The sequence below is a fragment of the Pinus tabuliformis genome, chromosome 6 (genome assembly GCF_031772625.1).
Source record: "Pinus tabuliformis cultivar Carrire ecotype Pingquan chromosome 6, CPIR1, whole genome shotgun sequence".
NCBI classification, from domain to species: Eukaryota; Viridiplantae; Streptophyta; class Pinopsida; order Pinales; family Pinaceae; genus Pinus; species Pinus tabuliformis.
Window position 1 is genome coordinate 402572536 of NC_142292.1, and position 72089 is coordinate 402644624.

The 72089-nt window shown below is 37.5% G+C and overlaps 1 protein-coding gene across 1 annotated transcript; it reads right to left on the reverse strand.

Moving 5' to 3' along the window:
• Window positions 1-2597: 2597 nt before the first annotated feature.
• Window positions 2598-30867, reverse strand: LOC149259005 (putative pectinesterase 11). Its single transcript, XM_089445113.1, has 6 exons — window positions 30777-30867; window positions 5593-5935; window positions 4176-4347; window positions 3844-4059; window positions 3333-3571; window positions 2598-2748 (listed from the first exon to the last, which is right to left on the reverse strand). Exons 1-6 carry the CDS (start codon window positions 30865-30867, stop codon window positions 2598-2600), a joined length of 1212 nt encoding a protein of 403 aa, XP_089301239.1.
• Window positions 30868-72089: the final 41222 nt, after the last annotated feature.

A 72089-nucleotide genomic window follows, 5' to 3' on the forward strand; every position in this document is an offset into this window, starting at 1 on the left:
TCTGAGACACCGTCACACATGTACACCACTTATTTGCGACGTTGTCGCAGCTATATGCCTAATATCACAGACGGTGTTAAGTGTGTTTTAATAATTGTCACATTTATTCTCCTGAACGATTTTTGTTTAGTCACACCCTCCTCTGAGCCCTAATATGGTACCATGATAAAAATGGCAATGTTGTATTAAAATAAATAAAACCCCTTGTTGAGCTCTACAAAAGAGAGGCTAAACCACGAGAGTCTCGCTCTAGAGAATGCTCTACATTGTTCATGTACATCACACATTATATAGTAATCATGGTTTTTAGAGAAGTTAGAACAATAACCTAAGAAATAGAAACTAATTCCTATCCTAAGGTCACATGAACCAACTCACAATATTCTATGATATTCTCCATTATCTTTAACATTTCTTGAAGGCCTCGTTGTCACCATGGAAGGAACTATTGTTCGTGGTGGCATTGTGTAAAGTGTGAAGTGTTATTGGTGATACAAGTTGGGAGTGAGTCTGCCTTGTTAGTGAAATAGTGGTAATGTGTTGTCCTTTCATTGTTATAGGGAGCCAAGTTTTACCATGTTAAACAGTTACAAATTCAAGTCCATCTTGATGATTGATTCAGCTATTAATGTAGTGCATTGTCGAAGGGAGTTCCTAAGGGAATTTGGTATAATTGTTGACCTCTGTGAAAGGAATGTTAGAAAATAGGAGGAGCTTCAATTGCATTGATGGGATGACAAAAGAGACTCAAAGAGTTCCATAGAGAACTCAAATATATTAGGAAAGAGACTCGAAAAGCATCGGTGGAATATGAAATTTCATGGAGGAACTAACAAAAATTTAAGAAAGTGAATAGCCTCGATGAAATAGAGGTGGAAAATCCAACAATTATGGTTTCTGATAATAAAGAAGAAGTTGAACCAACAATAAAATTTGATGATACATATTTTTTTATGAAGATGAATTGCGAGTTATTGCTGAAAATAGCTTGATTGATAAATTTTTGTTTGCTTTAGAATGGCAAGTGGTTGATAATATGCCCATAGCAACATAAAACCATAATGAGAACCATGGAAAATTTTAGGGGCTAATGTTCCCTAGTGGGCTAATTTTCCATAATGTTTCCACAAAAAAATTAGCAAATTTCCAATTTTTATAAATGACTATTAGCCCAAATTTTAGAATATAAACTTATTTTAGCTATAAAGACTATATATAAAATCATTATAAATTTGAATAATTTTATAAATTTATCAATAAGCATTTTATAGTTTGCATATTAGAATATGTTGAAATTAATTCCCTCCTAAAATTTATTGAAGAATGGATAGAGAAACATTTTGAACAAATTGATAAAATTTATTGGAGGATGGATAGAGAAACATTTTGAACAAATTAATGCACGTCTCAAAGTAGTAGCTAAAGCTTACTGAAGAATGGATCTAGAAAAGTTTTGAACTAATTAATGCAAGTTTCAAGGTAGTAGCTGAAGTTTAGTGCTTAATGGTGGAGGCTCTTGGAAATGAGAAAAATGGGGAATTAATAATGATTCAAATGATATAGAAATGGAAACAATAGTGGATACATTTGAAGATCTTCTTAGTGCTCTACTGCATTGGAGCCAAGAGGAAAACAAATATTATTATGATTTGATTGCACAACAAGAGGAAAACAAATATTATTATGATTTGATGGGGCAACCAGGAATAGAAGAATGTTCCCTAATTTGTGTCTCCTTAATTTTAGCTTTCAAAGTGCACATTTCTGGCATAATTTGTCTCCTTAATTTTAACTTTCAAAGTGCACATTTCTGGCATAATTTGTCTCCTTAATTTTAACTTTCAAGATCACTCTTGTCCCTCTTGCACTGTGGTTTTTCATTTATAAGCATTTTTTTTAACATCTTCAACTTTTCCCTATGTCAATTCAAAAAATATTTAAGAGCAATATTCACTTGTGGAGATTTATTATATCGACATGCAAATTAATTGCCATACTCAATTTAATGATTTTGCGTTCGAGGTACGTGGGGAGTTTTCTGCATGCGGCATTTGTTCGACAGTGTAAAACCACAGCCATTTATAAGCTTCCAATCAATTCCAGTCAAGTCTACAGCTGTATTTCCCAAGGATGATTGAAGTCTTTCCAAAATGAGTGGTTTAATTAGTAAGCTCATATGTCAGAATCTTTTAACTTTTAACCAATAATCTTCGTTTTCTTCTTTTCAACTTATTTCATTTCATCAATAAACATGAATAATCTGGTACCCCATACAATTTATTTGGTCTCAGCAGGTTAACTATCATCATCATCACAAAACTAAATTGTTCCATTTCAACAATAAATTATTCTATTTCAACCAGAGAGATACATGAAAGCTGGACTGGTTTACACGCCACACTATCAAAATGGATTTATTTATAAATTTACGATAGAAGGAAAAGCAACTAACATTTCAGACGTAAGACAAACGAGGTGAAGAATGGCCCTGGCATTTGGCGTGTTTATGGTTGACGAGATTAAGTGATTGCCTTCCATCATATAAATATCGCTCTCTTCTTCTGCCTCCGTTGATGCGACCATCGAAACGATGATGCCTATTCTTTAATCCAGCCACCTTGATTAATGTAGTTGATGCTCAAGTACTTTGAGGCCTTGTCCACAGAATTGAGTCTTCCGGACCACCCAACTCGAGCATGTTGGGTTGCTCCAGGCCCTCTACAATACAACTCGCCATACTGTGCAGTCCTGCACATTGAAATATCAGATGAAAGGCAATAAGTTAGATTGAGATATGGTATTCTGGTTGTGGGTATATGCCAGTGTTGTGAATTTAAATTAATGGTAGATTTTTAGAATATTTTATTACTATTATTATTATCTAACTTTAAAATTAAGGTAAAACTACCCATTATATTAGTGTATGAAATTTTTGTCTGTGACCTAGTGATTTGATGGTTAAATCTATCAAAGCATATATATTCTAGCAGCCTATTTTTGAACCTATAATTTTGTAAGTAAAAATACGTACTCCTAACTATTAAACTCACTCATAAACTTAATTAATTCAATTTATAAAACAATCAATTTTGTAAGTAAAAATACCTACTCCTAACCATTAAACCCACTCATAAACTTAATTAATTCAATTTATAAAACAATCGATTAAGTTTACTATTAAAAATATTAGAAAATAGGCAATCAACTTAAAGATGCCCTGCCGGGTGTGGGGATGGGGATAGATTAACGCTATAGCAGTGATCACATTAAAAAAATCTGAAGACAAACGTCTGCCGTAACACAACAAATCGAATAAGATAGCAAGGACTTACGCTTCTTTGTAATACTCTTTGTCCCAGTCTGTCCATCCGTTTGGGTGGATAATGTCCTCCATGTAAGTGTTAGCAAACAGTACTGTAGAGTAAGGTCCCCATGGCTTGCCCAGATAATTTGTTCCATTCCCCGTCAACTTGCAATCTATAAAGACGAACCCTGAGTCTTCCTGATTACTCATTCTCTTCTGAGCCGTAAATACGCCATAAAATTCAGGGAGGGAATGTAGTTCACAGTTCTGCTATAAACAAACAGAAAATATTGTTGAATTGGGACTTCTGTGATCTGTAATAGTTATAAGAATAGCTTCGGCGTAAATCATATATAGAAAGACTTTTGTGGAGGCTTTTAGAGCCAGCAAGTGAACTTGTCCTGACTATGTGCCACACTTGCTCACTCAAAACAGACCGAAACTAATCTTATAAACAGAAAATATTTCAATAATATTTACCATACGCTTTAAAACACAAAAGCAATTATAACACTCTTCATGATTTGTGTTTGTTTTACCTTATATATGGATTTTCCATTGCCACATATAAAGTCGACGTCACCTTGAATGAAACAGTTGTGAAAGTAATGCCTCCCACTCTCGTCTAACAGGGTGTCTTGAAACCCCGTCATTCTGCAATCGTAAAACGCAGCACGATCTCCCGAAACCCTCAACGCCGAAGCTTGATTTTGTCCGGCCGGGTCATTACCTCTACCATATGTATTCTGCATACTCTATTCATTAAATGAACTGCTCTCATGATTTACTGAGAATTCTGCATAACTCTATTCTTTAAATCAACTCCGCTCATGATTTACTAAGATATTAATAGGCGACCCGAATAAGTTACCTCGATTGTGATACTTTTAGCTACGAAATCGGTAGCAAACACGGTAAGAGTTGCCGTGTAATATGACCCACCGCTCGTTCTCGCGCAATCATCCCAACTGATGACGGTGCTATCACTGCCTGAGCCAACCAGAGTTATGAATGACTTACCATACGGAATTTGCACCTTCTCCCTGCAAGGTGGATAAAATAAGGAACACAGAGTTAAGTTTGTGTTCATATAATACCTATAACCCCTATCTTGACGATTTATACTCATGTTCAGACGTTCAACAATCAATTAAATTGTAGATTCCTGGAACGATTTATAGTCATTTTCAGACGTATTGTAGATTCATTGAATATTTGAAATCTAAAAATCAAGAAATCTAAAAATAAAAGATAAAAATAGAAATTTCTTATCTTCTCATTTTCCTCCTAAAACGAATGACCTAAAAATACGTCTACATAAAATTAGGTTTCATTTTGGAAAAATATTTCTCACGCATCTTAATATAGATTGCAGATTCCACGAATATCTTCAAACAAAACGAAATTTTCATTCAAAAAATCTTGAATTGGAAAATGATACTATACACTAACCTTTACTGTGATTCGTTTCTATTTTGGCATCTTTGATTGAAATTTCTGTTAATTTCAAACACAAAAGAAATTTGCACATAGAATAACGTTTTGGTTTCTTTATCATATAAAATAATAATAAAAACTGTTACAGAATTGTTTTTCTCTACTCCAGGGATTTACAACAGGAACTTCAGTTCCAGAATCTGATTCCACTATCAGAAAATTAAAAAAAGTTCACCAATCTTGTAGATTGTACAGAAAAATAACTCTTCCCTTTTTTAATACACACTTCGCGTCTCTGCTCTTGCATTCTTTTTATATTCTTTTTATATTGAACAACACAAAAATATCTTTACAATAAGTGTTGCTTTTCCCTTACTTCAGTGAAAATAAAAATAATAAAATTTAAGATTTCAGCTACATTTACCAACAATTAAATATGATTAATTACACTCCTCAAAATATCTTGCTGAAATTTAATACATAGATTATCACATGGAATTTAATGCATAGATTATCACACTATAGCATCCCAAAAATAGAGAGGATGTGCCACGGACTCTATAACCTTTAAATCATGTGATCTACGCATCGCAAATATCTCATCGCAAATAATACAATATGCAGCAAGGGAAAGTGCGATATGCAATCAGATCGGCAGGGAAAGTCCAATGGCTGTTTTCTGAATAAGCTGGGTCGTTGCTCAACTGTCAGCTCCGGGCAGTTTAAAATTATCATTCCAACAATCTTTCTATCGACATTTTCACTCCAGGCCAGATGACGGGTGGAATTTATTATACAGTTCGAGATTTTTTCCGTTATGATAGAAACTCACTTCTTCATTAATTACTTACCTATAGAAACCGGGATAGATATTGATGGTGACGGGTTGCTGGTTAAACGCTGGAATTGAATTGATGGCGGCTTGGATCGTAGTGAATTCACCTTGACCTGCCGTCTTAGATACTACAATCACATTTCCTCCGCTCGCTGCGAGATCAGGGACCCGCTCACGTTCGCTAGCTGAGAGCTCAGGGACACTCCATTCTTCGCTAGCCGAGAGCTCAGGGACACTCTCTTCTTCGCTAGCTGAGAGCTCAGGGATCCTCTCCGGGTTTTGAGTCGAAGTAACCTCAAATCCCGGGAAATCTTCCTGCCAATCACAGTAGGCCCGTTCCATAAAAAGCAGTTGCAGTGCTGCAAGAAAAAAAAGATGACGAGCAATTCTCTAAAATTTGCCATGGATGACAGTCGAAAGAAAAGAGAGACGCACGATGGATTCTCAGCAGTTTCGAAACAGGGGAAACCCGAGTGGGAGTCCCAAACGGTCGCTCCACTGAATTGTATGTTTATTAGTATTTGCAAGTAAATATTGGCAGTGGACCTCATCTATATATACTTTGTATTGTAATTCCCCTTAAGGATTTGTATTCCCCATTCCAACCCCTTAGGAATCAGTTGCGCCGATTGTATGGTGTGCGAAATAATGTTCCAACTCTTTTCACATATTTCGACCAAATTTAGTAACGAAACAGTTAAGATATGTCCATTCATGTTGCCTCATAACTCGGTATCTCAGATCTTCATTATATCTTTCAAAACTTCGTTTACGATGAAAGCGTAATTATTTATCTTAAAAATTATGACTTTTGCATATGTTCATTTAATGTCGGATTGGTTTGTGGTTTCAAAATTATTATTAGTATTGTTTATTTGAAAATGATTTTATACAATAATTAGATATTTATGTATTGAGGTTTATCTCATGTATAATAAATTAACAAGGTATTTTGGTAAAAATTATATAAGATAAATTTTTAGGTTACCAGTTTCTAATCAATAAATGTAAAAATGTAGTTCAGCATGATTAGTTACGCAAAAAATAAAGATTTTTCTTAACTTGAAATTTAATGGAGAAAGACATTTATAACTAAAATTTTAAAATTAAAATGGAATTTTTTCCTTTGTTAATAAATTTTTTAGATACTAATTTAGTTTCATTTCATTTATAATTAAATGATTATTATTAAAAATTTATTTAAAATTAAAATATAATTTTTTAATAAAATTATTTAAAAATAAATATTTTTTAAATAATTTTAATCATTATAATTTTCTTAAAATTTAATGGTTGATAAAAATTTATTTTTTAATGTATAAAAATATCATATAACATTTTCATACTTAAAATTTAAATAAATACATATAATTAGAGATTTCTATAGTTATTTATGTGATTAGAGATTTGTGTGTGATCAGAGATTTCCACAATTAGGTTGGGAATTTCCAATTACTTTGTTAGGATAGGACTTTCCAATGAGAATTGTTAAAACATTAAGAATCAATGATTCTTCCAACAGTATGAGGTATTATTTTCATGGCCATTAGTTTGTTCGATATTTGAAGTCATATATATATGAGATATTATTTTGCCTCCATAGTTTTTCCTGCTCTCTGTGGCAGTTCCTCCAGCCACCATTTCTATTGCACAAATTTGAATTCTCTTGCTTTAATATTGTCCAAGGTGGAATGGTGAGTCAAAATTTTGAATTAAATTTGTGAGCATTGTGCCGTTTTATGGGCATTAGTTTGTTAGATATTTAAATGTTAGCATAATTTTTTAAGATATATATAGAATATATTTATTATATATAATAAAAATATCTTATACAGAATATATTTATTATATATAATAAATATATTTTTATTAGTATTATTTATTATAAATATTATATTTTAATATGGTATATAAATATTTTATATAAAATTAGGATTTTATTTAAATAAATATTATTAATTTTTTTGGGGATTTATTAAGGTTGTAATTCAAAAAATGAATCAATACTAATTATTATTTAAATAAAATATTAAAAAGAGATCAACTTTTTCAATATGTATTTTTTTAGTGACAAAAAAAAAATCTCACTTCTAATTTGATTCTCTTAAAAGTTTAGTAGATCAATACTTAAGATGAATCTATAATAGTTTTTAATAATATTATTGACATTTATATAAATTTCAAATATATAGAAATATTGTGATTTGTATAATATTGATTTTATACCCATACACTAAACCAATTAAAAAAAAAAAAAAACTTGTGAGTAATAAGGTTCTATATGCTTTCTAATTAAATTTAACTATAAATATATAAATTGTAGGGTTTGTTAGTATCCTATAGTTATAGTAGCTAGAAATAATTATGTCTTTCAAATTTTGTCAAAAGTATGAATGTGTGGCTATGATCTTGTGGAAGGTCAAGCTTTAGGTCTTAGGTTGGAATAAGATTTCATTATTCACTTTAAATACGTCAAAGTATGTAAAGGGTCACAAAAATGGTCATTTATATCCCAAGGGCTCAAGTTAAGTAGGTATAGGGTCAAGTTGCATCAAGAAATCATGAGCAAGATTGTGATGCCATTCTTTGTCGGCATAGGAACATATTTGTAGGTGTGTTGAGTCATTTAAAATGCTAAATCATGATTAGTCATGACATCAACAACAATACAACGGTCAAAAGGATGATGTTGCACTTTTGGCAAGTGCTACGCTTTTGGTTATCAAGTTCAATATGTAATTGTCTCCCATCAAGTCCACTCTCAACCACCTTGGGAGGTTAATTGCATGAATATCTTCACATAAGATCTCAAAACACTGAATTTTTCCATTAAAAAACTCACTGTGCAGTCATTTATGGTCGCTACGTAAAGGAGGTAGGGGAGTGTTTCCCTTGTAGAGAGTGTTGTGTTTCCTTCAATCCGATTGTCAAATCGTCTCTCTAGGTGCAAACTCCATTTTTATTAAGTACCTTGGTTTTGTATGATTTCCAAATTTCATCTATAAGCTAAGAAGACAACTTGGAAACGTGCAAAATACTAAATTTCATCATGGTTGTTGTTCTACATCACTATGATTTCTACCAATCATTGCGCTTTCTACCATTCATGGTGCTTTCTCAGTGTGATGCATTTTTGTGTTTACCTTTGCTAAAGAGTTAAATTTTGGTTTTCAGCCTCCGTTATCCAGGTCCGGGAGTGAAGAAGGACCTTACCAAGACCTTTTACTTTCGTGATGTGTTAAAATTTCTTTTTAAAAGAACATAAAGGAATTCATCTGCACGCGAAAAGAGAAGAGTAACATAATAATGATTGGTACACGAAAACATAAGCCATTGTTAACAGAGTTCGTCTAGGAGGGACTACGTCTCAGAGCCCCAATCAAGGTGGTGTAGGTCGCTACATTAGGTGCTGTCAATAAAATTGATGTACACAAGACTTTTTTACGTAGATCATACAAGGAAGAAAGCACTCACGCAAGAGTGGCTCTAAGAGATATTCCACAACTAGAACTCTCAGTCAAAACTCCTATTAGTATGACACAAAACATGCATGGTGTTCATCCTGCCAACAAGGCACAAAAGGGATGTCAAAGAAAAACACATGCATAATGACAACAAGAGTATCCGAGAAGCATACAATAAGGGATCTCAAAGTGTAAAGTACATCATATCAAGATTCCTCATAACATGAAGCAAGGAATCATGACAACATGAACATAAAGAAGATCCTACATCAATACCATCTAGGATCTATAGCATAATGTAAAAAAATAAATATATGAATAAATCATATACCTTACAGCAACCACAGGCCATCTAAAGATATGAATGAAGAAGTGGATAAAACGATCCACAGTGAACATGTTCACATCATCAATGCGTAGGCACATTCCACACCCAATCAATAATGACATCACTATGAATGGCCATATGAAGAAGTGTTGCTTTGAAGCAATTTTCAAAGTGTTGAAGCTTGGTGAAACGCCGATCTCACAACATCAGAATGCAAGAAGAATAAGAAATCCAAGAAGAATTGATCAAAGAAGCATAATCAACAAATGAATCAATCAAAGAGAATGATCGATCAAGAGTAACAAAAACGATCGTAAAGAGAGAATCACTCGAGTATTCTCATTTTGTAGATCTATGGCTATCTCGCCATATAGCACTTGGGTTTGTCTCCCACTCTACAAATCTACCAGAATTTCAAGCACTCTCAGGCTATTATGCTTCGATGTAGCTCTCTACGACGCTCTAGCTGTCTCTGTGCAATTCTCGGCCCTCTTGTTTTGCGACGCACCATTAGTGCAACCTCCTCATTGAGGTCTCTGGCACTTAGGCTCTCTAGCATTCCCCAACATAGGCTCTCGGGCTCACTGGTACAGACTCTCTCCCTCTGGCATGCCGCCCTTAGGCTTTGTATCATACCATTGCTACATAGCCTTCCACCCTCTCTTTGACTCTATATTATCACCCCTCATGTTTTATACACATTTAGGACAGTGCTGCATACAAATTGGGGTCGTTTATGTTCAAAATAGAATCCATTTGCTCAGAAGAATCGGTTGTTGCAACAAAACTTTGAAAATAGCCTTCTTTTTATTTTAAAACAGAAATACACTAAAAACAGACAACTCTGACAAATCCATTTAAAGACAAACTTCAAAATAGTTTAAATCTGCCCTACAAACCTTATCGGGTCCACTTTAATCTCTTATCGCATCGCATAACTGATTTGGCCGAAACCAGGAGTACACTAAAAATTCTGAATTCTCGGATCTCAAATTTTATAAAATCAGATTTATTATTTCGTTGGATCTGTGCCTAATCGCAAGTCAGGATCACCGATCACCAATTTAATTGTGGTCATTGATCAGCTTCCTAATTCGGTGGCTGAGATTGAATCGCATATCGCTATCGCATCAGCTCGAGGTCCTTTGCCGATATATTGGCATGTGTCGACACTAATCGTTGATCTCTCCAATCGCCGATATATTGGCATGTGTCAACGCTAATCGTCAATCGCTCCAATCAACGATATCATCGATCGCTAATTGCAGGGGTCCCGATCCTTGGCCTTTGGGTTTAGTCGAGGCTCATCACCGGTTTGATTGTTGATCGCATAGACAATTGTCCGAAATCACGAATTGCCTACCCCCAACTCTGATATCGGAGATCGTTGATCGGGGGTCCTAAAGGCCCACCTTAAGTTTGCCCTTTGGACTATGACCATTGTTATTTGCGTCTTAAGGTTTAAAGTCCAATTTTTATGGAAAACCCTCATTTTCGTAAGGATAAATTTAACCTTTTTTTCGCGATAACTTCGTCATCCAGACATGGATTGATGAACCATTCACACCTCCATGATGAGGAGGATGAGCTTTTCGATCTGGTCCTGATTTGAGATCATTCTGATCACTTTGATTTTTGAGCATTTCCATGGTATGGTGTCTAAAGATCCACCCGGATCAATCCTCCCCACTGAGGAGCTTTTGGTCCTCCAAAAGCATAAAATGTAATCTACATCCTTCTTTGTACCCTATCTGCATCGCAAATGTTATGAATCCAACTCACAAAAAGAAAGAAAAGATAGATTAACACCTTATAATTTAGCCTCTTCGAGGGGGAAACCTCTTTTACATTACAGAAATGAATGATTCTTTGATGATGCAAACGAAAAGACATCATTTCTATATATAGGAGTCTAAGGGGTCATGATATAATCAGAGCCAACATAACAATAATAATGTAAGGGCACAATAATAACAATAGTGTAGGAATTTACAGGGTAAGTTCCTCAGAAAGAACACCAAAAGGACACTACTCACAACCAGATCACAGATCAATACACCAGTATTTTTGACATGGTTAAAACCCTCAAAGAGGGAAACAGTACATGGCCTGAGCCAACGCGGCCACTTCAGGCAATTTATTAATAAAAGAATGAAAAATTACATAAGCTTCTCTCATGCACGGATTACCCTACAAATGACCCTCCATGCGCTTTAAATAGAATTCATGGACCAATCGGGTGTCAAGCCACGAATCAAGTGTCGGTAATACCGAGGAGAGAATGAACCGTCAGATCACTACATATCGTGACCGTCGGATTGTAAGTTACAAAATGTACAACGATAAAGAAACACACTTTACCTAACTCTATACTAGACCAAGTTGTACTTAACTATTTCCTATGTGTTGGAATATCCTAACATCCCCCCTTAAGAACAACTTGGGATAGGATTGAAGGATTTACAAATATGACACAATAGGAGAAGGAAGGAGGCACTAGAACCTATCCCCCCTTAGTGACAACTTCCTGAACTCCAACCATAAATCGAAATTTAGTGAACTTCGCCTCTGTGAGAGCCTTTGTGAAAATGTCTGCAACTTGATCATCTGTTGAACAATATTGCACTTCAAGAACATGGTCATGAATGAGCTTTCTGATGAAGTGCATGTGCAGTTCAATGTGTTTGCTGCGCTGATGTTGGACTGGATCTTTGCATAGCTGAATGGCACTTTGATTATCACACCAAAGTGTAGTCGGATGTTGTTGCTCAAAGCCAAACTCTGACAGGATCTGACGAAGCCACAAGGCTTCCTTACTAGCTTCTACGGCACCACGATACTCTGCTTCTGCTGATGAAAGAGAAATGAAGGCTTCTCTTGTAGAATGGAAGGTGGAAAAAAATACAGAGTAGGCTGGTCCCAAATTAGTAAGGATGGAATAAATAAGGTTACTATCTTCTTTCTTAACCTTAACACCTTCCAAAAGATATCTAAGGGTCTTGAACTTAGACAAGAAATCTTCAATGCAAGAAAAATTATTAGGGTCCAATGTAAGCAACTCATTTTCAAGTTGATGGGCTCTAATTTCATTTTTAATCCCAAAAACTTTATTGATTTGTTCCATTGCTTCATGAGGAGTTTCAAGTTCTGCAATATGGAATCTATGATCTGGAGAAATAGACATCCCTATCAAACCACGTGCTTGATCTTGTCTATTTTCCCATTTAGCAGCCTTGTCTTCATATTTCGGTTTCTTTTCTTGGCCTGTGGCTATTCGGTAGAGACCTTTACTTCTAAGTAAATCCTCCATGTTGGACAACCATTGGAAGTAGTTGGTGCTGTCAAGGGTAACTTGGTATTGACTTTCCATTTCAACAGAAACTGAAGCTGAAGATGCTGAAAGTAAGTGTTCCAATGGATAGATCTCGAAAAATTAGGCTGGTTTAAAAAAACGGCTCTGAAAAAGGTTTCCGGATGAAGAAGTTATGGCTTTTTGAAAAAAAGTTGTTGAAGTTGCCGCCGAAGTGCGGGAATGTGCGGAAATGAAAAAGTCCACCCCCACAAAATGGAGACTTGAACCCAAGACCTCTACTCTCTTAAAATAGCTTTGAACCAATTGATCTATACAAAAAATTTGAGAGAGAGAGAGAGAGAGAGAGAGAGAGGCCTTGGGTTGCGTGCTTGCTTTGAGAAAACTCTTTTTCCCTACAAAACAAAAAACACAAAACCCAACACGGACATGCAAAGAAAAAGAACCTTATGGATCGAAATTAGCTTTACCCAAAAAACTAAATATTTTCAAAAATTGAACCTTGTGGCTCAAAGTTAGCTTTAGCCGAAAAACTAAATATTTTTCTCAATGTTTCTGATTTTCCGAGATCACACTAAGGTGCAAGGAAAAGAGCATACGCATGAGAAAAATCCTTCCTTTTTGTTTCTGATTTGCCCAGATCGCACAGAGTCGCACGGCAAAGAGCATATGCAGAAATGAAAGGTATAGATTCGGTTAAAAAAAAGCTAAATAAACCGAAACCGGAATAAGCAGAGAGAAAATAACATTAAACTGCAAATAAACACTTTATACCTCCGGATCTTAAAAATGACGCAGCTAGGGCTACCGGAAACCTTTTCGCGTGAAACGAAAGGGGTTCCTCACTGGAACAGATGCTCTGAACACAACAGAGAAGTCCTCTCGGCCCGAAACTAGTCAAAAACAGTAGATCTAGGAAACGGCAGTCGGATGCAGTTCTACCGGCTTCAGATTTGGATCACCAACGAACGCGGCCCTCAAATAGCTCTGATACCATGTAGGAATTTACAGGGTAAGTTCCTCAGAAAGAACACCAAAAGGACACTGCTCACAACCAGATCACAGATCAATACACCAGTATTTTGACGTGGTTAAAACCCTCAAAGAGGGAAACAGTCCACGGCTTGAGCGACCGTGGCCACTTCAGGCAATTTATTAATCAAAGAATGAAAATTTACATAAGCTTCTCTCATGCACGGATTACCCTACAAATGACCCTCCATGCGCTTTAAATAGAATTCATGGACCAATCGGGTGTCAAGCCACGGATCAAGTGTCGGTAATACCGAGGAGAGAATGAACCGTCGGATCACTACATATCGTGACCGTCGAATTGTAAGTTACAAAATGTACAATGGTAAAGAAACACACTTTACCTAACTCTATACTAGACCAAGTTGTACTTAACTATTTCCCATGTGTCGGAATATCCTAACAAATAGTGGGCTTCTATGGGGCACAATAGTAACAATATGGACACTACATGGGTACATCAATTTAATAAGGGGGTTGTACTAATAACAATAAGGGGTTACATTAGTAGTATAGGGGCCGAACATGCCCCTCTCCTTCAGAAAGTGTTGTCCTCAATGCTCGAGTAGTTCTTGATGCTTCTGTATAAAATTCTTGTCCTCCCATGTGGAATCTTCAACAAGTAAGTTCTTCCACTTGATGAGATACTCTGAAATTGATCGATTTCATAATTGTTGAATTCTTGCTTCTATGACTACTCCAGGTTCCAATATGATTTTTCCTTCCTCTTCAATTTCTAGCAATATTGTTTGAATTGGTATCTTTCACAACTTTTGAATAAGTGGCCATACTTCTTCTTCTTTCTTCCATTCATCCCTTGCTTCGTTTATCCAATCTGGTTGGATAATAGAAATAGCACAAAACAATGCTTCCACATCCTCATCCTTTCTTGAGAGTGCATCTGTAACAAAATATTGTTTCCATTTTCTATAGATGATGTCAAAGTCATAACCCAACATATTTGTGACACAACCTTTCTGTTATTCTAAAGATAATAGTTGTTGTAAAAAGTATTTAAGACTATCATGATCCATTTTTGCCTTGAAGTGTCTTTCCATTCGGTAAGGTCGCCATTTTTTAAGTGCATGTAGTATTACCAACATTTCCTTCTCATAAATAGCTTGCTTGAGATGTAGCAGTAAAAACACACAATCACCTACACCAAAACATTTTTCACTATGATGTTGATCTACTTGTTGTTTCATTTGATTTTGCACTTAAGTGGCGTTATCCTTTAAAATTTGGAGAACTTGTTGTTGATGCTTGATGTGATATTTCACTGCTTGAACATTTTCATTCTTGATATGTCCTTCTATCTTTAAAGTTTGAGGAGTGGTAATTTCTTACAAGATATGGTTTGATTCATTTCTTGATGCTTGATGTGATCTTTCACTTCTTGAACATTTTTCTTCTTGATATATCTTTCTATCTTGATAGTTTGAGGAGTGGTAATTCTGACCAATGAATTACAAGATATGGTTGGATTCATTTCTTCTTTCTCAATGTGATCTTTCACTTCTTGCACCTTTTTCTTCTTGATATATCCTTCTATCTTGAGAGTTTGAGGAGTGGTAATTCTTGCCAATGCTTTACAAGATATGGTATGATTCATTTCTTCTTTCTCTGGGGTTCGGTCATGGCATATATCCTCTTCTTCTGATGTTTCCTTGATCCTTTTCTTCCTCCTCTTCATACTCTATGTAAAAAAATTTCTTCTCAATACATTTATGACCTTTAGTGCATTTGCTATCAAAATTGTACAAAGCCATTTCTCTTTTTTTTCTTCCAATTGTTGTGATATAACCCTTGCAGGTTGTGGAAGGCTAGAGAAACAACACTTCCATCTTTATAGTTGTGAGGGGTAGACTTCCATGTTGCCATAATTTTACTTTCCACTATGTCACAAAGCCCTTTTACTCTTTCAAATTGTTGCGGCGTTGCTCTAAAGAAGGTGTTGCTCTTTGTATCCTCATAATGTGATATCATTTCCTCCGTGAAAATTGACCATGTAACAAGTTGTTTACAAGAACAAAGCCCTTTATACCATAAAAATTGATCTGGTTCTAAATATGAAGATGTAATACATACCTTTTGTAACAATGGTACACCATGTAGATCAAAATATTGCTCCATCTAAAGTATCCAATTTACCAGATCCTTGCCATCAAACTTCCTCATCATTCTTTTTCTTGATTTTAGGAGCTCAACCTTGAAACAACTGTAATTCTGTACTTTCGGATCTTTAAGTTCTGAAATTGCAACCTTCAGTATCACTATGTGTCCTCTTTCCAATGCCACTAGTGTGATCCAAATCGGATTCTCCAAAGAAGAGTTATGCCAAATCTCCCATAGTGACCTGATTATAGACTAGTTCAGTAGAGTGAAATTCTATGATGTGCCACGTGTCACTATTTCGACCTTTCGCTCTAAAAAATATATATACAAGAAACTATGGTCCATCCTCTCTCTATACCTTCTTACAAAATTTCAATTCAATGCTCAAAGATAAAGTTATGATGATTTTCCCCAGGTCACCTATTTGGAATGTAATTCAGGAGTCTGCAAAAAGACCGACTTCCTCAGATCATATCTCCGCAAATATTGCGTGAAAATCTCTGACATTCAAATCCGAGTTTTAGCCCGATTTCTTCTCAAATGGGTTATTTTTGTAGCATATGAAACATCATAAAAAAATGTTATAGCACAAATTCCACCATGACTTGTTTGGAGTAGCGAAACCCTAGAATCCAAAGCTCTCATACCAAATGTTATGAATCCAGCTCACAAAATGATAGAAAAGATAGATCAATGCCTTAAAATTTAGCCTCTTTGAGGGGGCAACCTCCATTACATAAGACAAATGAATGATTCTTTGATGATACAAATAAAAACACCTCCTTTCTATATATAGGAGTCTAAGGGGTCATAATATAATCAAGGTCGGCATAACAATAATAATGTAAGGGCACAATAATAACAATAGTGGGCTTTTATGGGGAACAATAGTAACAATATGGGCACTACATGGGTACATCAATATAATAAGGGGGTTTTACTAATAACAATAAGGTGTTGCGTTAGTAGTATAGGGGCCTAACAACAAATGTCCTTAAAAGGTCTCGCTTTCATCTCCTTCACCTTTTTTCTTCAGAGCCTTAAGCGATGAACCAACACCTGCTACATCTACAACCTTTAGTACATGGATTTGTAATTACATGCTTTAAATGGCATGACCAAACTAAATACTCAAACATCCCATACTCACCACAAATTTATAACTCATCATCGCTGGTCAAGTTTACAATAAGATGGAGGTAATACTTCAGCTACGACAAAAAGGACAACCCATTATGGTTGCTTCAAAAAGTGATGGAAAACACCTTATCGTTGGAACACATGATTTAAATTCATAAGGCCAAACACTATTGTGTCGACAAGTGGTGGAAACATAAAATCACTTTCATAGTTTTAACATGCAACTCAAAATACGACTCAAAACATGACTAGACATCATTGTTGCCGACCAAGTGATGGAAACACATCATCACTTTTACACTTTAAAAATGCAACAAATGATTTACAAAATAATGACCATGAAATGAGAACATGTCTAGAAACCATTTTTCACTTATCATGGTGAATGGGTTGCATCCTTGTGGTGATTTTGCTTGTCAAGCAACTGCTCTTCCTGTTTCACGCACTAATGCTTTGTCTTTATGGCGCTGGTCTAGATGGAGCCTCCAATGAGTGTCTCTTTTATGGCTATTTCTGTCGCAATGACTTCAGTAGGTTTTCTTCCTCCATATCTTCTTAACTTGTTTCCTTTCATGTTATTGAGAGGTTTTTTCATGCCTCATGAGTGGTGCCATTCTTTTCCAACACTTAAAAAAGGTATGGTTAGGTAAACCACAAAAGGTATATGTTTTCAATGCCTTGATCTTCGTTCATTATTAAAAATATGATCATAATGAAAATTAGAAGATTGAAAGTGGTTATACCTCCTTTTGCTATCTTTGATGTCAATATGGTGATGAGAGCTTGCCTCAACTCTGAGCTCTCCCTGTAATGGGAATTTCCATCTGATGATGGGGATGTTTTCCCATCATTATCTTTCCTCGACAGAGTCTCGGACAACTCTGACACATTTGAGCACTCTCCTTTGGTGTACCTCGTGCCTGCAAATCAAGGTTCATGCATAACCTCCAAACGTTGAATGATGCCTTGGTTGTTAGCACCAAGCTTTTTCTCCTCGTGCCTTGTCTTTGTAAGGAGACTCATATTTTTCCATGTAATCGCGATCTCCAAATCTCCAACAGAAATCATACTATCAGTAGATGAAATAGAAATGAAATCAACATCTTTTAACTTCTCTTTTGATTTGGAAAAAACCGATGAGGGCTACTCATCATTTGTCATTGGTGGATCACATTTCGCAACTTCTTTCCTGCCATACCCAAGTCCTGCCTGATGGGGTAATTCCTCTACTTTGATGGTATTGACAATTCCTTGGCCATTAATGCCTAATTCTTTTCCTTCATATCCCATTCTCTTCAGCAATTTGGAGCCAAGTCCTGTGGTATGATTTTCAAACACAATGAAATCGTCATCAAGAGATGTGCATGAAGATGGAGAACTATTTTTTACCTCACATGGGTTATGCTATAGCTTTTCCAATGCCTCATCCTTTGCTTGCAGCTATAGTAGCAAACTCTGTCTCTCCTCCTTTTCTTCATGTAGACACATCTTCAATTCATCATTCTCTATTTGACAATACTAATTTATCGAGGTCTGAGTGTGAAGAAGGACCTTAGCAAGACATTTTACTTTCATGATGTGTTAAAATTTCTTTTTAAAAGGACATAAAGGAATGCATATGCATGCGGAGAAAGAACAGGAACATAATAATCATAAGCACATGAAAACATAAGTCGTTGTTAATGGAGTTCGTCCAAGAGGGACTACGTCTCCGGGCCCCACTCAAGGTGGTGTAGGCTGCCACATTAGGTGCTATCAATAAAAGTGATGTACACAAGAGTTTGTTGTCTCAATCATACAAGGAAGGAGGCCCTCATGCAAGAGTGGCTCTAAGAGATATTGTACAACTAGAACTCTCAATCAAAACTCCTATCAATATGAAACAAAACATGCATGGTGCACATCCCTCCAACAAGGTGCAAAAGGGATGTCAAAGCAAAACACATGCACAATGACAACAAGAGTATCCCAGAAGCACACAGTAAGGGATCTCAAAGTATAAAGTGCATCATTTCAAGACTCCTCATAACATGAAGCAAGGAATCATGAGAACATGAAAATAAAAAAGATCCTGCATCAATATCAATCAAGGATCTGTAGCATAATGTAAAAGAAGAAATATATGAATAAATCATATACCTCACACCAACTGTGGGCCATCTGAAAATTTGAATGAAGAACTGGATAAAATGATCCACAATGAACATCTATTCCAATCATCAATGCGCAGGCACAGTCTGCTCCCAATCGGTCACGACATCACTATGAATTCCCATATGAAGAAGTGTTGCTCTGAAGCAAATGTCAAAGTGCTGAAGCTTACTAAAACACTGATCTCACAACATCAATATGCAAGAATAATAAGCAATCAAAGAAGAATCAATCAAAGAAGCATTCATCAATAGATCAATCGATCACAAGAATCTATCAAAGACAATAAATATGAGCAGTAACATAACCAATCCTAAAGAGAGAATCACTTGGGTCTTCTCATTCTGTAGCTCTATGGCTATCTTGCCACATGGTGCTTGGGTTTGTCTCCCGCTCTGCGAATCTGCTAGAATTTCAAGCGCTCTTGGGCTATCATGGTTCATTGTAGCTCTCTATGGTGCTTTAGATATCTCTATGCACTACCTCACCCTATCTTTCTACGGCTCTCCATTGGTGCAACCTCCTCATTGAGGTCTCCAGCACTCAGGCTCTCTAGTAATCCCCAACACAGGCTCTCGAGTTCACTGGTATAGACTCTTTTCCTTTGGCATGCTACCCTCGGGCTTTTTGTCATACCATTGCTACACAACCTTCCACGCTCTCTTCAACTCTGTATCACCCATCATGTTTTATACACATTTGGGACAAGGCCGCATACAAATAAAGGTCGTTTATCTTCAGAATAATAGCTGTTTTCTTAGAAGCATTGGTTGTTGCAACAAAACTTTGAAAATAACCTTCTTTCTATTTTAAAATAGAAATACACTAAGAACTGAACACTCTAACAAATTCCTTTAAATCCAGACCTCAAAACAGTTCAAATGGGCCCTACAAGCCTTATCAAGTTTTTCTTTAATCACTTATCGCATTGCATAACTGATTTGGCTGAAACCTGGAATACACTAAAAATTCTGAATTCCCAGATCTCAAATTTTATAAAATCAGATCTATTATTCCATCACGTCTACGCCTAATCACAATTTGGGATCACCGATCGCTAATAGCGATCGTTCAGATCATCGTTTTAATCATTGCTATTGATCAACTTCCTAATCTGACAACTGAGAATAAATCACATCGCATCGACCCGGGGTCCTTTTTCGGATATATCGACATGTGCCTACGTAGATCGCCGATCGTTCCGTGTTGGCTTATATGGGCTTGGCCCAGGTTCAGAAGAGTTATTTAGCCAAATATACCCCATAGCTACTGACCCTTTCGGCAACAACCCGCAGAGCGGAGACTGAGGTCTCACTTGAGGTAGCATGGGAGGGTGCTGGAACTAGGTTTCCGCACCCTAGCGATGTCTTGGTGTGGTCTATAGGTTTCGCACATTGGTTTATAGATCCACGCTGTTTGGTATTCACATTGATCCAAGTTGATTATATCTTTCTTATTAGTGCACTATTATATTGGAGGATGTGTTTACAAATTAACGGGATCTTTAAGTAAAAATTTAACCAACACAATTGATTCATGCATTAAAATGAACCCAGATTTACATTCATTCATACAATAAGTAGATTAAATTAAATAGATATTATGAAAGTCAGATTTGTGACAGCTCAGAAGGAATACAAAATTTCAGAAGAAACTATCTTTATTTCCACTTATCCTCAATACATTTAGATCTGCCTTATGCACTCCGCTTCAGGCGTCCATGCACATAGCTGCGGACTTTCGAGGCCTGTGCACACACAGCTGCAGAGCCTCTATCTACTACCCCAAAGCTTGACCCAGACTTACAGACGCTCTCAAACTATCTTCTTCTAAAACCCATTACATTCTATCTTTTTGAAAACCTGAACTGCCTTTCCCTCATAGAGTTGTGCTCTGTATATACTGTTCCTTGGCCAGTGATTCTTGTGCGGGATGACTCTATTTATATTTATTTAAATTATTTTCGGGTGGACTACCCCTTGACTCAATCCTATTATACGTCGCGCTATGCATACTTTAGAGTTTTTACAATAATTTAATCCTAATTTTTGGGCTTTCTGCCCCAAAACCGTTACACGGGACCTCTGCTACATAATAGTCCCCCAACATAATCATCATGACTCATCCCAAGTCACTCGCCAGTGTGGCTAGATGCTCTACCTTGGCTTCGTGGTTCGCCTTCCTTTGAGTGGTGCTTGTCTTCCTATTTCTCCTTCATTGTCTCCTACAATGGTTTGTCCAGTTCCTACTACAGTGTTTCTACCACTTCTTGCAACTGATGATGCTCATTCTACTCTGCTCAAGTAACACAGAACACCTCCCATAGGATTTTAACATGAGTGGGGGAGCCACATACAGGACCTCCTGGTACCACCGCAGCCACTTCCAACCTTTATATCTTCTCTTCACACTATTTGTTGCAGCTTGTGTTTCAATTTTGCAAGACCCTAGCTACTGTTTGCAAGATCCCAATCTTCGAGGGACATCAGAGACGAATTATTAACTACATATCTACCCGTGGTCGTCATCTGTCCATCCTTTCCTTGTTTTTTCATAATGCACCGACCTGTCCATGGGCAAGGCAAGGTCATCCAAACCAATTCTGCTTCGTATTCCCTCTTTTTTGGTTCATCCCCTACCAGTGATGTTGTAGCCTGCGGGGCACCCATAGTGTTCAACACCATACTCCTTAGAGAGTCCTTCTTTTCCATCGGCCAGATCGCTAACATCGGGTGCATGCCATGTGAAGAAATAATGAATAGCTTCATGTGTGCTTTCGAAGTGTAGGCCACCCTCGGTGATTTAGCCATGCAAATTTCAAATTCGTTGCTTACTGCCTATTCGAGTGCATGTAAACTGCTTGTGTAAAATTTGTGGTAGCTCATTTCATCTCTGGCTCATAATGTTTCTCTTAATTTCCTGCTACCTGCTCCCTTTTGCCATAATGCAGACATCTTGTCAAAAATAGTGATATCAATGGTCATGATTCCTTGTATCAACACATTTGCATGATCCTTTTCATGCAACCATGATCCTTGTGTTTGTTCAAATGTAAGCGCATCGTAGTACTCACACATCTCTCCCCCAGGCTACTTTATCATTCCTCGCTTTCTTCCAACTCGGTGGAGTGGTGAGACTATCCTCTCTTTGGCTAGTCATGCGGACGACCCACCCGTGTAGAGCTTTAGGTGACTACCATTCTCTCTACCATGGAAGGGGTCTCCATTGAGTTTAGCTAGCTAAAACACATCCCCATCAGTAACTTCTTTGATGACATAGGGTCCCAACCAATGCATGTGTAGTTTACCTGGGAATTTTTCAAATTTACTATCATAAAGTGATGCTAGATCATTTTCCTTAAAGATGTGCACCTTGATATGGTGATCATGCCATGCTTTCTCATGATGTTTCTGTACCTGCTGATCGAATCCAGCTAGAAAGCATTCCTCCTCCAATTCTTCTAGGTGTTGAGCCTTTCTTCAAACTCCCCCCAATCTACGATACCTATGATTGTCACTATCTGCAGACTAGGCACAATATATTCCATAGGCATAACGGCCTCCTTGCCATAGACTAAGTGAAACGGTGTCTGGCCTATCAGCGTCTTGCACGTAGTTCAGTATGCCCATAACATAGCAGGGATGCGTGAGTCCCAGTCATTTCATCACACATTATAGACCTTAGTCAACACGGTCTTTAAAATTTTGTTGAAGGTCTCGATGTTCCCATTTTCTTGCAGATGGTATTGTTGGTGATATATTTGAAATTCCTCAGTGAGTGTGTTGATCATTTCAATGAGGAAATGAATTCCCCTATCACTCATGAGAATTTTGGGGCAGCCAAACTTGGTTAGTACGTTCTTGAACAAGAATTTTGTTGTTGTTGCAGCTGTGTAATACTTAATTGGTTACACCTCTACCCATCAGGTCAAATATCTGGTTGCGGTGATGATATAACGTGCACCTGTCTTTCCTCATGGTTCAATAGGTCCGATGAAGTCGATCACCCATTTCTCAAATGGCTTTAGCATCATCTGTGGTTGTAGGGGCATTTCATCGCTTCGCAATGGTTTCCCCATCCATTGGTATACATCGCAGGCCTAATAATATGCTTTCAAATCTTGGTGTAGAGTCAGCCACCATAATCCAGTGCGAAGAATCTTCTAAGTCGTGGCGCAACCCACATAATGTCTGCCAGCAACCCCTCCATGTGCTTCGGCCAGGATCTATCTACTCTTGAATTCTGGTACATATCTACGCAATATTTTGTCATTGCCCATCTTGTAGAGGTGCCTAAAATTACAGTAAAATCTGTTGCGCATATCACTAATTCCTTCTTTTGCATGATAGAATACCCCTGTGGTGTAATGCCCTTGGTTAAAAAGTGGATAATATCTTCAAAGTGGCCATCTGCAACACGCACACCATATAACTGGGCATCCAGGAGTCCCTCCTCTAGATTTGTTGGTTCTTCACCGGTCTCAATTTGGGACAGGTGATCCAAACTTGCATTCAGATGTCCTAGCTTTACAACAACCTCAAATTTGTATTCTTGAAACAACCACAACCATTGATAGATGCGCCCACCCAACACAAGCTTATTCACTAGGTGCTTGAGTGTAGAATGATCAATATACATCTTAAAATGTCCTCCAAGTAGATAGTGACAAAAATTTTGGAGCCCGTATACCATTGCTAATCCCTCTATTCAGTAGTAGAGTAATTATTTTCTTCTTTTGACAACCTTCGGCTTGCGAAGGTAATCAGGTGATCGATGCCCTCCTCTCCTTCTTAAGTGAGTACAATACCCAATGCAATTCACAGCGTGTCAAAATGTACATGAAATTCAATGTCCCACTTTGGAAAGACCAAGATAGGGGTAGATGCCATCTTTTCCTTAAGCATTTCTAGGCTTTTGTTACATTCCTCATTCCAACAATACATAGCATCCTTCTGTAGTAAATATTCCAATGGAGCTGTGATCTGGGCGTAGCATTTTATAAACTTGTAGTAGTAGCACATGTGTCCTAATGTAGTGCGTACCTACTTTACACTTTGCATTGCTTTAAGATTTAGTATGATAGTGATCTTCTTTGGATCCACCATCAGTGCTTGCTTAAAAACCACATGGCCTAGCAAGTTCTCGAAAGGGACAAGGAAAGTACATTTTCTTAGGTTGAGAGTAATGTAGTGCCGGTGGCAGGTATCCAAAATCAATCGTAAGCTCATGACATGTTTCTTAACCAAGCCAAATACGGTCCAGTCATCTAGGTAGCCTTCTAAGAACTTGTGGATAAATTCCTTGAATGCAGCTACCACAATAAGGGAAAATATCGTCGACACATTCTTCAGCCCAAAGGGGATTAATGTATAGTGAGAACAACCCCATTTGGTAGCAAACATTGTCTTTCTCCGATCCTCTAGCATGATCTTGATCTGATGGTACCTGGAGAACCCATCTATGAAGGAGTATGCTTCTTGCTCACCCACATTTTCTAGTACCTCATCTGTAAAGGGTGTTGGAAATGGATCATTAACACAAGCATCATTGAGCTTCTACAGATCTACATAGATGAGTATCTCACCCTTCTATTTCTTCTCCTGTACAACCATAGGAATTACTCAATCGAACTCCTCAACTTGTTCAATAATTCCTATTGTCGGCATCTTGTCCAATTCTTCGCAGAACTTTGCTTTGTATTTTGGATTCGATCGGTAGGGTCGTTGTTTCACTGGCTTTGCATCTACCTTCAAAGTTATCTTCATCATTCCTAAGTCTCCTAGAATTCCTTTCAGCTCCATAATTTTTGTAGGGAATAAATTTCGGTATTCTCAGAGCAACTTGACAAACTTTTCCATGTGGCATCATCCCACTAGTCCCAAAGTGTAGCATACTTCGGCTCTTCCTCTATTTTGATATTCATTTACTTTGTTTTCAATGGTGCGGTGATGTTTGGATCTTCTATCTCAGGGCGACACACCTCACGACCCCCTTCAGATTCTAGTATATTGATGTTACACGGGTCATCCTCATCATCTTCTACTTGTACATTGTAACATTCTAAGGCCTAGCTCAGCTGTCGTAACCAGTCTAACGGCATGAATTCTTCTGGTTCCAACTATTATAAAATTATATATTATAGAGTAATGGAACACATAGAGTATTACAGAAATATAAACAAAAAATGTATAAAACTAGAGAGACACTGATATATGTGGTTTACCCAGTTTGGGCAACATCCACCCCAAACAGCCAGTCCTTCCTTTCTATTATCCAACAATATGAAGAGACACAAGCTACAGTAGATTCACTGTAATATACATTTTTCTCTCTTAGAGTCTCACCTATATGTTTCCCGCTTAGAGAATACACATATATTTCATAGCTTTAATACAATGCCCTCATACAAAGAGAGGGGTTTCCTTCTAGGGCCAAAAAACTCTAAGCTAAACATAAGTTCTACTGTTAGATCATATGCCTAATGAAGAACTTAGATTGAATAGAAATTACTATACTTTTACAAGGAAATTTTACATCTATTTTTAGCTTTGGGGGCACTGCCCTCGAGACCCCCGCCAGGAGACTGTTGGCCCCTGGACCCCCTAGCAGGGGGTGATTAGCCCCCCCACACCCCCACATGGGGGACAAGTCCCACCTAAACCCCCCCACGTGGAGGGGTGTACAAACTTCCTGGGGTAAACATCCAGATGAAACAAAGACCTCTAAATAATCATGCTCCAGACCCAACAATCTCCCACTTGGAGAATGATTGTAGCAACTCTACTGCTGCTTCATTTTCTAGATAATGACTCCTCTTTGGACCTTGTTGTTTCTCATCTTCATCGTCATCCTTGAAGGCCAATTGAAACTGAGCATATTCTTAATTTCTCCCTGGTTACAACTTTTGTTAGCATATATGAAGGATTCTGGCTATTGCATATCTTTTTCATATTCAACTCTCCATCTTCCAACACTGATTGTATGAAATAGTACTTGAGCTATATGTTTTTAGTCTTGAATGAAATGCTGAGTTCTTTTCAAGATGAATGGTACTTTGGCTATCACTGTATAACGTGCCCATATCATGCTTCTTACCCGATTCACCTATAAACCTTTGTAACCAAATCATTTCTTTACTATCCTCTGTAGAAACAACATACTCTACTTCTATTGTTGAAAGTGCAACAACACTTTGGACTTTTGAAACCCAATTGGCAGTTATTCCACCTATAGTAAATACATATCCTATAGTGCTCCTCATGTTATCTCTGTCACCTGCCATATCTACATCAACATATCCCTATAGAGAACTGTTTGAACCACCAAAGCATAATGCTTGATTTGTGATACCTTTCAAATATTTGAGAATCCATTTCACTACCATCCAATGTTCCTTTCCTGTATTTTTCACATACCTACTTACAACTCCCACTGCATGTGCAATACCAGGCCTTGTGTAGACCATTGCATATATTAAGCTTCCAACTGCTGATGCATATGGAACTTTAGACATATAATCCATGTCTTCGTGGGTTGTTGGGCACATTTCGTTACTAAGTTTGAAATGGCTAGCAAAAGGTGTACCAACTGGTTTAGCATTGTGTATATTAAATCTTTTCAAAAATGTACTCATTCTGAGAAATGTTAATTTGCATTGTGTATGTACTCATTCTCAGACAATGTTAATTTGCAATTTTTCCTGTCTCTAGTTATTCTCATACCAAGGATTTTTTTTGTAGCTCCCAAATCCTTCATTACAAATGAATTTATAAATTTTCTTTTGAGCACATTTATTTTTTGCATGTTAGACCCTGCAACAAGCATGTCATCCAAATACAATAACAATATAATGTAGCTGCCATCATTTTGCTTTTTTTCAGATAAGCACCATGATTAGAGTGACATCTAGTATAACCTTGTTCAGGCACAAACTTTTCAAATTTTAGATACCATTGCCTTGGAGCGTGTTTTAAGCCATACAAGCTCTTCTTTAACCAGAACACTAGTTTCTCCTTCCATTTTACCTCATATCCTTGTGGCTGCTACATATATGTCTCTTCTTCCAAATCCCCATGGAGAAAGGATGTCTTTACATCTAACTGCTAAAGATGCAAATCTTCAACTGCTACTAGACTTAAAATAGTTCTAATTGAAGTCATTTTAACAACAAGAGAAAATATTTCATCAAATCAATACCTTTCTTCTGTGCAAACCCCTTCACCACAAGTCTAGCTTTGTACATCTGTTTTCCTCCATCTTCTTCCTTTAGCCTATAAACTCATTTATTCTGCAATGTAGTTTTACCTACAGGAAACCTGACTAAGTCCCAAGTCTGGTTATGCATTAAGGATTCCATCTTTTCTTCCATGGCTAGCTCCCACTTCTTCCTGCTTTCAACCTGCATTGCTTCTTCATAACATTCGGGTTCATTAGAATCATTCAACAATAAATAATATAATGAAGAGTATCATTCAGGGGGTATACTTATCCTGGTAGATCTTCTAACACCAGTTTCAGGTGCTTGCAGTGCCTGTTGCTGTTATTGTGGTTGTTGATTATTATTATTTTCAGGCATCTTTACTTTTCAGTGATTTCATCAAGAACTATGTATTCCTTGCTTTCTTTTTCCTGATTCTTTTCTTGCAATTGATTCTTATACAACACCTTTTCATTGAATATTACATCTCTGCTCCTAATGATTTTGTGATTTTCATAATCATATAAGCGATAACCAAAATCATTAACACCATATCTAATAAAGGTACATTTCTTTGACTTTGCCTCAAGCTTTGTTCTATTTTCTTTATTAATATGGACAAAGGCCTCACAACCAAAAGTACTTAAAAAGGAGTAGTTTACCTTTCTACCTATCCATGCTTTCTCTAGAACGCCACCATCGAAGGAACTTGAATGCCCTCTATTTATTAGATAAATATCACTATCTACAGCATCTACTCAAAATTGTAAAGGCAATCCTGCATGCAATCTCATGCACCTTGCACACTCCATGACTGTTTTTTTCATCCTTTCTAACACACTATTTTCTTTTGGTGTTCTTGGAACTATCTTCTCTCTATGAATTCCATGATCTGAACAGTACCTATCAAACTCTTTGTTGCAATATTGACCTCCATTGTCTGATTTGAGACACTTCAATTTCTTTCATGTCTCAATCTCAACCAAAGATTTCCATTTCTTGAAAGTATCAAATACATCAGATTTATTTTTCATACAATAAATCCACGTTTTTCTAGTTTCATCATCAATAAAAGTAACGTAATAAAAAGAGCGACCGGGATATGATACCTGAGCAGGTCCCCACACATCTCTATGCACAAGCTCTAATTTCTCGCTCTTCTTTTCTTTCCCAACTCTAAGAAATCTGACTCTCTTCTGCTTTCCACAAATGCAATTCTCACAAAAGTCCAAATCAACATTTTTCAAACCCGACAACGAATTCCTTGAGTGAAGAATCTTCATCCCCTTCTCACTCATGTGTCTGAGGCTATGATACCATAATGCTGCATCTACTTCTTTGGAAGTTAAATCAATAACAAAGTTAGAAATACAATTGCATAAATACAATGTGCCAACCTTTTCACCTTTTGCTATTACCATGGATCCTTGGAGACCTTCCAAGCTTTATCTGTGAAAGTTGTCACACAATCTTCACCACCTAACTGCCCTATTGAAATCAGATTTTTCTTCAGATCTAGAACATGCCTTACCTTCTCTAGTAACCATTGGTTTCCATTTTGTTGTTTTACAAGAACCTTACCCATTCCAACAATTTTATAGTGTTTATCATCACCCAAACAGACTTGTCCAAAATGTCCTTGAACATATTCATGAAAATATTTCTTATCAGGTGTGGCATGCAATGAGGCCCCGCAATCAACCACCCATGAATCAGTAATATTTTTTAAAGAAAGAATCAAAGCATCTTGTAACAACTCACCTGTCACATTTTCTTCATGACTTTATTGTTGTGCATCTCCTTCTTTTCCCTTCCAAGATCTACAGTCTTTCTTTAGATGTCCTTTCTTTCCACATTTCCAGCACACTATCCCCGATCTGGTTTTGGATCTGCCTTTCCTTGATTTACTGCAATATCCTAAGCTCTTTCCTCTTTCCATTTTCTTCCCGTAGACTCTGCACTCAAAGCATTACTCTATGTCTCACCGGAGCTTTTCCGTCACATTTACTCACTAAGGATAGCACCAACATCATCATCAAACTTTAAAGTACTAGATCTAGAAACAGAGTTACTAATGGCCATTACTAAACCATTCCAACTTTCTGGCAATGAGCACAAGAATAACAAAGCTCTAACTTCAACTTCATAGTTTACCCCTACAGAACTTAATTGACTTGTAACAATATTAAAATCATTTAAATGGTCTGCAACAAAACCACCTTCTAACATCTTCATATTAAATAATCGTTTCATAAGAAATACCTTGTTTGAGGCCGAGGGTTTTCATATAGTTTCGCCAATGCCTTAATCAAACCCTTTGTTGTTGTTTCCTTTGAAATGTTGAAGGAGACCGACGTTGTGAGGCACAACCACACTGTTCCAAGTGTCGTTCTATCGAGAATGTTCCATTCCTCATCTGTCATACTCGTCGGCATCTTTGTTTTTCCACCCAACGGTAGGTACAGATCTTTCTGATAGAGATAATCTTCCATCTGCATCTTCCACAGCGAGAAGTTTTGGCCATTAAATTTTTCAACTCTAAACTTACCATCTTCCGCCATTGCTCCCACTTGAACCAGGAACCCTTCATTCCTACGAGTTTATCAACCAAATAGACCTTCATATCTGATACCAATTTTTAGAAAGTTATATATTACAGAGCAATGGAACACATAGAATATTACAGAAATATAAACACAAAACACAAAAAACAAGAGAGACACAGATATACGTGGTTCACCCAGTTTGGGCTACGTCCACCCTGAAAAGCCAGTCCTTCCTTTCTATTATCCAACAAAATGAAGGGACACAACCTACAATAGATTCACTGTAATATCCTTTATTTTCTCTCACAGTCTCACCTCTATGTTTCTTGGTCAGAGAATACACATCTATTTCATAACCTCAATACAATGCCCTCATACAAAGAGAGGGGTTGCTTTATAGGGAAAAAATCCCCTAAACTAAACATAAGTTCTACCATCAGATGATACACCTAATGAACAACCTAGATTGACTAGAAATTACTATACTTTTACATGGAAACTTTACATCTGGGTACTTGCGCCATTAATATCTACTGTAATTCCTTTCAGTCTTCCCATGAGAAAGATATTTTGTTTGTTGGCCATCCGCAATTGGATAGGAGACCATTGTAGTGTAGGCTTACCCATGCATTCCCAAGTCTGTTTAAGCAATACGTTTGCATCTGAACCTATGTCCATAATGACCTGATCCATCTCATAGTCACCAATCTACATTGTTAACCACATCTCTCGACCCATCCGCGATGCTTGTCTTCCTAACTTCTGGACTGCGTGAGATTCACCCCATCCTTCACATCTACTAATCACTTCCTGTAAGCCTTTAATTTGCCTAATGTTGCCAAGAAGTTTTATGCATGTATCTAAGAAGGTAGTCAACATCGAGGGATCCCTAGCTAGCTCAGGTCGATCCCTACTACCTTGGGTAGAGACGCCCGTGAAGATTTCCCTAGCTTCCATATTGTTCTCCCTATTGATTGCTCCTATAGCTATGCCGCTCCGCACTACCATGGTTATTGTGGGTTCGTCGTCGCGTGGTTCAGATCTCATCATCTGCACATTTTGCGTTGTTGTAGGAGGCACTGTCTTCTTGTCGCAAATTTGTGCTATCAGCATGGGGCAGTCTAGGAACTGATGACTGAATTGCTCACAATAAGGACATGATATTCAGGTTAGATTGGTACAATCCCATGCATAATGTCTTGGTCCTCCACAGTTGTAACAGATTAGCTACCCGCAACCCCTTCCTAATCCCATTCCACCTCGTCCTCGACCGCGTCCCGGGAACCCACCACGTGCCATTGCCATGGATGGATCTTGACCTCACACCTCAGTCTACATTTTGTAGGTAGGTGCGTGGTCCATTAAAATTCGATAGCTACAACAATCTCTTTCTTCATGACTCACCGATCTACAAAAGTTGCAAAAGAGCTCTTGGGGGGTTTGGTTGTATTTTGGAAATAGATGATAGTTATCAGTGTTGTGCTTTCCTCCTACGTGATAGATTGCACAACAGAGCGGGGAAATCGAGCTTGGCCTTGCCTATTCCTCTAGTTACAATGGTGTTAGTACCCCCGTGACCACAAAATTCACCGAGATCGGATTATGATCTTTATGGTGTCCTTGGCTCCTACACTTTATACACCATACTTCCTCCTGAAATTTTGAACGTGGTGTCTGTTCTTGTTTTAAATTATGTATTTCCAAACATAAATTTTGGAACTGCACTTGGTTTTGCTAAAGTCCTAACCGTGGGTCTTGTACGAGGGTTTCGTGCAGCCACATTGCTACCTCCAGCGCTTCCGCTTGGGTTGATATTTTTTTTTGTGACAAAGTCATCTTCAAATATGGTGTTAATGATGTGACAAACCAAGCGCAGTGTTGTGCATCTGTGAGGGTCATGTTGGCCTAACGAATGGTGCTTTTCAACCTCTGATCCAAGTCCCATGCGGTCTCACCAAGAATCATCGTGATCTCTTTGAATCCTACAACCGAATGTGCTTCTAACTTTGGGCTGCTAAACTCCTTTGTTAATTTATTATGGATGTACATTATCCCTGCTATTGGGTTGATGCTTGAATACTTCATGCAAAATGTTAGCGCTCGATCCTATAGTGTGTTGAATAAGATGGTTTTCTTGATATTATAATCTCCAACTTGCTAAACGTTCCATACTGATTTTAGCACAAACCAAAATTGTTCTGGTTCTTCGCCTCCTGCTCCTTTGAACACTCGTAACTAGATCATGTTCGCCATAGTTACCCTTGCTCTACTACCATCCCTAATCCTTTTGATTTTTCAACGTTCTTTTCTATAGATTCCTCGTGTTTCACACTAGACACCCCTTGTGCAGATCCCGGTCCTGGAAACAAAACCATTTGTTGGCTTATATGGGCTTGAGCCATGTTCGGAAGAGTTATTGAGCCAAAAAAATCCCGTAGCTACCGACCCTTTTCGCAACAGCCCACAGAGCGTAGACTAAGGTCTCACCCGAAGTAGCAGGGGAGGGTGTTAGAACCAGATTTCCACACCCTAGGGATGCCTTGGTATGGTCTGGAGGTTTCTTTCACTAGTTTACAGCTCCACATTGCTCGGTATTCGCACAGATCCAAGTTGATTATATCTTTCTTATTAGTGCGCTATTGTATTGGAGGATGCGATTACAAATTAATAGGATCTTTAAGCAAACATTTAACTGACACAACTAATTCACACATTAAAATGAACCCAAATTTATATTCATTCATACAGTAAGCAGATTAAATTAAATAGATATTATGAATGTCAAATTCACGACAGCTCAAAAGGAATACAGAATTTGAGAAGAAACTTATCTTTATTTCCACTTATCCTCAATACATTTAGATCTTCCTACACACTTAGCTACAGGGGTTTGCACACATAGCTATAGACTTTCGAGGCCTCTACACACATAGTTGTAGAGCCTTTGTCTACTACCCCAACCCTTGACCCAAACTTATAGATGCTTTCAGATTATCTTCTTCTAAAACCCATTACATTCAATCTTCTTAAAAACTGGAATAGCGTTTCCCTCAGAGAGCCACACTCTATTTATACCCTTCCTCAGCCCACGATCCCTACGTGGGTTGACTCTATTTATATGTATTTACATTATTTTTGGATGGACTACCCTTTGACTAAATCCTATTATACTTCGCGCTCCGCATACTTCAGAGTTTTTACATAATTTAATCCTACTTTTTGGGATTTCTGCTCCAAAAACATTATGCGGGACCTCTGCTACCCAACACTTTGATTGTTGATATCAGAAACCGCTAATCACAGGGGTCCGGATCATTGGCCTTTGGGTTTCACTGATGCCGATTGCCGATTTGATTGTCGATCACATAGACAATCCTCTGACATCATCAATTGCCTGCCCCCAACTCTGATATCAGAGATCACTGGTCGGGGATCCTAAAGGCCCACCTTAAGTCTGCCCTTTGCACTATGATGATTGCGATTTGCATCTTTAGGCTTAAAGTCCAAATTTTATGGAAAAACCTCATTCTTTGAAGGATAAACATGACCTTCTTTTCGTGATAACTTTGTCATCGAGACTTGGATTGACAAACCGTTTGTACCTCCACAATCACGAAGATGAGCTCTTTGATTTGGTCATGATTCGACATTATTCTGATCACTTTCATTTTTTAGTGTTTCCATGCCATGGTGTCTCAAGATCCACCTAGATCACTCCATATATAAATTCTAAGGTGAGATTGAAACTAAATTGAAGCTCCTTACCTATTCTTTGTGTGCCTTAATGGTGATTTAGTTTTCTTTCTTGTGCATTGTGCTTTTGGCGCTCTCTATGTCTATTTAAGTTTCTTGCCACTTGGACTAACCATGCAAGAGTTGTCTTGAGGTCTTAAAGTGGTCATTTGTGTTAATTTATTTTTTTTATAGGGTTTTATGTTCTCATTTGTCATCAAAGATTAATTTGGAGCCGCTCTTTCGTTATTTCTATCACACTTGATGCACCAATTAAATATGCATTGAGATTACAATTTAGAAACTATAGAGTATCACTTTGTTGTAAAAAAATTCATGTCAACTTGAGAGAGAAGGAAACAAAAGGGAGGTTCCATTGTGAGATTTGAACACCAAGACCTCACATTCATCAATGCATACCCAACTATCATATTTTCCTTTGAGAAAGTGGGATGTATTAGGTTCTATAAAAGAATTCAAGGGTACAATGTACAACTTACCAAGGAGTTTTCCATGAAATTTAATTGGTTGGAGGCTAAGGTACAAGAGCTCACCGTTAGAGTTTTCAGATGTCAAAATATCATGTGCAACAACATTCCCCTTCAGGAGAGAAATGGTTGAAGGGAATGTCTCTTGATATTCTCCATTATAAATATTTTTTGAAGCCCGAGTATAAAGATAAGGAGTATGGTTCCATTGTTCCTAAAGAGTATTTACTCTTACATCATAGTAATATTTTGCAAGCTATTCAGAGGTATTTTACATGTGAGGGTAGCTTTGAAAGGATTTATCAATATCATTTCAATCTTTTAATGCATTTTACAAGGGAGGACCCCTTGAGTTTGTCCTTATATCTATTGAGGAGTCTCAATAAGATGGCAGACAAAGTGCACAGAAAGCAAATCCAAGTGGAACCTAGCCTTTTGGCCCATTTCTCCTTAACTGAGTTGTTGGTATTGCAGGAGGTAAATAAAAAAATCAATCCCGGGACTCACTTGTAGAATCTATAAACTTGGTGGTTGACTTATCAACCAGTTCTTTGAGCAAGAAAGAAACACCCTTAGTAGTGGTAAAAGACATTCAATCACCATCTGGAAGTTTAGATAAGAGGCCTTTAGCTACAATGAATCAAATAGGAAAGAAGAAAGGCAAGAAGCTACAATTTTCTCAATAAGTCGTGGATGTCCTAAAACCCTCCTCACTAGGTGTGCTGCAAAAAGGCTAACCTTGGAGCAGACATTTGAAGCCATGGAAAAGATACCAGAAGATGAGGTTGTTGATGATACAATCAAAGATATTACAATTGCAAGAAAAGTTGAAGAAGGCCCATATGGTTATTGCATAATTGTGGTAGGAAAATAGGGAATTAAATAATGTTATTCTAGCAAAGAGAGTTAAACCTAGTGAAGATGAACCATTGGCTAAGGTTCCACCAACTTCTGCCAAATCTAAGGGAAAATGGAAACTAGTAAAAAGAATTTATTAAAATATTAGAAGTTCCAATAGTTAGACTTATCAAATCCTCATCTAGAAAGCTACAAATAGAAGAAGAAAAGAGAGTGCAAGAAGAAAATATAGAGATGGATGAGGGGAATCACACTTTTAAGAGGTTGAGAAGTCAATTGAAGAAGGCTCACAAGGAGATTCTTGAGCTCAAGCAGAAAGATGAGATGGCCAGGAAACAAATGAGTGATCTTTTGGACATCTATCATCTAGCAATGGACAATGCCAAATATATGTTGAAGAGATCCCTTCCACTACACAGGAAAATGAAAAACATATGTAGGAGATATCATTCTATGAGGACAAAATTAAGGACCACCAAATAGTAGTTAAAAGAGATGCAGGAGAAAGATAGATGCAAGCTAGATCTATTAGCTAAAGCAGCACAAGTTTGAATGCTAGAAAAGGTGATGTACGAGAGTTTTGATTTTTTATTTTTTTCTTAGAGTGTGTTTGTTTATGAGGTTGAGGTTAAAGATGATAATTTTTTTCATAAGATCCCTCTTGCGAACAGAGTTAATCCAAAGTTATTAACTCACTTTTGAAGGAATATTACGGTTAGGGTTTTTTGGTGTGGAGATGAATGTTTGTGTTTTTTGAGGCTTGAAAGGGGTATGTGGCATGATCATTACATTTTCAATATGATCACCAACATGTGAAACTTTTCCATAGATCTTAATTTCACTCAAACGATGAAAACAAATGGCACCGCGCTTTTTCAACGAGTGTTGCATTCTTTACTCAGGAGGAAATTTTCGAAGTTGGAGGGTCATTGTGGTGAAAGAAATATTCTAAGGGGATAATTTTCCATTTACAGGCTTGTTCACACATTCTGAAGTCATCATGAAGCTTAGGGATTGACTGAAGGTGTCTAAGCCATTGAGATTTGTGTTTCCTTATTATGTTTTTATTTTCCTGGAGAATTACGAGGTTATGTAGTCTCAACACTGCGCTTTTTGACAGCCAATTTTTTTTATCTAGTTACCTATGTCAAAATCTTCTTTAATTAGTTTTTTATGGTATTAGTAATTGTGATAAAGCATATAATGACTCATAGGATTTATTTGGGTTGAGAATTTATTATGGTATTAGTAATTGTGATAAGCATATAATGACTCATAGGATTTATTTGGGTTGAGAATTTAATGTAAAAATTCTTAGAAAATATCTAGTTAAGGAGTCTCTAGTTTTCATAAATTAGTTATATTTTCATTGCTTAATTTAGAAACATAAATCCCAATGAGGAATTTGGTTCCCAGATGCAAACAAAATTGTATTATACTATTTATTATATTATTGTAATGAAGCAAATGGTTATTCAGGTTTAGGAGAAGGGGCATTGTGCCTTACACTTATTTTGACATATTTTACAATGAATGAAGGCAGAGGTGGAATTTACAGGGATTCTTGTGTTAGTCTACATTGGAGATGTGCTTTCTTTATTTTTAAGTTATCTTCTATAACAATCATGTTTTGAAATATATCCTTTCATTTAGTTAAACAAAAATATTGATTCATAATTCACTCCAAATAGTGCTTTGTTTCAGTTTACTAGACATCTACATTTTCTGCCAAAATGACACTTAGAATTCATCTTCTTGTTTGATGCTTTATTTTTAATTTTTCATTTCTCTTCCACTCACCCTCCTACAACAAATTTAGATTAAAAAATCCAAACTTAATACCTACCTTTCCCCTTAGGAAGCTCCATTTTCTCTTCATTTCATCACTAAAAACATATATTTTGATTTCATTTCATTTATAATTAAATAAATATTATTAGAAATTTTATTTAAAATTAAAATATATATTTTTAATAAAAATATTTCAAAATAAATATTTTTTTAAATAATTTTAATCTTCCTAAAATTTAATGGTTAATACAATTTTATTTTTTAATATATAAAAATATCATATAATATTTTCATACTTAAAATTTAAATAAATACACATAATTAGAGATTTATATAGTTATTTATGTGATTAGAGATTTCCATAATTACTTAGTTACTTAGGAATTTCCAATCAAAATTGTTAAAAGATTAAGAATCAATGATTCTTCCAATAGTATGAGGTATTATTTTCACGGGCATTAGTTTGTTAGATATTTGAAGTCTCATATATATATATATGAGATATTATTTTGCTGCCATAGTCTTTCCTGCTCTCTGTGGCAGTTCCTCCAGCCACCATTTCTATTGCACAAATTTGAATGCTTTTGCTTTAATATTCTCCAAGGTGGAATGGTGAGTCAAGATTTTGAATTAATTGTGTGAGCATTTTGCCGTTTTATGGGCATTAGTTTGTTAGATATTTAAATGTTATCGTAATTTTTAAGATATATATAGAATATATTTATTATATATAATAAATATATCTTATACAGATCATATTTATTATATATAATAAATATATTTTTATTAGTGTTATTTATGATAAATATTATATTTCAATACTGGACATAAGTATTTTATATAAAATTAGATTTTATTATTATTATTATTATTATTATTATTATTTAGATTTAATAACGTTGTAATTCAAAAAAATGAATTAAGACTAATTATTATTTAAATAAAATTTTAAAAAAAGAGATCAATTTTTTTAATATGTATTTTTTTAGTGAAAATTAAAAAAAAAATCTCACTTGTAATTTGATTCTCTGAAAAATTTAGCACATCAATACTCAAGATGAATCTATAATAGTTTTTAAGAATATTATTGACATTTATATAAATTTCAAATATATAGAAATATTGTGATTTGTATAACATTGATTTTATACCCATATACTAAACCAATTAAAAACAAAAAAAAAATTGTGAGTATTAAGTTTTTATATGCTTTCTAATTAAATTTAAATATAAAGATATAAAGTGTAAAGGGTCACAAAAATGCTCATTTATATCCCAAGGGCTCAAGTTAAGTAGGTATAGGGTCAAGTTGCATCGAGAAATCATGAGAAAGATTCTATTGCCATGCTTTGTCATCGTTGGCACATATTTGTAGGTCTGTCGAGTCACTTGAAATGCTAAATCATGATTAGTCATGACATCACCAACAACACAATGGTCAAGAGGATGATGTCGTACTTTTTCCAAGTGCTACGCTTTTGGTTATCAAGTTCAATATGTAATTATCTCCCATCAAATCCACTCTCAACCACCTTGGGAGGTTTATTGCATGATTATATTCACATAAGATCTCAAAACACTCAATTTTTCCATTAAAAATCTCTGTGTGTAGTCGTTTATGGTCGCTACGCAAAGGAGGTAAGGGAGCATTGCACATAGGCCATTTGAAGAGATGAATGAAGAAGTGGATAAAACAATCCCCACTCAACATTTGTTCACTTCATCAATGCGAAGGCACAGTCCACTCCCAATTGGTCATGGCATCATTATGAATGGCCATATGAAGAAGCGTTGCTCTGAAGCAACTGTCAAAGTGCTGAAGCTTGCTGAAACACTCATCTCACAACATCAGTATGCAAGAAGAATAAGCGATCAAAGAAGAATCAATCAGAGAAGCATTAATCAACAGATGAATCGATCACAAGAATCAATCGAAGAGAATAATCAATCAATAGTAACAGAACTGATCCTAAAGCGAGAATCACTCAGGTCTTCTCATTTTCTAGCTTTATGGTTATCTGGCCATATAGCCCTCAAGTTTGTCTCCCACTATACGAATCTACCAAAATTTCAAGCACTCTTGGGCTATCATGATTCGATGTATCTCTCTGCGGTGCTCTAGCTAAATATGTGCAATGCCCGGACCTCTCATTCTACGGCTCTCCATCGGTGCAACCTCCTCATTGAGGTCTCTGGTGCTTAAGCTTTCTAGCATTCCCCAACACAGGCTGTCGAGCTTGCTAGGATAGACTCTCTCCCTCTGGCATGCCACACTCGGGCTTTCTGTCATACCATTGCTACATAGCCTTCCACACTCTCTTCGGCTTTGTATCACCCATCGTGTTTTATACACGTTTGGGACAAGGCCACATACAAAATGGGGTCGTTTATGTTCAGAATAGAAGCTGTTTGCTCAGAAGCATCGACCATTGCAAAAAAACTTTGAAAATAGCCTTCTTTCTATTTTTAAATAGAAATACACTAAAAGCTGACAACTCCGACAAATCCCTTTAAAACTAGACTTCAAAATATTTTAAATCTACGCTACAAACATTATCGAGTCCGCTTTAATCGCTTATCGCATCGCATAACTGATTTGGCCGAAACCAGGAATACACTAAAATGTCTGAAGGGCCAGATCTCAAATTTGATAAAATTAGATCTATTATTTCGTTGGGTCTGTGCCTAATCGCAAGTGGGGATCACCGATCACTGATCTAATCATGGTCGTTGATCACCTTCCTAATCCGACGACTGAAATTAAATCACATATCGCTATCGCATCAGCCCAGGGTCGTTCGCCGATATATTGGCATATACTGAAGCCGATCATCGATCGATCTGATTGTCGATATCGTTGATCACTAGTTGGAGGGGTCATGATCCTCAGCATTTGGGTTTTGCCGATGTCGATCACCGATTTGACCGTCAATCACATAGACAACAATCCGACATCTCCAATTGCCTACACCCAACTCCAATATTCGAGATCGTTGATCGGGGGTCCTAAAGGCCTACCTTAAGTCCGCCCTTTGGACTATCATGATTGTTATTTGCCTCTTAAGGCTTAAAGTCCAATTTTTACCAAAAAACCTCAATTTTCTTAAGGATAAAGTTGACCTTCTTTTCACAATAACTTTGTCATCTCGACGTGGATTGACAGACCATACGTACCTCCACGATCAGGAATATGAGCTCTTCGATCTGGTCCTCGTTCAAAATCATTCTAAACACTTTGATTTTTGAGCATTTCCATGCCATGGTTTTCGAAGATCCACCTGGAAAAATCCTCCCCACTGAGGAGCTTTTGGTCCTCCAAAAGCATAAAATGTAATCTGCATCCTTCTCTATACCCTGTCTGCATCAAAAATGTCCTGTAAAGGTCTCGCTTCCATCTGCTTCACCTTTGTTCTTTGGAGCCTTAAGCGACGAACCGATAGCTGCTACATCTACAACCTGTAGTACATGAATTTGCCATTACATGCTTTAAATGGCATGACCAAACTAAATAACCAAACATCCCATACTCACCACGAGTGTATAACTCATACTCGTTGGTCAAGTTTACTATAAGATGGACGTAATACTCCAGTTATGAAAAAAATGCCAACCCATCATGGTTGCTTCAAAAAGTGATGGAAAACACCTCATCACTGCAACACATGATTTACATTCATAAGGCCAAACATTATTGTATGGAAAAATGATGGAAACGTAACATCACTTTCAGAGTTTTAACATGCAACTGAAAATACGACTCAAAACATGACGAGACATCATTGTTGTTGACCAAGTGTTGGAAACACATCATCACTTTTACACTTTAAAAAGGCAACAAATGATTTACAAAAGAATGACCATGAAATGAAAACATGTCTACAAACCATTTTTCACTTATCATGGTGAATGGGTCGCCTCATTGTGGTGATTTTTCTTGTCAAACAACTACTCTTCCTCGTTCACACACTAATGCTTTGTCTTTAAGGCGTTGCTCTAGATGGAGCCTCCAACAAGTGGCTCTTTGTTGGCCATTTCTATCGCAATGACTGCAATAGGTTTTCTTCCTCCATATCTACTTAACTTGTTTCCTTTCATGTTGTTGAAAGGGTCTTTCATGCCTCATGAATGTTACCATTCTTTTCCAAAACATAAAGAAGGTATGGTTAGGTAAACCACAAAAGATACATGTTTTCCAATGCCTTGATGTTCGTTCATTATTAACAATATTATCATAATGAAAATTAGAAGATCGAAAGTGGTTATACCTCCTTTTTCTACCTTTGATGTCAGTATGGTGATGAGAGCCTGCCTCAGCTCTCTCCCTGCAATGGGAACTGCCATGTGATGATGGGGATTTTTTCCCATAATTATCTTTCCTCAACGGAGTCTCGGAAAACTTTGACACATTTGACCACTCTCCTTTGGTGTACCTCGTGCCTGCAAATCAAGGTTCATGCGTAACCTCCAAAAGGTTGAGTGATGCCTTGGTTGTTAGCACCAAGCTTTTTCTCCTCATGCCTTGTCTTTGTAAGGAGACTCATATTTGTCCATGTAATCGTGATCTCCAAATCTCCAATAGACATCATACTATCATTAGATGAAATAGAAAGGAAATCAACATATTTTAACTTCTCTTTTGATTTGGAAAAAACCGATAAGGGTTGCTCATCATTTGTTGTTGGTGGATCACATTTCGCAGCTTCTTTTCTACCATACCCAAGTCCTGCCTAAGGGAGTAATTCCTCTACTTTGATGGGATTGACAATGCCTTGTCCATTAATGCCTAATCCTTTTCCTTAATATCCCATTATCTTCAGCAATTTGGAGCCAATTCCTGTGGTATGATTTTCAAACATAGCGAAATCATCGTCACGAGATGTGCATGAACTACTTTTTTACCTCAAATGGGTTATGTTGCAACTTTTCCAAGGCCTCTTCCTTTGCTTGTAGCTATAGTAGTAAACTTTGCTTCTCCTCCTTTTATTCATGTAGACACATCTTCAATTCATCATTCTCTATTTGAAGATTATGTTTTTTTCCCTGAGTTCCCCCATCACCTTTTTTGTGGCTTGCAACTGAAGGTGTAACTGCTCCTTTTCCTCTATTTCTTTTTGTAGAGTTTCATACACTATTTCCACTTTCTTGGAAATGTTAAGCATGCTCTCGTACATTTCTCTTTCATCCTTCGTCATTGCACGATCCATTATTCACACTGAAATTCACATCAACGCAAAGACCTACTCTGTACCACTTTATCGAGATCTGGGTGTGAAGAAGGACCTTACCAAGACCTTTTACTTTTGTGATGTTTTAAAATTGCTTTTTAAAATAACATAAAGGAATGCATCTACTTGAGGATAAAGAAGAGGAACATAATAATCATCGGCACATGAGAACATAAGCTATTGTTAACAGAGTTCATCCAGGAGGGACTACGTCTCCGGGCCCCAATCAAGGTGGTGTAGGCCATTGCATTAGGTGCTGTCAATAAAAGTGATGTACACAAGAGTTTGTTGTCTTGATCATACAAGGAAGAAGGCCCTCACGTAGGAGTGGCTCTAAGAGATATTCCACAACTAGAACTCTCAATCAAAACTCCTATCAGTGTGACACAAAACATGCATGGTGCACATCGTGCCAACAAGGTGCAAAACAAATGTCAAAGAAAAGCGCATGCACAATGAAAATAAGAGTATCCTAGAAGCACACAATAAGGGATCTCAAAGTATAAAGTACATCATATCAAGACTCCTCATAACATGAAGCAAGGAATCATGACAACATGAAAATAAAGAACATCTTGTATGAATATCAATCTAGGATCTACAACATAATGTAAAAGAAGAAATATATGAATAAATCATATACCTCAAACCAAGCATGGGCCATCTGAAGATATGAATGAAGAACTAGATAAAATAATCCATAGTGAACATCTATTCACATCATCAATGTGCAGGCACAGTCTGCTCCCAATCAGTCACGACATCACTATGAATACCCAAATGAAGAAGTGTTGCTCTAAAGCAACTATGAAAGTGCTAAAGCTCTCTGAAACACTAATCTCACAGCATCAATATGTAAGAAGAATAAGTAATCGTATAAGAATCGATCAAAGAAGCATTAATCAACAAATGAATCAATCAAAGAGAATAATAGATGAGCAGTAAGAGAATTGATCCTAAAGAGATCACTCGGGTCTTCTCGTTCTATAGCTCTATGGCTATATCGCCATATAGCGCTCGGGTTTGTCTCCCACTCTGCTAATCAGCTAGAATTTCAATCACTCTCAGGCTATCATGCTTCGTTGTAGCTCTCTATAGAACTCTAGCTATCTCTGTGCAATGCCTAACCCTCTCTTTCTGTGACTCTCCATTGCCACAACCTCCTCATTGAGGTCTCTAGCACTCAAGCTCTCTAGCATTCCCCAACACAGGCTCTCGGGTTCACTGGTATAGACACTCTTCCTTTGGCATGTCGTCCCTGGGTTTTTTGTCATACCATTGCTACACAACCTTTCGCGCTCTCTTCCACTCTGTATCATCCATTGTGTTTTATACACATTTGGGACAAGGCCGCATACAAATCAACATCATTTATCTTTAGAATAGAAGCTGTTTTCTTAGAATCATTGGTCGTTGCAACAAAACTTTGAAAATAACCTTCTTTCTATTTTAAAACAGAAATACACTCAAAACTGACAACTCTAACAAATCCCTTTAAAGCCGGACCTCAAAACAGTTTAAATGGGCCCTACAAACCTTATTACGTCTGCTTTAATTTTTTATCGCATCGCATAACTCATTGGCGGAAACCGGGAATGAAATAAAAATTTTGAATTCCCGAATCTCAAATTTTATAAAATTAGATCTATTATTCCATCAGGTCCATGCCTAATTGCAAGTCGGGATCACCCATCGCTGACACCAATCGTTCCAATCGCCAATTTTATCGTGGCCGTTGATCAGCTTCCTGATTCGACAACTGAGATTAAATCGCAGATCACGATCGCATCAGCCCGAGGTCCTTTGCCAATATATTGGCATGTGTCAATGTCGATCGCTGATCACTCCATGTTGGCTTATTTAGGTCTGGCCCAGGTTCGAAAGAGTTATTTAACCAAACAAACCCGCGGCTGCCAGCACTTTTGGCAACATCTCGTGGAGTGACGACTGAGGTCTCACTCGAGGTAGCAGAGGAGGGTGTTGGAACTAGGTTTCCGCACCCTAGGAATGTCTTGGTGTGGTCTGGAGGTTTCGCGTGTTGGTTTACAGCTACGCATTGCTCGGTATTCGTACAGGTTCAGGTTGATTATATCTTTCTTATTAGTGCGCTATTCTATTAGAGGATGCGATTAGATATTAAGAGGATATTTAAGCAAACGTTTAACCAACATAACTGATTCATGCATTAAAATAAACCTAGCTTTACATTCATTCATACAATAAGCAGATTAAATTAAATAGATATTATGGAAGTCAGATTTGCGACAACTCAGAAGGAATACAAAATTTCAGAAGAAACTTATCTTTATTTCCACTTATCCTCAATACATTCATACTCTCTTCTTCGAAAACCCATTACATTCCACCTTTTTCAAAACCAGAACTGCCTTTCCCTCATAGAGCCGCACTCTATTTATACCCTTCCTTGGCAAGCGATCCCTGCACGGGCCGACTCTATTTATATTTCTTTACATTATTTTCGGGGGGACTACCCTTTGACTCAATCCTATTATACTTCATGCTCTACATACTTTGGAGTTTTTACAATAATTTAATCCTACTTTTTGGGCTTTCTTCCGCAAAACCATTATGCAGGACCTCTGCTACACAATAGTCCCCCAACACAATCATAATGACTTGTCCCAAGTCACTCACCGGCACTGGTAGAAACTTTGCCTTGGATTCGTGGTTCGCCTTCCTTTGGGTGGCGCTTGTCATCCTATTGCTCCTTCATTGTCTCCTGCAACACTTCGTCCAACTCCTACTTCAGTGTTTCTACCATGTCCCACAACTAATGATGCTCATTCTGCTCTGCTCAATTAACACAGAACACCTCCTCATAGGATTTTAATGTGAGCGGGGGGGCTACATATGGGACCTCCTAGTACCACCGTAGCCACTTCCGACCTTCGTGTCTTCTCTTTGCATCGTCTGCTACAGCTTTTGTTGCAATTCTGCAAGACCCTGGCTACTATCCGTAAGATCCCAATCTTTGAGGGGCATCAGAAACGACTTATTAACTACATATCTACCCATGGTTGTCATCTGTCCATCTTTTCATTGTTCTATCGTAATGCATCAAACTGTCCTCGGGCAAGGTGATGGCATTCGAATCAATTCTGCTTCATATTCTCTCTTTTCTGGTACATCCCCTACCGATGATGGTGTAGCCTATGGGACACCCATAGTGGTCAACACCATACTCCTTAAATACTCCTACTTTTCCATCGGCCGTATCACTACCGTCAGGCACATGCCTTGTGTAGAAATAATGAATAGCTTCATGTGTGTTTCCGAAGTGTAGCCTACCCTCGGTGATTTTTAAGCCATGTCAATTTCAAATTCACTGCTTACCACCTATTCTAGTGCGTGTAAACTACTCATGTAAAATTTGTGGTAGCTCATTTCATCTCTAGCTCACACTATTTCTCTTAATTTCCTGTCGTTCGCTTGCTTTTTCCATAATGTAGACATCTTGTCATGAATAGTGATATCAATGGTCATCATTCCTTGTATACCGCATCCACATGATCCTTTTCATGCAACCACGATCCTTGTGTTTGGTAAAATGTATGCACATTGTAGTACTCATGCATCTCTCCCCCAGGTTGCTTTATCATCCCACACTCTCTTCCAACTTGGCGGAGTGGTAAGACTATCCTCTCTTCAGCTTGTCAGGTGGTCGGCCCACCCGTGTAAAGCTTTAGGTGACTGTGATTCACTCTGCCTAGGAAGGGGTCTCCATTTATCTTAGCCAGCTAAACCACAACCCATTGGTAACTTCTTGGATGACATAGGGTCCCAACCAGTGCATGCGTAGTTTACCTAGGAATTTTTTGAACTTACTGTCATAAAGCAATACTAGATCATTTTCCTTGAAGGTGTGCACCTTGATATGGTGATCCTGCCATGCTTTATCGTGGTGTTTCTATACCTTCTCATGGAATCCAACCAGAAAGCATTCCTCCTCCAATTCTTCTAGTTGTGCGAGCCTTTCTTCAAATGCCACATGGTCTGCCATACCTGTGATTGTCACGATCTATAGACTAGGCACAATATATTCCATAGCCATAATGGCCACCTTGCCATAAACTAAGTGAAATGGTGTCTGGCCTACCAGCTTCTTACACGTAGTTCAGTATGCCCATAGCATAGAAGGGATGCAGAAGTCCCTATCATTTCATCAAGCATTACAGACCTTAGTCAATGTGGTCTCCAAATTTTTTTTGAAGGCCTCGATGGTCCCATTTGCTTGCCAATGGTAAGGTGTACTTTGTTGGTGATATATGTGAAATTCCTTAGTGAGCGTGCTGATCATTTCATTTAGGAAATGTGTTCCCCTATCACTCATGAAAATTTTGGGGAAGCCAAACCTAGTCAGTGCATTCTTGAACAAGAATTTTGCTGGTGTCACAGCTGTGCAATCCTTAATTGTTTGTGCCTCTGCCCATTGGGTCAAATATTCGATCAGAGTGATGATATAATGTGCACCCATCTTTCCACATGGTTCAATAGGTCCAACAAAGTTGATCGCCCATTTCTTAAATGGTTGTAGCGTTATTTGTGGTGGAAAGGGCATTTCATCCCTCTGCGATGGTTTTCCCATATGTTGGCATACATCGTAGGCCCGAAAATATGATTTCAAATCTTGGTGTAGAGTGGCCCACCATAATCCAACGCAAAGAATCTTTTGGGTTGTGGTGTATCCTGCATAATATCTGCTAGTAACACCTCCATGTGCTTCAGCTAGGATCTGTGTGCGCAAGAATTATGGTCCATATCTACGCAATATTTTGTCATTTCCCATCTTGTAGAGGTGGCCTACAATTACGGTAAAATATGTTGTGCATGTCACTAATACCTTCTTTTGATGGACAAAATACCCCTGTGGCACATTTCCTGTGGTTAGAAAGTGGATAATATCTTCAAAGTGGTCATCTGTAATGCGCACGGCATATAACTAGGCATTTGGGAGTCCCTCCTCTATATTTGTTGGTTCTTCGCCGATCTCAATTTGGGATAGGTGATCCAAACCTGCATTTAGACATCCCATCTTTACAACAACCTCAAAGTTGTATTCTTCAAACAACAACAACCATCGATAGATGCGGCCCCCCAACACAGGATTATTCACTAGGTACTTGAGCACAAAATGATCAGTATACATCTTAAAATGTCCTCCGTGCAGATAGTGATGGAACTTTGGGAGTGCGTATAACATCGCTAATCCATTCCGCTCAATAGTAGAGTAATTATTTTCTACTTTGGACAACTGGTGGCTTGCGAACGCAATCAGGTGATCGATGCCCTCCTCTCCTTCTTGAGTGAGTACCATAGCCAATGCGATACATGACGCATTGAAATGTACATGAAATTCAATGTCCCACTTTGGAAAGACAAGATAGGGGCAAATGGCATGTATTCCTTAAGTGCTTCTAGGCTTTTGTTACATTCCTCCTTCTAGCAATATGTAGCATTCTTCTTTAGTAACTGTTCCATTGCAGTCGTGATCTAGGCGTAGCTTTTTATAAACTTCTGGTAGTAGCCCATGTGTCCTAATGTAGTGCATAACTGCTTTACACTTCGCGGTTCTTTAAGATTTAGTATGAAAGTGATCTTTGTCAGATCCACCATTAGTCCCCACTTACAAACAACATGGCCCAACAAGTTCCTGAAAGGGAGGAGGAAAGTACATTTTTTTAGGTTGAGTGCAAATTGGTGTCGGCGACAGGTATCCAACATCAATCATAAGCTCATGACATGTTTCTTAGCCAAGCCAAATATGGTCCAGTCATCCAGGTAGACTTCTATGAACCCGTGGATAAATTCATTGAATGCGGCTACCACAATACGAGAAAATATCGCAAGCGCATTCTTCAGCCCAAAGGGAATTAATGTATACTGAAAACAACCCCATTTGGTAGAAAACATTTTCTTGCTCTGATTCTTTGGTGTGATCTTGATCTAATGGTACCCAAAGAACCCATCCGTGAAGGAGTATGCTTCTTGCTCGCTCACATTTTCTAGTACCTCATCTTTAAAGGGTGTTGGAAATGGATTGTTAACACAAGAATCATTGAGTTTCCGCAGATTTACATAGATGCAGATCTCACCCTTTTGTTTCTTCTCCTATATGACCATAGGACTTACCCAATCAGACTCCTCAACTGGTTCAATATTGCATGTTGCCAACATCTTGTCCAATTCTTCATGGACCTTTCCTTTGTATTTTGGATTCAATCGGTAGGCTCGCTATTTCACTAGCTTTGCATCCGGCTTCAAAATTATCTTCATCATTCCTAAGTCTCCTAGAATCCCTTTTGTTGGAAATAATACTGAGAGGGGGGGGGGTGAATCAGTATTATCAAGTCACTCATTTTCTTTTTTAGACCCAGATCATATACACTACTTCAGTTAGATAAAACTGCATATATACGCAACTACAAAGAAGGAAACCCATGTATGCAATGCAGGCTTATAATTCAATTTATCTTACTGACGTTGATCATTAATCTGTGTATTAGGATCAAATAAATAGTAACCAGAAAAAGTAAAATAGATATGAAGACAATCATACACACAAGAACACAATATATAATGTGGAAACCCAATGTGGGTGAAAACCACCTGCTGCAATTCGTCTCTATCTTCTTTCAATTAGAAACTTCTTTTTACAATGTATTGGTGCAGTCCTTTACTAGTACGCAAGCGGCAACCTGTAGAGAGCTACAACCCTCTCTCGTTCTCCATCTTCTCCTGGAAGGGAGCTACAACCCCCTTAGCTCTTGCACTATCCAAGATACTAGTACGTAGGTGCTGGCCTATAGAAGGCTACAACCTTCTCTTTCTTCCAGGGACCACGTCTCATAAATTTTATCCATGAACATCAATCAATCATCAATAATTTCTGCATCAAGCAATCTCCTTTTCACCAATTAGAACTGAATCAAGTAGATACTTCTCTGACAACTCTACCCAAAACACAGTAATAATAACCGCACATCAAATTCTGAACCCAGACAACTATAGCAATAAACAAAAGCAGCTAGATCACAACTCAAAATATATACACCACTTTAATAACCTGAAACCTATGTGCATATGCTTCTGTGTCTGGATCAACCTACGTATACACTGTTTTTATTCAGTGAACCAACATGTATACGCGTCTTTGCTTCACTGAACCTGCGTACAGATCTATAAAGGATAATTCACTCTTTCAAATATTCAGACACTAATTAACCCAGACTATCAGATTTATAAATCAAGCATGCGCCACATATAACAGATAAAAATCATACTAAGATACTCTCATTCAAGCCTAAAGATTATGACCCATCAATAGAACATATCCTTCTCTTTGCACTAAGGTTCCTCCTTCATTCAAATGCAAATCTGCACCATAACCCCAATCACCAATATTTCAGATCTAGCACTTATTAGATATTCAATTAATTCAGATGATCCTTTGTCAAATTATCTCCTTCCTCTTTTATAGTCTTAGGCCTTTCACAATACCAGGGTCCAAAACCATAATAAAACAATACCATGGACCCAATACTTGGGATCAACACTTCTGACGAGATACCATGGTCCAAAACCATAGTTTCAAATACCAAGGACTAACTACCATGGACTCAAAGTATGTTCTCCAATATATACGCACTTTTCCTTGCATGAAAGTGCGTGTATACGCATACGTACCTTTGGAACGTCTAACCCGCGTGTATACACACCTTCGTCTGGGTGAACCAACATATATATCTTTTTCTTTCATTCTGAGAGCCTGTACTGAGATCTGTCACCAAAGTGAGTTGCCATCAAGGACAACACTTTTGCCATAGCTCTAAATCAGTGCCACAATGCCAACAATCTCCCCCTTTGGACTTGATGGCATTCCCAAGATCCTCAAAGTCATTCTCCCCCTTTGTCATCAAGGGAAAATGGTTGTGCTCCCCTTGAGTACATGTTGAAATCTCTACCCTGCTGTGCTCACCATGCTCCCCCTGACTGTAGGCAAGATTTGCAAAAAGATGATCTTGAAGAAGAACCATGACTTATACATCATAAAAGACCTTCCTATCACAAAAAGACTCAATACATACATCCATCACCCAACCAAGTGGGGATCATCCACCCAAACAAGTTGGGATACATAAAAAATTTACATATGACAACCAAGTACATTACATCTTCATCCTAGGCATAGTGGGGAAACCAAAATAGGCTGTTACATGACCTTGACACCATAAAAGAGATATATGACATAGAGACGAAATATATAGAGAAAGACTTATGAAAGTCACCAATAACAAATATTAGCAGCATCTGTCAATCACCATTTAGATCAGCAACCATGATTTCCTTCTATTCTCCCTCTGCATTTGTTTCACCTGAAACCAACAACAGCTGTGAACTAGAACAAAAAGCTTCTAAGATAATTCCAACATCATTAGAAGTTTATCTGCCCCCCTGAACATGTGCCAGATGGTCTCTGTCAGACCCATATCAGACTATCTTCAACCAGAGCCTGTCCATACTCAAATCCTCCATATACGCGATTGTCTCTATACTAACCAGCGTATGTACGTGGATCCTCCTCAGGAAACTCATGTACACCCATTTTTCTATGAAACAGACAAGTTTTAACAGCAAGATGATGCATCAACTACTCCTAGCTTCTATCTAAGGTATTCAAAAGTTTCCCTGGGCAGTAGTTTGGTGAGAATATCAACAACTTGTTCATTAGAGGGAACATACTCCAATTTGACCTTTTGTTCCAACACTTGTTCCCGGAGAAAATGATACTTGATCGGTATTTGCTTAGTCTTTGAATGCATGGCAATATTCTTTGAGATACTGATAGCACTTGTATTATCACATAAGATGGAGATAGGTGGAGTAAAAGTGATTTGAATATCCTACAAAGTTTGCATCATCCAAAGGAGTTGTGTGCAACAAAATGTAGCAGCCACATATTCTGCTTCAGATGTAGATAGAGCAATCGAACTCTATTTCTTACTGAACCAAGATACTAATCTGGAACCCATAAAGAATGCACCACCACTTGTGCTCTTTCTGTCATCCACACTTCCAGCCCAATCTACATCTGTATAAGCATGAAGAGTGAGATCTTTATCTCTAGGATACCATAAGCCATAGTTTTGAGTTCCTTGAAGATACTTGAAAATTATCTTCACTACCTGAAGATGAGTTTCCTTTCGATTTTCCTGAAATCTTTCAACTATTCCCACTGCATGCATGATGTCTGGTCGGGTACCTGTCAATTAAAATATACTTCCAATCATAGATCTATAGGTTGGTTGATGCACTGTTGCTGATTCATCATTTGCACTGAGGCTGTATCCTATAACCATAGGGGTACATACAGGTTTTACATCTTCCATTCCATATTTCTTCAAGATCTGCTTGAGATACTTGGTTTGAGACAAAAAGATAGCACCTTCATTTTGTTGGATTTGTAATCCAAGAAAATATGTTAGTTCTCCAAGCAAAGACATTTCGAATTCTTTCTGCATCACCAAGGCAAAGCTTTGAATCATAGCTTCCTCATTGCTGCCAAAGATAATATCATCTACACACAAAAAAAGTATTAGCAATTTTTCATTTTCAATTTTTATATAAAGATTGCTATCTGTTGATCCTTTTGAAAAACCTTGTTGATGAAGATATTTTTCCAAATAGTAGTACAAAGCCCTTGGAGCATGTTCAAGACCATAGAGACCCTTTTTTAGTCTGCATACAAGATTTGGATCATTCCCAAGAATGAAACCGTCTGGTTGCTTAATGTACACTTCTTCTTCTATGTCTCCATTCAGAAAAGCTGATTTCACGTCCATTTGAAATACTTTTAAATTATGAAAGCTAGAGAGAGCAAGGAACATTCTGATGGCCTCAAGTCTAGCAACTGGAGCAAAAGTTTCTTCAAAGTCTATTCCTTCTTGTTGAGCATACCCTTTATAGACAAGTATAGACTTGTTTCTAATCACTTCCCCATTTTCATTCAACTTGTTTTTGAAGATCCATTTTGTCCCTATGACATTCTTATCTTTTGGTCTAGGAACTGACTCCCAAGTGTTATTCTTTTCGATCTGCTCAAGTTCTCCATCCATTACCTTGAACCAGCATTCATCCTTGCATGCCTCTTTTACATTTTGTGGTTCAGCAGAGGAGAGAAAGGCCAAATAGCTTGAGGCTTTTGCAATTGTTCTTTGTGTTTGTATAACTGCCTCTTTCTGCCCCAAAATTTGAGATTCTGGATGATTCTTCTGAGCGTACCTGGATGGTGTCTTCTCTTCTATTCTTATCTGTTCTTCTGGTTCCCCTTGAGATTCTTCTTCATCACAGTTGTGATTTGATGTTGAAGGACAGTCCTCATCATCTTCGAAATCTTCGTAATTCACTTGCCTAGGAATGTCTCCTTCTTCATCAACCACTACATCAATGCTGTCAACAATTTTTCCAAGTCTTTTTTTGTAACACTTATATGCTTTGCTGTGAGGAGAATAACCAAGGAGAATGCCTTCATCTGCTCTAGGTTCAAACTTGCCAAGGTTTTCATCATTATTTTTAATATAGCATTTTCTTCCAAAAATTTTGAAATATTTTACTGAAGGAGTCTCACCATACCAGAGCTCATGATGAGTTTGAGTGTTGTTCACCCGAACACTTGTCTTGTTGAGAATAACAACTGTAGAAAATCTGGCTTCACCCTAGAAAGTTGCAAGAGTTCCAAACTCATCAAGCATTGCACGAACCATTTGTTGAACTGTTCTATTCATCCATTCCACTACTCCATTTTTCTGAGGAGTCCTGGCTGTAGAGAATTCCCTTCTTATTCCATGTTATTCAAAAAAATAAAAAAATTCATTTGTGGTAAATTCTCGTCCTCAATTAGACCCGAGGCATTTGATTCTGAGATCAAATTCGTTCTCCACAAAGGCTTTGAATGATTTGAACTTTTTAAAGGCTTCGTCTTTGTGCTTTAGAAGTCCTGTCCAACACATCCTAGAATAGTCATCAATGAATAATATAAAGTATTCTTCTCCTCGAGGTGACCTTTTCCTAGTTGGACCACATACATCAGTATGGACAAGTTCAAGTGGCCTGCTGGATGATCCTTCCTTCTTGGGGAAGTTAGTTCTGGTTTTCTTACCAAACTGACATGATTTGCATATTGTATTGTCTGGGATTCTGATGTTTGTAAGACCATGAAATGCCTGGTATTTGCATGCTTTTCTTATCTGTGAGAAACTAAGATGACCCAATCTTCTATGCCATAACCAATGTTCATCATTCTTGCTCAGATAGCATTGATGTTCTCCTTCTTTGAATATGTATAAATTATTTGGAGTCCTTACGCCTTTGATCACTGTTTTTCCTGTATCAAGATCACGAACACTACATCCATTTGATCAAAATATTACCTCAGTTCCTTGATCACACATCTGGCTGACACTTAATAGATTATGCATTAAGCCATCAACATACATTACATTTCCATCTTTGACCCTTTCTTTCAATTGAACAGAATCTTTACCTTTTATGAGAGAAAGGGTGTCATTTCCAAAAGAAACCTTCTTCTTCCTCTCTAAGGCACTATATGACTGAACTTGTTCTTTATCACCTGTCATATGTTTCAAACATCCACTGTCGATGTACCATTTATATTCTTTCCCTTCCACATATAAGGCTATACCACATCTTTCTAGTTGGGGTTCTTTGATTCTCCATGATTTGGCACTTGAGGCTTGTTCCTTCTGAGTTGTCTGCAGAAACCTGCTCCTACATTCAGAATCTTCATGACTGAATTTGTTACAAATAGAAAATTCTATTTCATTTTCAAGAGCAGAGAAGTTGTTGTAGGTCCTTTTCATGATCCCAGTCATACTCCTCTATTTATGAGCTTCTCTAGTCATGATTGTCTTTTAGGCAACACATTGAGTTGATTTGTGACCAAAGTTATGAAATGAAAAACATTGGCCATTGAAGAAACTCCTATGATTATCACATCTACCAGCCAAATGATTGTAGTTCCTATTGACATCCATTCTTGAGGAAAATTGAGAAGGTTTTACCTGTGGCTAGTTGTAGCTTATGTTTGTCCTTAAAGTAGATTTCCCTCGATTTACCTGGTAGTATTTGTTCATTCATGAGGCAAATTGTCCCTGATTTACCCCATGATTTCCGTTGGGTCTTTGTTCACTCCTCCTTGCAACATCAAGATAACTCTTGGAGGTAGATGGTTTCTGCGCTTGAGTTGTTTCTTGATTATATCCCAGACCTGTCTTGATTAGTGGAGAGCACTGCACTTTGATAATCTCATCTAATGTGTCAGATCCTTTAAAAAATCTAAGATTAAGAGCTTTTGTTTTCTCAATCTCTTTTCTTAGTCGCACAATTTCACATTCTAACTTTACATGATGTTTTTCCTTTTCAACAAGTTGGAGTTGTAGAGTATCTATGATCACATTCTTCTCTTCTAAACAAATTTTGAGTCTAGAAATCTCTTCATAAAGACTTTCTTAATCTATAGCATCCACAAAATCATCATCTTCAAAAGCCATTAAAAGTTTATATTTGTTACCTTGTTCATATTCATCACTATTTGAAAGTCCATCACTATCTTCATGAGTGTAATAGATTTTCTTATTTACATTTTGTTTCTTGTTCCATATAAGAGGTTCCTTCCCCTTGTCAATCTTATCCTTATGAGGACATTTGGCAACATAGTGATAGACTCTTCCACAAGCAAAGCATTTTAAAGGTAACTTACCTCGAAATATTCCAGCACCCCGTCGAAGGTTCTTGAAAATATTTGATTCTTCTTCTTCTTCTGACACGTGTCCTGACTCATAGTAATCTCCTTTGCCTGAAGCCTTGAAGGTAGCTTCTCTCATGTCTGATGGTCCTCCTTTCCTCATTTCATAAGCAGTCAGAATTCCGTGCAGCTGTGACATGGTAAGGTTTCGTAGATTCCCTTTTTCTTCTATTGTAGAAACTTTAGATTCAAACCTAGGGGACAAAGATCTTAGAACCTTTTCAACCACAACAGCCTATTTTATTTCTTCACCCAAGTTTTTCATACAATTAACAATCTCATCTACACGAAGGAAATAGTTAGCCACACTTTCATCATTGTGCATTCTGAGATTTTCATACTGAATTTTGAGGGTTTGAAGTTTTTCTCATTTTACCTGTTCATCTCATTCATAGCTCAGAACAATCTTCTCCCATATTTCTTTTGTGGATTTATACTGCATAATCTTGACGAATTCTGATTGAGATAGACATCCTAATATATTATTGACAGCCTTTGCATTTGTTTCATATTGCTTCTTACCAGCCGGATCTATAGGAGTTGTTGAAGGAAACTTGTACCCTGTATCTATGATATCCCAGAGTTCAGTACCAAGAGATTCAAGATAGGTTGTAACTCTTACCTTCCAATAGATGAAGTTGGTCCCATCAAAACTTGGTGGACTGATTGATGCTTCTCTCTCGTAGATGCTCATGATGATGGATCTTCCTTCAAGCGATCAAGCTTCTTCAGAACAACCTGCTCTGAAACCAATTGTTGGAAATAATACCGAGAGGGGGGATGAATCAGTATTATCAAGTCACTTATTTTCTTTTTCAAACCGAGATCATATACGCTACTTCATTTAGATAAAACTGCCTATATACAAAACTACAGAGAAGGAAACCCGCGTATGCAATGCAAACTTATAATTTAATTTATCTTACTGATGTTGATCATTAATCTGTGTCTTAGGATGAAGTAAATAGTAACTAGAAACAGTAAAATAGATCTGAAGACAATCACACACACAAGAACACAAGATATAAGGTGGAAACCCAATGTGGGTGAAAACCACCTGCTGCAATTTGTCTCTATCTTCTTTTAATTAGAAACTTCTTTTTACAATGTAATGGTGAAGTCCTTTACCAATACGCAGACTTCAACCTATAGAGAGCTACAACCCTCTCTCGTTCTCCATCTTCTCCTAGAAGGGAGCTACAACCCCCTTAGCTCTTGCACTAGCCAAGATACTAGTACATAGGTTCTGGCCTACAGAAGGCTACAGCCTTCTCTTTCTTCCAGGGACCACATTTCATAAATTTTCAGACTTGATCCATGAGCATCAATCAATCATCAAGAATTTCTGCATCAAACAATCTCCTTTTCACCAATTAGAACTGAATCAAGTAGATACTTCTCTGACAGTTGTACCCAAAACACAATAACAGTAACCACACACCAAATTCTAAACCCAGACTACTGCAGCAATAAACAGAAGCAGCTATATCACAACTCAAAAGATATATGCCACTTCAATAACCTGAAACTTGTGTGCATACGCTTCTGTGTCTGGATCAACCTGCGTATACATTGTTTTTATTCAATTAACCAGCGTGTATACGCATCTTCGCTTCACTGAACCTGTGTACAGATCTATAAAGGATAATTCACTCTTTCAAATATTCAGACACTAATTAACCCAGATTATCAGATTTATAGATCAAGCATGCGCCACATATAACAGATCAAAATCATACTAAGATACTTCCATTCAAGCCTAAAGATTATTACCCATCAATAGAACTTATCCTTCTCTTTGTGCTAAGGTTCCTCCTTCATTCAGATCCAGATCTGCAGCATAACCCCAATCACCAATATTTCAGATCTAGCACTTATTAGATATTCAATTAATTCAGATGATCCTTTTCCAAATGATCTATGTTAGGCCCCTATATTACTAGTGTAACCCCTTATTGTTGTTAGTACAACCCACTTATTATATTGATGTACCCATGTAGTGCCCATATGGTTACTATTGTGTCACATAGAAGCCCACTATTGTTACTGTTGTGCCCTACAATATTATTGTTATGTAGGCTTTGATTGTATTGGGACCACTTAGACTCCTATATATAGAAAGGAGGTATTTTCATTTGTATCATCCAAGAATTGTTCATTTATGTAATGTAAAGGAGGTTTCCCCCTCGAAGAGGCTGAATTCTAAGGCGTGGATTTATCTTTTCTATCTTTTCTTGAGCTGGTTTCATAACATTTGGTATCAGAGCTTTGGATTCTAGGGTTTCGCTGCTCCAAACAGGTCATCGTGGAATGTTTGCTATACCTTTTTGTCTGTGACGTTTCAGAAGTCACAAAAAAAACCCATTTGAGAGGAATTGGAGCTGAACCTTGGCTCCGAATTTTAGAGCGTTTCACGTGACAGTTTCGGAGATATGATCTGAGGAAGTTGGCCTTTTTGTAGACTACTGAATTACATTCAAAACAGGTGACCTGGGGAAAATTGTCATAACTCTCTCTTTGAGGATCGGATTGAAATTTCATCAGAGGGTACAGAAAGAGGACGGACTTTAGTTTCTTGTATGTGTGTTTCAGTTTCAAAGGTTGAAACAGTGACTCGTGGCACGTCGTACAAGTCCGCTCTACTGAACCAGTCTAAAAGCAAGTCACTGTGGGAGATTTCACATAACTCTTCTTTGGAGAATCCAATTTGGCTCAGACTTGTGGCATTGGAAAGAGGACACAGAAGGCCACTGCAGGTAGCAATTTCAGAATTGGATGATCAGAAATTAAAGAGATACGTCGGATTCAATATCGGGCTTCTATAAAGTGAAAAAAGGTGTGTAGTTTTTTTTTAAATTTTTGTGTAAGCTTGGTTTAACGGAATTCAAAGGGCATAGTAAAACATTATTATCGGTAACTAATGCCCCGAGGAAAGAAAATTCAAACACCTAGTAAGGAACCTGAAAGCTCTAGCATGACTCATGAAGAAGAGGATGAAATGCTACATGATATATCAAAATTACAAGAACAAGTGCAACAAATGTCACGCTCACAAAAGCTAACAGAAGCTAAGATAAGTGGCGTGGAATCTAAGATGGATGGCATGGAAGCTAAGGTGAATGGCATGGACGCTAAAATTGATGGCATGGATGATAAGATGGATGAATTGAAGAAGTTGCTACAAGAAAGGGTCACTAATGGTGAAAAGGTAGTAAAGGAAACTCATGATGAGAATAAAAGAAATGTTAATCATGATTCCATAGACTCTAATGTTGGATCGAAGACTCACCATGTTCCAAAAATAGATATGAGGAAGTTTGATGGCAAGGATCCCGCCACATGGATATTACAGATGGAGCAATTCTTCGATCTCAATAATGTGCAAAACACACAAAAGGTACGTATGGCAACTTTATATTTGGAACCAAATCAGTTTGTATGGTATCAATGGCTTTGTTCTCGTAAACAATTTATCACTTGGGCAATTTTTACGGAAGAATTGATAGCACATTATGAGGATACAAAAAGAAACACTTTTTTTAGCCAATTGATAAGTCTCAAACAAAAGGGTTCAATAATGGAGCACATTGAGGAGTTCCAAAAATTGAACATAAGGGTAAAAGATATTCCAGAGGAGCATAGGATTGATGTGTTCATAGGGTCTTTAAAGGATAATATCCAACATGATGTGCGCCTTTGGGAACCTGATTCATTAGAGAAGGCATTCAGGTTAGCAAGAAAAATGGAAGCAAAATTATGGCAACTAGGAAGCATACCATTCAAAACTATAAAGACGGAAGTGTTGTTGCCCATAGTCTTCCACAACCTACAAGGTTGACACCACAACAATTGGAAGAAAAAAGAGCAAAAGGGCTTTGTTACAATTGTGATAGTAAATACACAAAGGGTAATAAGTGTGGTGAGAAGAAATTATTCTACATAGATTGTGAAGAGGAAGAAGAAAAGGAGCAAGAAAGGTCAAAAGAAGAGGATATATTTCAGGAACAAAGCCTAGATGAAGAACAAATAAATCCGACCATATCTTGTAATGCATTGGCGGGAATTACCACTCCTCAAACCATCAAGATAGAAGGACAAATCAAGAAGAAAAAGGTAATAGTGTTGATTGATTCAGGAAGCACCCACAATTTTATTCATTGTAGGGTAGCAAAAGAATTGAATTGCTTCCTATATCCAGCACCAGAGAGTCAAGTGATGATTGCAAATGGAGTAACAATAAATTGTTCTGGAGAGTGCCATAATATCAAGCTATCCATGGGATAATATGTATTGACTAGCCCAATGCTTTCCATTCCAATGGGAGGTGCTGATGTTGTACTAGGAGTCCAATGGCTACAATCCTTGGGTACAATAGCTTTTAATTTTCAAGAACTTTTCATGAAATTTTCTATGGAAGGAAAGGAAGTTGAATTAAGGGGTATTGCAGGGAAACTAGGAAAGATAATCAGCTCTAATTGCATGACAAAGCTTCTAAAAAAGGAGCAAAGAGGTGTAATTGCACAATTATGTTCGCTAGATGTTTCCACATTGGAATCATCTATTTCTCTAGATCTCCAAAAAGTCCTGGACAATCATTCCAAGGTATTTGAGACTCCGAAAGGTCTCCCACCTATGCGTGATCATGATCATGCTATTCATCTGATTCCAGGAAGTGTTCCTCCAAACATCAGGCCGTACAGATATCCATATGTCCAAAAAAGTGAAATTGAACGTATGGTTGCAGAAATGCTAGAGGCTGGTATAATTCAACCAAGTCAAAGTTCTTTCTCAGCTCCAGTAGTATTGGTGCACAAGAAGGATGGATCATGGCGCATGTGTCCAGATTATAGGGAGCTCAACAAGCTCACTATTAAAGATAAGTTGCCCATTCCTGTCATTGATGAATTACTGGATGAATTGCATGGATCAATTTACTTCACCAAGTTGGATCTTCATTCGGGATATCATCAAATCAGAATGAAGATTGAAGACATTCCGAAAACGACATTTAGAACTCATGAGGGTCATTATGAATTTTTGGTCATGCCTTTTGGCCTTACCAATGCACCTTCAACATTTCAAGGTTTGATGAATTCAATTTTCAAACCATTCCTTAGAAAATTTGTGTTGGTATTTTTTGATGATATACTAATCTACAGCAAGTCTTGGAAGGATCATGTTGAACATGTTGACAAGGTGCTACAACTATTGGAGGAGAAACAATTATATGCAAAAAGATCCAAATGTTTCTTTGGAGTCCAGGAGGTGGAATATTTGGGTCATATTGTATCTCATGAAGGAGTTAAGGTAGACCCTAGCAAAATTAAAGCCATTAAGGAATGGAAAATCCCCACATCCATAAAGCATCTGCGAGGATTTCTTGGGTTGACAGGGTATTATCGCAAGTTCGTTAAGAATTATGAAAGAATAGCAGCACCTCTAACAAAATTATTGAAGAAAGATTCATTTTCATGGACTCCAGAAGCAACAAAGGCCTTTAAACATCTTAAAGAGGCAATGTGCCAAGCACCGGTCTTAGCTACACCGGACTTCACAAAAACCTTTATTGTGGAATGTGATGCTTCAGGAAATGGAATTGGTGCTGTTCTAATGCAAGATGAAAGACCCATTGCTTTTGAAAGTCGTCCAATCAAGGAAAAGTTTTTAAGCAAAGCTATTTATGAGAAGGAAATGTTGGTAATACTCCATGCACTTAAGAAATGGCGACCCTACCTAATGGGAAGACACTTCAAGGTAAAAACGGATCATGATAGCCTTAAATACTTTTTAGAACAAAGATTATCCTCTGAAGAGAACAAAAGTGGGTCACAAAGATGTTGGGTTATGACTTTGAAATCATACAAAAAAGGGAAGCAAAATGTGGTGGCAGATGCACTCTCAAGAAAGGATGAGGATATGGAAGCATTGTTGTGTGCCATTTCTATTATCCAACCAGATTGGATAAACGAAGCAAAGGAGGAATGGAAGAATGACGAAGAAGTGTGGGCACTTATTCAAAAGCTACAACAAGATTCCAGTACTTCTGATACATTTAGCTGGAAAAATGATTCGTTATGGTACAAAGATCACTTATACCTCTGTAAGAATTCCCAGCTAAAACAAAAGATTCTTATGGAATTGCACACTTCTCCCTTAGGAGGGCACTCAGGATTTTTAAAAACTTACCACAGGGTTAAGAAGGAATTTTTTTGGATGGCCTTAAATCAGATATTCAAAAGTTTGTGGCGGAATGTTTGGTTTGCCAACAAAATAAAGTTGAAACAATTAAGACACCGGGTCTATTACAACCTTTATCCATTCCAAGCCAACGTCGGGAGGAGGTTTCAATGGATTTTATCACAGGTTTACCCAAGTCTGAGGGAAAGAGTGTCATCATGGTGGTAGTTGAGAGACTTACCAAGTATGCACACTTTTGTGCATTATCACATCCATTTAAAGCCAGTACAGTTTCTACTTCATTTATGGAAATAGTTCAAAAGCTACATGGAAACCCAAAGATTATTGTAAGTGACAGAGATCCCATTTTCACTGGAAATTTTTGGACAGAATTGTTTTCTTGTCTTGGTACTCAGTTAGCTCATAGCTCATCTTATCATCCTCAATCTGATGGGCAAACTGAGATAGTAAACAAATGTTTGGAAGGATATCTTCGTTGCTTTGTATCTGATAAACAGACACAATGGGTCAAATGGTTGCATATGGCTGAATGGTGGTATAACACTTCCTTCCATACATCAACAAAAATGACCACATTTATGGCACTTTATGGGTACCAACCACCATCAATCACATCATATTTAAGAGGAAATTCTAAGGTTCAGGCAGTGGAACATCACATCGAACATCGACAACAAGTCCTCCAACTCTTAAATGATAACCTCGTGTTAGCACAAAATAGAATGAAACAACAGGCAGATCAACATCGCAGTGAAAGAAGTTTTGATGTAGGTGATTGGGTATTCCTACGGCTACAACCATATAAGCAAATGTCCCTAAAGCAAGCTAAGAAGGATAATAAATTATCACCAAAGTATTATGGTCCATACAAGGTGTTGGAAAAGATTGGTACTATGGCATACAAAGTGGAGCTTCCTGCAGCTTCTCGATTGCACCCAGTTTTCCATGTTTCATGTTTAAAGAAGGTCATAGGCGACAAGCTCCCAGTTCAAACAATATTGCCAGAACTTGACGAGGAAGGAAAAATTATATTGGAACCGGAAGCAGTCACAGAAACAAGAACTTGACAGCTACGAAATCGATCAATTTCAGAGTATCTTATCAAGTGGAAGAACTTATCCGCTGAAGATTCCACATGGGAGGATGAGAATTTTATGCAGAAGTACCCAGAACTGCTCAAGCGTTGAGGACAATGCTTTTTGGAAGGAGAGGGGCATGTTAGGCCCCTATATTACTAGTGTAACCCCTTATTGTTATTAGTACAACCCACTTATTATATTGATGTACCCATGTAGTGCCCATATGGTTACTATTGTGCCACATAGAAGCCCACTATTGTTACTGTTGTGCCCTACAATATTATTGTTATGTAGGCTTTGATTGTATTGGGACCACTTAGACTCCTATATATAGAAAGGAGGTATTTTCATTTGTATCATCCAAGAATTGTTCATTTATGTAATGTAAAGGAGGTTGCCCCCTCGAAGAGGCTGAATTCTAAGGCATTGATTTATCTTTTCTTGAGCTAGTTTCATAACAATCTCCTTCCTCTTTTATAGTCCTAGGCCTTTCACAATACCACAGTCCAAAACCATAATAAAACAATACCATGGACCCAATACTTGGGATCAATACTTCTAACGAGATACCATGGTCCAAAACCATAGGTTCAAATACCAAGGACTAACTACCACAGACCAAAAGTGAGTTCTCCAAGATATACGCACTTTTCCTTCCGTGAAAGTGCATGTATATGCATACGCGCCTTTGTAACGTCTAGCCCGTGTGTATACATGCCTTCGTCTAGGTGAACCAACGTATATATCTTTTTCTTTCATTCTGAGAGCTTGTAATGAGATCTGTCACCAAAGTGAGTTGCCATCAAGGACAACACCTGTGCCATAGCTCTAAATTAGTACCACAATGCCAACACCTTTTATCTCCATAATTTCTGTAGGGAATAAATCTTGGTATTCTTGGAGCAACTTGACAACCTTTTCCACTGTGGCATCATCCCAATAGTCCCCAAGCATAGCCTACTTCGGCTCTTCCTCTATTCCAATATTCACTTGCTTTGTTTTCAATGGTGCTGTGATGTCTGGATCTTCCATCTCAGGGCCACACACCTCACGCGTCCCTTCAAATTGTACATTGTAACATGCTAACGCCTGGCTCAATTGTCGTGACCAGTCTAACGAAATGACTTCTTTTGGTTCCAACAATGTTCTAAATATGGCATTTTTTATCAACTGTAATGTGCTGTCCACAATATCCATCCATTGTTTTTCAAAAAGAAATGTCGATATTAACCCTTCCTGCAGGATATCCCACTCTCTGGTGCCATGTCAAAGCTCTATTTCCATATACCAATTCCATGGAATGACATCCAGGGTATGATAAAATAAGTGCACCCATTTGGGTTGAGGCTTTGCACCATAAGCTTTGGTCCATCTGGTCAGATGCAGGCATGGATCATCCTATCCATCGTATTTCTCCGTTATTCATAGCTTCGGGTTCCCAAATATTATCTGCATCATGCGCCTGTAGCTTTGCCGATTTTCGAAGGTCCCTTCATGGGTGTCCCACCATCGCATTGGTGTCATGCACAATGTCCATTTTAGCACATCAAACAATTAGTACTCTGGTATTGCACTTTTGAATTTAACCAAGAATTCATCCACTATTATCAACCCATCATACATCGGTAGCTCACATTTTTGAGCTTTAATGCAATACAACGATTTTTTCATCATATTGTAGTGTAGCATGGTTACCCTGTTCACCCTATTTCACCATCGCTCTTCCTCTTCATCTGAATAGCCGGTGCATGAGCTGGCGTAGCCTCGCGAGAGTCTCCACTCCTCCTTCATCCTATTTGTACCAATTTTTTAGATACAATCCAATGCATCATCCTCTTTTTCATTGTGTATAGCTTTTGTGTAGTGTGGTCCGTCTCTTGGATCTAGCGGAATGACTACATGGAGCGACTTCTTCTCAAGTATCATCTTCCTCTATTTGAGGTCAACAAACCCATTCATGTTAGTGGTGCAGTTTATCCCTAGAAATGTAGGGTATAGGCTACTCTCGTCCAAGATTTCAATAATTTTGAAATCCATCAGGGTACTTTCGCCATCAATTTCTAATGTAATTCCTTACAGTCTTCCCATGGGAAAGATCTTCTGTTGATTGGCCATCCATAATTGGATAGGAGACCATTGTAGTGTAGGCTTACCCTTGCGTTCCCATGTCTATTTAGGCAATACATTTGCATCTGAACCTACACCTAAAATTACCCGATCCATCTCGTAGTCGCTAATCTGTGCCATTAACCACATCTCCCAACCCATCCGCAATGTGTGTCTTCCTAACATCTATACCGTGCAAGGTTCACCCCATCCTACAAATCTATTAATCACTTCCTATAACCCTTTAACTACCCTGTTGTTGCCAACCATTTTTATGCATGTCTCTTAGAAGGTAGTCCGGATCCTTAGCTAGCTTAGGTCGATCCCTACTACCTTAGGTAGAGACACTCGTGAAGCTTTCCCTAGCTTCGATATTGTTCTCCCTATTGACTGCTCCTATGGATGTGCCACTCCACACTACCATTTCTACCATGGGTTCGTCGCCACGTGGTTTAGATCTGATCGTCTGCATGCTTTGCGTTGTTGTAGGAGGTGTTGCCTTCTTGTCGCAAATTTGTGCTATCAGCATGGGGCAGTCTAGCATTTCATGATCGAATTGCTCATAATAAGGACATGATATTCATGTTGGATTGGTAAAATCCCATGCATAATGTCCTGGTCCTCCATAGTTGTCACAGATTAGCTGCTCACAACCGCTTCCTAATCCCATTCCATCCCATCCTTGATCCCATCCGGGAAACCCACCATGCGCCATTGCCATGGTTAGATCCTAACCTTGCACCTCAGTCTGCATTCTGTAGGTAGGTGCCTAGTCCATCAACATTTGATAGCTACAAAAATCTCTTTCTTCCTAGCCCACTGATCTACAAAAGTTGCAAAAGAGTTGTTGGGGGGTCTGGTTGTATTTTGGAAATAGGTGACAATTATCAGTGTTGTGCTTTCCTCCTACCTAACAGATTGCGCACCAGAGCAGGGTAATCATGCTTAGGCCCACCTGTGCTTGTAGTCAAAATGGTGTTGGTCCCCCCTGACCACAAAATTCACCATGACCGGACTGTGATCTTTATTGTGTCCTTCGCTCCTACACTTTATACACCATACTTCCTCCCATACTTCCGAACATGGTGTCTGTTCTTGTTTTAACTTCTCTATTTCCAAACACAAATTTTGGACCTACACTTGGATTTGTTAAACTCCCGACCTTGGGTCTTGTACCGAGGTTTTGTGTAGCCACATTTCTGCCACCATTGCTTCCACCTGGGTTGAGATTTTTTGTTGTGACAAGGTCATCTACAAATATGCCATTAGTGATGCAAAGAACTAAGTGCGGTGTTGTGCATCTGTCAGGGTCATGTTGTCCTCGTGAATGGTGCTTTTCATCCTATGATCTAAGTCCCATGGGGTCTCACCATGCATCATCATGATCTCTTTGAATCCTACAACCAACTATGCTTCTAACTTTGACCGGCTAAACTCCTTTGTTAATTCAGTATGGATGTCTGTTATCCCTGCTGTTGGGTTGATGCTTGAATACTTCATGTACAATGTTAGTGCTCGAACCTGTGGTGCGCTGACTAAAATGGATTACTTGATATTATCATCTACAACTTGCTGCATGTTCCATACTGATGTTATCACAAACCAAAAGTGTTCTGGGTCTTCGCCTCTTGCTCCTTTGAACACTGGTAACTAGATTGTGTTCGCCATAGTTACCCTTGCTGCGCTATTGTCCCTAATCCTTTGATTTTTCAACATTCTTTTCTATAGAGTCCCTGTGTTTCACACCAAACACCCCTTATGCAGATCTCGTTCCTAGCAACAAAACCATTTGTTGGATTATATGGGCCTGACCCAAGTTTGGAAGAGTTATTTAGCTAAACAAATCCTGTAGCTTCTAGCCCTTTCGGAAACAACTCGTGGAGCGCGGACTAAGGTCTCACCCGAGGTAGTAGGGGAGGGTGTTAGAACCAGGTTTCTACACCCTAGGGATGTCTTGGTGTGGTCTGGAGGTTTTTTGTATTGGTTTACAGTTCCACACTGCTCCGTATTTGCACAGATCTAGGTTGATTATATCTTTCTTATTAGTGCACAATTCTATTGGAGGATGCAGTTACAAATTAACAGGATCTTTAAGACAAAATTAAACCAACACAACTGATTTGTACATTAAAATGAACCTAGATTTACATTCATTCATACAATAAGTAGATTAAATTAAATAGATATTATGAGAGTTAGATTCGTGACAGCTCAGATGGAATACAGAATTTCAGAAGAAACTTATCTTTATTTCCACTTATCCTCAATACATTCAGATCTGCCTTGTGCACTGAGCTGCAGGGTCCGTGCACTCAGCTACAGGGGTCCGTGCACACAGCTGCATACTTTCCAGGCCTCTGTGCACACAGTTGCAGAGCCTCTATCTACTTCCCCAACCCTTGACCTGGACTTACAGACGCTTTCATACTATATTCTTCTAAAGCGCATTACATTCCATCTTTTTCAAAACCGGAACTACTTTTCTCTCATAGATCCGTGCTCTATTTATACCCTTCCTTGGCCCCCGATCCCTGCGGCGGCCGACTGTATTTATATTTCTTTACATTATTTCGAGCGGACTACCCTTTCACTCAATCTTATTATACTTCGCGCTGCGCAAACTTCAGAGTTTTTACAATAATTTAATCCTGATTTTTTGGCATTTTGCCCTAAAACTGTTATGCAAGACCTCTGCTACCCAACACTCTGATTGTCGATATCACCGATCTCTAATCGCAGGGGTCCTAATCCTTGGCCTTTGGGCCTCGCCGACGTTGATCGCCGATTTGATCGTCGATCACATAGACAACTCTTCAACATCACCGATTTCCCGCCCCCTACTACAATATCAGAGATCGCTGATCGGGGGTCCTAAAGGCCCACCTTAAGTCCACCCTTTTCACTATGCCGATTGTCATTTGCATCTTAAGGCTTAAAGTCCAATTTTTACGGAAAAACCCGATTTTCTTAAGGATAAATCTGACCTTCTTTTTGTGATAACTTCATCATCCAGACTTGGATTGATGAACCGTTCGCACCTCCATAATTAGGAAGATGAGGTCTTTGATCTGGTCCTAATTCAACATCATACTGATCACTTTAATTTTTTAGTGTTTCAATGCAATGGTGTGTGAAGATCCACCTAGATCAGTCCATATACAAATTCAACCATGTGATTGAAACTAAACTGAAGCTCCTTACCTATTCTTTGTGTGCCTTAATGGTGATTTAGAATTTCTTCCCATGCATTGTGCTTTTGGCCCTCCATGTCTCTATTTAAATTTCACGCCACTTGGACTAAGCATGCAAGAGTTTTCTTGAGTTTTTCAAGTGGTCATTTGTGTTAATTTGTTTTTTTTATAGGGTTATATGTTCTCATTTGTCATTAACGATTAATTTGGAGCCACTTTTTCATTATTTCTATCACACTTGATGCACCAATTAAATATGCATTGAGATTACAATTTAAAAACTCTAGAGTATCGCTCTACTATAAAAAATACCATGTCAACTTGAGAGAGAAGGAAATAAAAGGGAGGTTCCATTATGAGATTTGAACACCAAGACCTCACATTCATCAATGCATACCCAACTATCATATTTTCCTTTGAGAAAGTGGGATGTATTAGGTTCTGTTAAAAAATTCAAGGACACAATGTACAACTTACCAAGGATTTTTCCATGAAATTTAATTGGTTGGAGGCTAAGGTTCAAGAGCTCCTTTTTCGAGTTTCAGATGTCAAATTATCATCTGCAACAAAGGTCCCCTTCAGGGAGAGAAATGGTTCAATGGCATGCCTCTTGATATTGTCCATTATAAATATTTTTTGAAGCCTAAGTATAGAGATAAGGAGTATGGGTCCATTGTTCCTAAAGATTATTTACTTTTACATCATAGTAATATTTTGCAAGCTATTCTGAGGTATTTTACATGTGAGGGTAGGTTTGAAAGGATTTATCAATACCATTTAAAACTTTTAATGCATTTTACAAGGATGGGCCCCTTGAGTTTGTCCTTCTATCTATTCAGGAGTCTTAATAAGATAGCAGAAAAATTGTAGGGAAAGCAAATCCAAGTGGAACCTAGCCTTTTGGACCATTTTTCCTTAACTGAGTTGTTGGTATTGGAGGAGATAAATAAATAAAAAAATCAAATATGGGACTCATTTGTAGATTCTACAAACTTGGTGGTTGACTTATCAATGAGTTCTTTGAGCAAGAAAGAAACACCCTTAGTAGTGGTAAAAGACATTCAATCACCAATTGGAAGTTTAGATAAGAGGCCTTTAGTTACAATGAATCCAATAGGAAAGAAGAAAGGAAAGAAGCTATAGTTTTCTCAACAATTTGTGGATTCCTAGAACTCTTGTCACTAGGTGTGTATCAAAAAGGTTGCCCTTCGAGCAGACATTTGAAGCCATGGAAACCATACTAGAAAATGAGGTTGTTGTTGATACAATCAAAGATATTACATTTGCAAGAACAATTGAAGAAGGCCCATATGGTTATCGCATAATTGCAGTAGGAAATTAGGGAATTAAATAATGTTATTATAGCAAAGAGAGTTAAACCTAGTGAAGATGAACCATTGGCTAAGGCTGCACCAACTTTTGCCAAATCTAAGGGAACATAAAAGCTAGTAAAAAGAATATATTAAAATTGTAGAAGTTCCAGCAGTTAGACTTATCTAATCGTCATCTAGAGAGCTACAAATCAAATAAGAAAAGAGAGTGCAAGAGGAAAAGATAGAGATAGATTAGGGGAAGCACACCTTTAAGAGGTTGAGAATTCAATTGAAGAAGGCTCACAAGGAGATTCCTGAGCTCAAGCAAAAAGATGAAATGGATAGGAAACGAATGACTGATCTTTTGGAAATATATCATCTAGAAATGGACAATGCCAAATATATGTTGAAGAGATCCCTTCAAATACATAGTAAAATGAAAAACATATGTAGGAAATATCATTCTATGAGGACAAAATTAACAACCACCAAATAGTAGTTAAAAGAGATGCAAGAGAAAGATAGATGCAAGTTAGATCTATTGGTTGAAGCAGCCAAAGTTTGAGTGTTAGAAAGGGAGAAATATGAGAGTTTTGATTATTTATTTTTGCTTAGAGTGTATTTGTTTAGGAGGTTGAGGTTAAAGATGATAATTTTTTGTATAAGATCCCTCTTGCAAACATAGTTAGTCCAAAGTTATTAAGTCACTTTTGAAGGAGTATTATGGTTAGTGTTTTTTGGTGTGGATATGAATGTTTGTGTTTTTGGATGCTTGAAAGGGGTGTGTGGCATGATCATTACAGTGTCAATATCATCACCAACATGTGCAACTTTTCCATATATCTTAATATCACTCAAACCCTGAAAACAAATGGCACTGCGCTTTTTCAATGGGTGCTACATTTTTTACTCTGGAGGAAATTGTCGAAGTTGGAGGCTCATTGTGGTGAAAGAAATATTCTAAGGGGGTAATTGTCCATTTATAGGCTTGTTCACACATTCTGAAGTCATCATGAAGCTCAAGGATTGGCTGAATGTGTCTCAAACATGGAGCTTTGTGTTTCTTTATTATGTTTTTATTTTCCTACAAAATTAGGAGCTTATGTAGCGTCAACATTGTGATTTTTTGACAACCAATTTTTTTTTATCGACTTACCTATGTCAAAATCTTCTGTAATTTTTTTTTTTATGGTATTATTAAATTGTGATAAAGCATATAATGACTCATATGATTTATTTTGGTTGAGAATTTAATGTAAAAATTCTTAGAGAATATCTAGGTAAGGAGTCTCTACTTTTCATACATTAGTTATATTTTCATTCCTTAATTTAGAAACATAAATCCCAATGAGGAATTTGGTTCCTAGAGGCAAACAAAATTTTATTATACTCTTTATGATATTATTGTAATGAAGCAAATGGTTAGTTAGGTTCAGGAGAAGGGGCGTTGTGCCCTACACTTATTTTGATATATTTTACAATGAATGAAGGCAGAGGTGGAATTTATAGGGATTCTTGTGTTAGTCTACATTGGAGATGTGCTTTATTTATTTTTAAGTTATCTTCTAGAACAATGATGCTTTGAAATATATCCTCTGATTTAGTTAAACAAAAATATTGATTCATAATTCACTGCAAATAGTGCTTTATTTCATTTTTCTAAACATCTACGTTTTATGCTAAAATGACAGTTAGAATTCATCTTCGTGTTTGATGCTCTATTTTTCATTTTCCATTTCTCTTCCACTCACCCTCCTACAAAAAATTTAGACTAAAAAAATCCAAACTTAATACCTACCTTTCCCCTTAAGAAGCTCCATTTTCTCTTCATTTCATCACTAGAAACATAATTAGGTAGACATGACTCAATGCCCAATGGATATATCTCATTTCCTACAAGAAAATATTTGAAAATTGATACCCTACTGACCATCATGCTTAGCCTAATATCTGAGTAATTAAACGTTATAGATAGCGAGATCCCTATCTAAATCTAGAAGGGCTAGATTATAACTTATAAGTGGCTTTTTGGCTACCTCTGAGTTTCCCTCCTCAGCCTAGGGAAATTACGTAGTGCTAAAAGTTTGGTGTCGTTATGAGGGAGCACAATATTTTCCCTAGAAAAAATGTACAAATAGAGAAAATATCTTGTTCCTGAGGGTGACGAAGAACTACAAACCAACAGGATCAATATTTACCTAAATGGTAGTTATTTTAAGATCACGTGAAATTAATTTTTTGTAAGAAAATTTGGCTTCTAGGAAAGTATATACTAGACATCATCGAGATCCTAACCCACCTAAAGTTTTGGAATGTCAAAGGAAATTGTTTCAAAAGAAGAAGCCTGCAAAACAGACCAAGATCATTGTCATAGAAAGATCCTTGTCCCTCCCTAGAAAACCTAAGTTATAAGACGACATCCAATTTGATTTTAGGTTGGAACAAACTCTTTTTAGATTCAAATCATAAGGTAGATTGGTAGACACATTATTTGATCAGCTAAATTTGCAATATTCTATTTATTTTCAAAAGGAAGGTGTATTAGAAGAAGATCAAGATATCTAAACTCAAGTCCATAAGCTTGAAAATCTTGTCTATCAGCTTCAAGAAGCTTCCTCTAAATCCTCCAAATTATTCCATTATGTCCCAACTATCTCTCTCTCACCATTTTCTTCTCCATTGAACATTCCACTAATTTGTTTTGCTATCGTATCGATTATTTTTACTCCTCCCACATCAGCTACTTAAATATCAAACCTTTTACCTCATTCATCTTCACTTCAGGCTCCACAAACCTAGACTAGTTCATCCCATTTAGTCATGGTTTCTCGTTATGTACCATTGAATTTGTAGTCCCCACTCCATGATTTACCACTAAACTATGGTCAAATATTGCCTTAGTTTTATGGTACAAAGGTTTTGACACAACAACAACACGTTAACAAAATAAATGATTTTATATATTTGGAAGAGGTCAACCATGAGGCCGCCAAGAGAGGGATTCTTTTCTCAAACCTTTTAGGCAGAAATCAAGAAATGGTTTAGACATTTTCTAGCTACAAGTAGTTCCAACTTCTAGAAACTTGATAAAATCCTTCTTGTGAGGTAAGAAATAAAAAAGAACCCTCTTCAAATATTGGCTTAGTATGAAAATTTGAGAAGAGCACCAGGTGAATCAATTTAGCATTTTTCATCGAGATTCAAAAAAGTCTACAATTCAATACCAGTTGAACTAAAGCCCCCTCTATGATTTCCTCAGCTTCACTACCTTGATGGTTTTGATGAAGAACTTACATATTATTCTATGGAAGTAAATCCAACTACTTTGGAAGATATGCATAAAAATGCAGTTGGAGTAGAGGCTAATTTGTTGAACAAGAAGGCCAAAATGAAGGTTGAAAAATGAGG

What these genes read in the sequence shown, in the direction of transcription:
- LOC149259005 (XM_089445113.1), bottom strand. Translation starts at nt 30,867, where the DNA reads ATGGTAGTGCGGAGCGGCATAGCTATAGGAGCAATCAATAGGGAGAAC. An exon ending in CACGGGCGTCTCTACCCAAG is followed by an intron (nt 5,936 to 30,776) that starts GTAGTAGGGATC and finishes TTTTTCTTGCAG; the next exon opens with CACTGCAACTGCTTTTTATG. An exon ending in CTAAAAGTATCACAATCGAG is followed by an intron (nt 4,060 to 4,175) that starts GTAACTTATTCG and finishes TTTAATGAATAG; the next exon opens with AGTATGCAGAATACATATGG.